This window comes from Ananas comosus, linkage group 17, assembly GCF_001540865.1.
Source record: "Ananas comosus cultivar F153 linkage group 17, ASM154086v1, whole genome shotgun sequence".
In the NCBI taxonomy this organism is placed as follows: Eukaryota; Viridiplantae; Streptophyta; class Magnoliopsida; order Poales; family Bromeliaceae; genus Ananas; species Ananas comosus.
In genome coordinates, this window is record NC_033637.1 from 10162653 (window position 1) to 10234741 (window position 72089).

At 43.7% G+C, this 72089-nt stretch overlaps 1 protein-coding gene and 1 long non-coding RNA gene across 15 annotated transcripts; both read left to right on the forward strand.

The window, feature by feature from the left end:
* Nucleotides 10649-39978, forward strand: LOC109723517. 14 transcript variants are annotated; one of them, XM_020251911.1, is made up of 21 exons: nucleotides 10649-11125; nucleotides 11286-11358; nucleotides 13037-13256; nucleotides 16228-16298; nucleotides 16511-16573; nucleotides 28545-28619; nucleotides 28724-28813; nucleotides 28876-28965; nucleotides 29037-29144; nucleotides 29231-29287; nucleotides 29355-29423; nucleotides 29499-29582; nucleotides 33797-33874; nucleotides 33973-34068; nucleotides 34150-34233; nucleotides 34330-34428; nucleotides 35243-35329; nucleotides 35410-35466; nucleotides 35545-35601; nucleotides 35685-35750; nucleotides 39371-39978. In XM_020251911.1, the coding sequence occupies exons 5-21, from the start codon at nucleotides 16571-16573 to the stop codon at nucleotides 39410-39412; spliced, it is 1242 nt and encodes a 413-aa protein (XP_020107500.1). In that variant the 5' UTR covers nucleotides 10649-11125; nucleotides 11286-11358; nucleotides 13037-13256; nucleotides 16228-16298; nucleotides 16511-16570; the 3' UTR covers nucleotides 39413-39978. The 14 variants fall into 14 exon arrangements, 13 of the variants coding, with proteins under 13 accessions (XP_020107500.1, XP_020107499.1, XP_020107504.1 ...); XM_020251910.1 differs by lacking the exon at nucleotides 13037-13256; XM_020251915.1 differs by lacking the exon at nucleotides 11286-11358.
* On the forward strand, nucleotides 42113-45118 carry LOC109722940. The gene is made up of 2 exons (XR_002219573.1): nucleotides 42113-42351; nucleotides 44919-45118. It is a non-coding gene; the product is annotated as an uncharacterized LOC109722940 (long non-coding RNA).

Sequence of the window (72089 nt, forward strand, 5' to 3'; positions counted from 1 at the left end):
TGCTAAACATGAATTATGTGAATTTTAGAACACTTAAAATGCATGCATTATTTATCATAAAATTTACACTCTATATAGTAGAGCTATATGTGTAGATTGCATTCATTGTGGATGGTGTTTGGTTTCGCAAGTGAGAACATGTCTCCATGCTAGAATTGAGTGAAATTGTGCATCATGAACATATTAATACCATGCTTGGACTCGTTGAACAAAAGTGTCATAAAGGGCACTTGGAATTAGTAAACTGTGAAACTGCAATATAGAGACAAATTGATAGGCCATTATACATCTTCTATATTCCATGTTAGAGACATGATGATATAGAAATAGGCCATTGAGACACTTGATATATTCCATATTTTTAGACATGAGGACTTGGTACTTGAGACAGATCATTGCTTGCTTGCCATTGTGCTCATTCGCACATACTTGTGAGGGTCGCTCCCTACAAGCCGGCACTCCGGAGATAGCCATCGCGACATCTGCTCGCCCGTGCGGGATTGGGCGCCGAAGTGGATTGCCGTGGGGGAGGCTCATCCCTAGAGTGGGGATGTTGACTACCACGGGGCCATTAGGCACGGCGCAGGCCAGACAGCCTTCGAGTGGGTCTTGTGATTGGGACTTAGTGACAGAACATGCTATGTGAACTTTAAAACTATTAAAGTGGACTTGAACTAGAATAGTAAACAATGACATCTTTACTATTTTTGCATTGAGGACATCGGATTGGTTGCATTTCTATGCTTATCCATGTCATACACATTCATGCACATTCATGTTATCGTTGCTTTATTACTTATGCAAATCAAGCTAAGTAGAGACTTTATGTTATAGTAAGTTACATTTTTATTTACCTTTCGTCTTACTACATTGTTAGTCACTGACCTCTTTTTGTAGCTTTGGGCCTTGTGGTGCATTCACTGAAGTCAGTAATTGCCCACTGGGAACTATTTTTAATAGTTCTCACGCCCCTGTTTTATGGTTTACTTTTCAGAGCCTTCGGCACCGGCGGAGGCACGGGATCGCGGCAAGGGGATCGCTTAGCTAGCTAGCGAGGAGCGGTTCTTTGCCTAGGTGGTTTGCTCTTTCTTTTTGTAGTTGGGAGAGTGAGAGATTTTGTATCCATGTGTAGAGACCACCTATGTACCTACTTTTAGCACTTGTATTTGGGATTTCCTATTGTATTTACTTTATGTCTTATTTAGTGAATTTACAGTTTTATCCTTATTTCTTGTTGTAGCATTTAGACATTTATTACGCTCTGATACACCTAGATGTCTTTTATTATGGCTTTATTATTGTTGTTTTTAGACGCCTTATATGTTGTAGACATATGGCGGGTCTGGGCACGCGCCGGGCGGGCTTCCGCTGGGTCCCGGGGCGTGACAGATTAATTTGGTATCAGAGCCTAGGGTTGAGTCTTAGGGGACCTAGCAAATCTTAGGCCGGTTGGACTATAGGAAATAGGCTCGTGAGAGACGAGGTCTATTTGATTTGTAAGCGAAAGTATCTTGATTGGGTATCTTTGATAACTCTTGAATATGGAGTTAAATTGAAGTGTATAGCTCCTAACTCCGCGGAGGGGTACGTTGGCGGCCGACAACATAACATCGGGAGTTAGTGGTGAGGAACACTTCCTTACTTTCACATGATTTGGGTATTGTCTTTTGAGCGAGGATGCGTTCGCGTGGGTTTTACTAACTTACGCTTTTATGATATTGTAGTGACGATGCCGATTACTCGCTCCCAATCTGCCGGGGCGGACAATGCGGCAAACCTTGAGGAGGTCGAGACCTCCGCTACCTCCGGATCCAGCGAGGTCCGCGAGTTGAGGGGCCAGTTTGCGGCCCTCACTGATTTAGTCACTCAGCAGGCGGAGGCGGCCCAACAGCAGACCGAGGCGGCGCGCCGACAGGAGGCGCGGATGAAGCGTTTGGAGGACCTACTACTGCAGCAGACAGCGGCTTCTAGGGAGACTCAGGCCCCTACACCGCCAGCACTAGTTGTGGACGTTGCACCGAGAACGCCGTCCCCCGCGCCCAGTTCTTCGCGTGCGCGCCTGTGGCCGCACCCCAGGAGGAGGTCTTGGCAGCACCACCTGTGCAGAGGCCCCCAGTTGGAGCAGCTTTCCCTACTTTGGTTGAGGGGGCGGAGTGAGATAGACTGATGGAGCGCCTCAATAAGTTCAGGAGGTGCAGCCCCCGAGTCTTCGACGGCGAGAAGGTCGACCACTGGATCGTGGAGAAGTGGTTGATGCATATGGAGAAGCTCTTCCGCGACACCTTCGTGGAGGAGAGGGATCGAGTTTGGCTCGCCATCACCACTTGATCGAGCCTAACCGCTAGTGGTTGGATCTCCAGGAGAACCCCAGCACGGACTTGGCAGCTATCACTTGGACGAGGTTCAAGGAGCTTCTTTTGGCGCACTACTTTCCGACCAGCGTCAAGAGGAAGATGGAGCAGAATTTGCGCAGTTTGCTCCAGGGTGACAGGACCGTAGCCGAGTACGAGAGGGAGTTTTCTCGGCTTCTGCATTGCGTGCCCTTCGTCGTGCGTGACGACGAGGACAAGGCCCGCATCTTCGAGCGAGGATTGAGACCGTCTATCTTCCGGTTTGTGCAATCATCTAACCTCCAAACCTACCGGGAGGTGGTGGATCGCGCGCTCATTATGGAGAGCGGCACGGCGGATTTCTAGGAGCAACGAGAGACTAGGGACAAAGGGAAGGCCAAGAGGCCTGCGGCTGAGGGTGCGAGCCAGACGCACTCTAGGAGGCCGCCGAAACATTCGAGGAGCCAGCAGCGTGGGCGCAGCTCAGCAGCCCAGCGAGGAGGTTATGACCGACGTCGGCCCTCCCCGTGTGTGATCTGTGGTGGTCCTCATCACCCACCGCAGTGTCCACAACGGGCGGGCAGGTGCTTCCAGTGTGGCCAGGAGGGCCACATGCGGACTGAGTGCCCGAGAGGTTCTTCACCGGCACCATCGACTGCATCGGCACCGGCTTTACCAGCCGCCAGCCAGGGGACTCCGTCAGCGCAGTATCAGCTTGGGCAGCCACCCGTCCAGCGCCAGAGCGAGGGATCTCGACAGGCCCCGAGTGGGCGCATATACGCCGCTCAGACTGCGGAGGCGGCTGCAGTCGAGGATGTGGTTGCAGGTATTATTTTACTTGATGGCATTAGAGTTCGTGCTTTATTTGATACCGGTGCATCGTATTCATTTATCGATAGGCTGTTTGCCGAGTTGCATGGCATTCAATTGGTTCCTTTGTTGCATACGAGACATGTTGTTGTCCTCGACCACGTTTTGGATATTAGAGAGTATAACCCCAGTTGCCCTGTTCGGGTAGGAGAATGGATCATGCCCGTGGATTTGCTAGCCTTGCGCAAGCTGGGGGACTTTGACGTGGTCTTGGGCATGGATTGGTTGACCAAGTACTATACCACGATTGATTGTAAGAATCGCACGGTTACTTTTAGAGAACCGGGGCAAACCGAGGTGGTATTTTGTGGATGCCGGAGTTCGCTGTTTGCGACGACGATCAGCTCGTCTCGAGCTAGGCAGCTGATCAGCAGAGGTTGCGTAGCCTATTTGGCTAGTGTTGTGTTGAGGGGCGAGGATGATACCCTTAGGATTGAGGATATTCCGGTGGTGCGAGAGTTTCAGGATGTGTTTCCAGCTGAGCTACCGGGTATGCCTCCTGATAGGGAGATTGAGTTTGTGGTAGATCTCGTCCCTGGGACTACCCCAATCTCAATGGCACCCTATAGGATAGCACCGGCGGAGCTGAAGGAGCTGAGAGCATAGCTACAGGATTTGCTGGACAAGGGCTTTATTCGCCCGAGCGTCTCGTCTTGGGGAGCACCAGTTTTGTTCGTCAAGAAGAAGGACGAATCGCTTCGCCTTTGTGTGGATTATCGTGAACTCAATAAAGTCACGATTAAGAACAAATATCCGTTGCCGAGGATCGACGACTTGTTTAATCAGCTTCAGGGATCGTGTGTGTATTCCAAGATAGACTTACAGTCTGGATACCACCAATTGAAGATTAAACTCGAGGATGTATCGAAGACGGCTTTTAGAACACGGTATGGACATTACGAGTTCACAGTTATGCCGTTCGGGCTTACTAATGCCCCGGCAGCTTTTATGGATCTAATGAACCGTGTTTTCAAGCCTTATCTAGACAGGTTCGTTGTGGTGTTCATCGACGACATTTTGGTCTACTCTCGAAGTGATGCAGATCACGAGGAGCATTTGAGAATTGTACTCCAAGTACTTCGGGAAAAGGAGCTTTATGCCAAGTTGAAGAAATGTGAATTTTGGCTTCGAGAGGTAGCCTTCCTTGGACACTTGATTTCAGGATCAGGTATAGCAGTGGATCCCAAGAAGATCGAAGCAATCAAGGATTGGCCGAGACCGACGAGCGTCACGGAGATACGGAGCTTCCTTGGATTGGCCGGTTACTACCGGAGATTTGTAGAGGGGTTTGCTAAACTGTCTACTCCCCTCACGAGGCTCACACATAAAGGAGTCAAGTTCATTTGGAATGATGCGTGCGAGCGAAGCTTCCAAGAGTTGAAGTAGAGATTGACGACCGCCCCGATCTTGACCCTACCAGTAGCTGGAGCAGGGTATGTGGTTTATAGTGATACTTCACTTATTGGATTGGGCTGTGTATTGATGCAGGATGGCAAGGTGATAGCGTATGCTTCTCTCCAACTAAAAGAATATAAAAAGAACTACCCGACGCATGATTTGGAGTTGGCAGCCGTGGTGTTCGTGTTGAAGCTATGGCGCCACTATTTTTATGGCGAGCGGTGTGAGGTGTACACGGATCACAAGAGCTTAAAGTACCTGTTTACTCAGAGGAAGTTGAACTTGAGGCAGCGCAGATGGTTGGAGCTACTCAAGGATTATGATCTGACGATCCTTTACCACCCGGGCAAGGCTAACGTGGTGGCGGATGCGCTAAGTAGGAAATCGATGAAAAACTTAGCGTTGCATGTTGTGACTCAACCGCAGTTGATTGAGCAGATAAAGCGGTTGGAGTTGGAGATAGTGACTCCTGACAAACCCTTGAGATTGATGACCTTGGTGGTGCAACCTACTCTTTTGGATAGAATCAAAGAGAAGCAAGTTTCCGATTTGGACTTGCAAAGGATTCGAGGTAAAATGGTTGATGGATGCACCGGCGACTTCCTTTTGGATGATCTGGGATTGATGCGTTTTCGTGGGCGGATTTGTGTACTCGCGGATTCGGGGATTAAAGAAGACATTCTTCAAGAAGCGCACCGGGCGCCCTATGCTATACATCCTGGTGGCATCAAGATGTATAAGGACTTAAAGTTGCTCTATTGGTGGCCCGGGATGAAAAAGGATGTTGGCGAGTTCGTTGTTAGATATTTAACTTGCCAACAAGTGAAAGCGGAGCACCGAGTTCTCGCAGGGAAGCTTCAGAGTTTACCTATTCCTGTGTGAAAGTGGGAGAATATCACCATGGACTTCGTGACAGGATTGTCTCGCTCACAGGCTGGGCATGATGCTATTTGGGTGATCGTGGATAGGTTAACGAAGTCGGCGCACTTCGTGCCTGTTCATACGACTTGGACCGGAGAGAAGCTCGCACAAGTGTACCTTGATGAGATTGTGCGACTTCATGAAGTGCCTACATCGATTGTATCTGATCGCGACACGCGTTTTGTGTCTCACTTTTGGAGAACTCTGCAGGACGCCTTAGGCACCCGATTGGATTTCAGTACAGCATGCCACCTGCAGAGTGATGGACAGTCGGAGCGCACTATACAGGCCTTAGAGGATATGCTCCGGGCATGTGTGATAGACTTCTAGGGAGGATGGTCGCAGCATCTACCTATGGCGGAGTTTGCTTATAACAACAGTTATCAAGCAAGCATCAAGATGGCGCCCTTCGAAGCACTTTATGGACGGAAGTGTAGATCGCCGCTTCATTGGAGTGAAGTTGGCGAGAGACTGGCTTTAGGCCCTGATGTGCTCCAGGAAGCTGAGGACAATGTTCGCATTGCTCGTGAGCGACTTGTGACGGCGCAGAGTAGACAAAGGAGCTACGCCGACCGACGACGGCGAGACTTGGAGTTCCATGTAGAAGACCATGTTTTCTTGAAGGTCTTGCCGACTAGAGGAATCAAGAGATTCGGGATTCGGGAAAAGTTGAGCCCCCGTTTTATTGGACCGTATGAGGTTTTGGAGCGTGTAGGTCCGGTAGCGTATCGACTTGCTCTACCGCCGAACCTATCGGGCGTACACAACGTCTTTCATGTATCGGTCCTTCGAAGGTATATTCATGATCCAGCTCACGTTTTGGAGACTATACCAGTGGAACTGCGTGAGGATTTGAGCTTTGAGGAGCAACCAGTGAAGATTTTGGCTCGCGAGGTGAAGAAGCTGCAGAAGCGGGATATTCCATATGTGAAGGTACTTTGGAGCAACCACGGGGAGCGAGAGGCCACGTGGGAGCTGGAGAGCGCTTTGCAGGAGCGCTATCCCCATCTTTTTCAGATGGAGCCTTAAGGTATGCTTTTTCTTTTGAGTTTCGCGGACGAAACTCCTTTTTAGGAGGGGTGAATGTGACGCACTGGACCTCGCAAATTGTGGGGTTCGAGTGATTGATTGTGTTCTGAACTTTTCCAGACTTTCTGGTGGGTCGTTGACAGTGTTCGGACCTATGGTTCGAGTCCCGAGAATTGTGGTTTAAAGCTGTGTACCAAAATCCAAAAAGTTAGATTTTTGGTCAGCTCTCGGGAAGCCTGCAGCAGGCTGTGTACCGATACGGGCTTGGTGGCTGTACCGGTACAGGGTTGATGGCTGTACCGGTACGGGACCGCGTACCGGTACACAGACGATTTTGAGGCAAACCCGAGGCTCGGGTTTGGCCATTTCGTGGGTTGTGTACCGGTACACAAACCCGTATACCGGTACGCAGTGCAGATTTTGGCCGTTTCGTGGACGGGTGTTTTTACAATTGTTGTAACCTCTATTTAAGCACACCCCAGCCCCTTGGGGGCTGTTTTGAGCCCTAGAACAGTGGAGAGCAAGGTAAGAGGAGTTCCTTTGATTTCTTCGCCATTTTTGTTGGATTTTGGCTGGTTTTGATCCCTCCTCTCTTCTCCACCTTGCTTTTTGTTGGGTTACCACCATTGTTGAAGGCTTGGAACTTAGAGAGGAGCTTGTTTGAGAGGAGATCTTCAACTCCACTTGGCTTGGGACTTGGTTTTCAGTTTCTTGTGAGGTTAGTAAGCCTAATCTTTCCTTTGGATTAAGTTTGGTAGCTTCTACTAGATCAAACCTCAGATTTGACATATTAGGGCTAAAAATAGAGATTTTTTATTTGAGGGCTTTGGAACCAAATTGATGGGTTTAGAACCTTTGTTTAGGTTAGATTGGAAGGACTCTAGTTCCCATTTGGAGATCGAGAGAGCTTCCTTCGCAATCGGTGAGTTTTCTTCAACCCTAGCCCTAAATGGTTAATGATTGAGCTTAGCGTCATTCGTTTCGATTGGGTGACACTTGTTTTCATACCTCTAGGATACTAGGAGGCTAGAGGACACCCTCGTCGGAGCAAATGAAGGGTTTCGTTTACCGTTGGTGGGTTTGACTTCATGAAAATGGGGCGAAATGGCCCCTATGCTTTCTAAACTTTTCGTAAAGTATTTTTGAATGCAAATTCATGCTAAACATGATTTATGTGAATTTTAGAACACTTAAAATGCATACATTATGTATCATAAAATTTACACTCTATATAGTGGAGCTATATGTGTAGATTGCATGCATTGTAGATTGTGTTTCGTTTCGCAAGTGAGAACATGTCTCCATACTAGAATTGAGTGAAATTGTGCATCATAAACATATTAATACCATGCTTGGACTCGTTGAACAAAAGTGTCATAAAGGGGCACTTAAAATTAGTAAACTGTGAAACTGCAACATAGAGACAAATTGATAGGCCATTATACATCTGCTATATTCCATGTTAGAGACATGATGACATAGAGATAGGCCATTGAGACACTTGATATATTTCATATTTTTAGACATGAGGACTTGGTACTTGAGACAGATCATTGCTTACTTGCCATTGTGCTCATTCGCACATGCTTGTGAGGGTCGCTCCCTACAAGCCGGCACTCCGGAGATAGCCATCGCGACATATGCTCGCCCGTGCGGGATTGGACGCCGAAGTGGATTGCCGTGGGGGAGGCTCATCCCTAGAGTGGGGATGTTGACTACCACGGGGCCATTAGGCACGGCGCAGGCCAGACAACCTTCGGGTGGGTCTTGTGATTGAGACTTAGTGACAGAACATGCTATGTGAACTTTAAAACTATTAAAGTGGACTTGGACTAGAATAGTAAACAATGACATCTTTACTATTTTTGCATTGAGGACATCGGATTGGTTGCATTTCTATGCTTATCCATGTCATACACATCCATGCACATTCATGTTATCGTTGCTTTATTACTTATGCAAATGAAGCTAAGTAGAGACTTTATGTTATAGTAATTTACATTTTTATTTACCTTTCGCCTTACTATATTGTTAGTCACTGACCTCTTTTTGTAGCTTTTGGGCTTTGTGGCGCAGTTCACTGAAGTCAGTAATTGCCCACTGGGAACGATTTTTAATAGTTCTCACGCCCTCTTATTCGTTTCTTTCAGAGCCTTCTGCACCGGCGGAGGCACGGGATCGCGGCAAGGGGATCGCATAGCTAGCTAGCGAGGAGCGATTCTTTGCCTAGGTGGTCTACTCTTTCTTTTTGTAGTTGAGAGAGAGTGAGAGATTTTGTATCCATGTATAGAGACCACCTGTGTATCTACTTATAACACTTGTGTTTGGAATTTTCTTTGTATTACTTTATGCTCTTATTAGTGGATTCCAGCTTTATATTTCTTTCCTATTGTAGAACTTAGTATTATATCATACTCTGATACTCCTAGATGTCTTTTATTATTGTTTTATTTATCCTTGTTTTAGACGCCTTATATGTTTTAGACGTATGGCGGGTCTGGGCACGTGCCGGGCGGGCTTCCGCTGGGTCCCGGGGCGTGACAATAGTGGGCACCTTCGTTCGGCGAAACGAAGGGTTGCGGGAGTCACGGTGGGTTTGACTTCATGAAACAGGAAAGAAATGCCTCCTATGTGTTCTATATTGGTTGTATCTTCAATATATTGTAAAACTTGCTTTAATTTTTGATATTCTGTTGTGATTTATCTGGTATTGATAATTTATTGAGATTCTGTTGGTACTGATGTGTATATTGTTAATGCTGAATTCTTTGTATTGTTGGATTAACTTTGTTGTTGCGTTGTGATATTGTATTGTACTGTTGTGCTGACCTCGTTGTGAAGTCGTATTGTTGATTGATCTGATGTTGTATTGTACTGGGTAAGGGTTTGTAGTTGTATTGGACACGATGAATGGTTCACCGTGTCTAAACACGGTGAACCATTCACCGTGTCCAATAGAACTACCTGTAATTTAGCCACTTTTGGCTAAGGGCTAGGTATTTGTATTTGACATGGTGAACTATTCACCGTATTTAGACACGGTGAACCATTTACCGTGACCAATGTGGTATACGCTTACTGGTTTGGGGACGTATAATACAATGGACACGGTAAACCATTCACCGTGTTTGAACATGGTGAATGGTTCACCGTGTTCAACTTAAACACCTGGCCCCAGCCCTACTCGCGTGGTACTTACGTGGCGCCTACGTGGCAGGGGCAGAATCATTTTTGCAATTTCAAATTTGATAGGGCTATTTTTAAAATAAAAATTTCTCAGGAGGTTATTTGCAAAAAAAAGCCCGTTTAATAAGGTAGGGATATAATAGATATTTTAATTAGATTTTAATTCTGGTATATATTTAACTCATGTTTAATCTCACTTAACTTAACAAGGATAATTGCAGGAGTATTTTATTTTATAATAACGATAGAATATATATAGAAGCAAGGGGTATTGCAGAAAGAAATAAGATCCGAAACTAGGGATGCAAACGGATCTGGGTTGGTGGAGCTCCGGCCCCGATCCGCCCCGAATGGGGCACTAAACGGGAGGAAATAAACGGATTCGGGACAGGAAACGGGGCAATTTTTATGATCCGAGGCGGATTCGGGGCAGGAAACGGGAAAATTTTTGATCCGCCCCGAATCCCCTCCGAATCTGCCACGAAAACTATTTCTATATTTTTTTAAAATACCCTTAAAAAATGATATATTTACAAAAAAAAACCCCAACTATATTAGCTCTCGTAGTCTCATTTTGCAAACTTTGAATTTTATTGCGAATTGTAATTGATATTTTTGATTTTTATAGTTGATATTGTTATTTATATATAACTTGATAATATTATTAATTAATATTAAAAATTTTGTTGATTTATATTTATAAAATGTTAATAATATTAAAATTTGTAAAACAAATACTATTTGGCGGGGCGAATTCGGGGTGCCGGCGGGAGGCGGATTATGAGGTGGGGCGGATCATGGGATAACTATTTTCAGTCACGAATTCCGGACAGGAGGCGAGACGGACTTTTCGTAGTCGGGCGGGGCTCCCAGCCCAAGATCCGCCCCGTTTGCATCCCTGGACCAAAACCTTTTTCAATCAACAATCCCTGTTCGGGATTCCTCGTTCTAGGGTTTCACTCGTCTCTACGGCTGTCCGCCCGGCAGACTCCCCCATCGAAACCCGTCTCTACGGCGGACGCCCTCAAGTAGGGCCCGCCGATCTCTCGCTCTCCCTCCTCTCCCTCAGCCGCGCCCATCAAAGCCATCAACGCCGCTGCCGCCTCGCGTCGAAGTCGTCGGCGTCGACTCCCTGGTCGCTTTCTGGTTGCCGCTTTGAACCGGTTGAGAAGCGGAACCAAAAAACCGTCGCACGTCGGAACCGTTTCCGGGACCGGTTCTGATTTGTCCGCGTCGTCGGATCGGTTTCATCCCCACGAGTACTAGTAGCGGCCATTATTTCGTATATCCGAACTGAAGAACTCGATCGACGATCAGAGGCATCGACGGCTCCAACGCTGATCCCACACGTCATGGACGGGATGAACGTCCACGACGAGGATCCATCGGAGGTATCTATCTATCTATCTATCTATGCATTTGTCTATCCATCCACCCGTCTCTCCAATCCCGGTCGCTTGCTCTCTTTAGACAACTGCGCCTTAGATAGTTCGTACCCTGTTGGAGGAAGGGGAACTCTAGGATTTTTGTTGGTCCTACTTTCCTGCGCAGGACGTGGAGGCGAGGACGAAGCGGCCCAAGCTGAGCGACGAGGAGGAGATGGTTCCCGCCGACTCTGGAGGAGGTACTGCAGGTTGTTCTTTCCCATGTCACTCTTTCCTTCCTTCTCTGTGCATTATCGCCGGTTTTATTGATCTATTTTGTGCCATCATATGGCTTGCCGGTACGTGTCATCACATCTGACGTGTGGCTTCTCTAAAGCTTTGTTAGTGGCTCTCCGTCCTCTTTGGTTTGAGAATGAGTACCACAATCTTCGCCTATTGTCCGCCATCGTAATTTTCATACAAACCGAAGAACTTGCATTATTCCAGTGTTAGAGGGCAGGGGAGCTAATTTTCATACAAACCGAAGAACTTGCATTATTCCAGTGTTAGAGGGCAGGGGAGCTAAAAGTAAGATGCAGATCAGTACTGTCTTGTCCGGATGATCAAAATAACCATATTGTCTGCTCTCCCCTTGCATCTTTATACTAATTTCCCATGGTGTTACAATAGCAAGACTCAACCTACCGGTGCCGTTTTCCTAAAGCGTGCACCTATCTCTCTGCCTATGACTTTGTTGTCCGTTTTGGTCCAAAACCAGCTAGCTGATCTTGGCTGCAGCCTGCAGCATCCAAAAGGTCGCCAAAATGTTTTGCCAAACTCTCCATTGGAAGGTGCTCCTAAAGCAAGCGCCGATACCCGATAGAAGCTAGCTCAACCGGGCCAGGATGCCACATTGCAATCTTTCTAACACGGTCTCAGTATTGGATAGTGTGTCCTTTGCCGACTGTTGTAATCTTTAACTATATAATTTGACAGTTCCTACAAATCATACGTGGCATGCCTCCCTATTCTCCATTCCACGTGGCAAAAAAGCTCTCACCCCACTTCTGCTGTGGGCCCTCTCTCTCTCTCTCTCTTCCATATTCTCTTACTCTCTCTCTCTTCCTCCACTCTCTCTCTCTCTTTTCTCCTAATCTCTCTCTCCTCTCCTCGCCTGCACCTGGCGCACTCTCTCTCTTCCCTCCTTCCCATCTGGCGCTGCCCCTCTCCCTCTCTACGACCCTCTCTCTCTCTTCCCCCCTGCTCCTAGCTAAGCCTCTCTCTCTTTCCCCCTCTCCTCGAGCTGGTGCTCTTCCTCTCCCCCTCTCCTCCACCCGATCCTCTATCAGCGGCGGCATGCGCGGGCCATATTTTGATGTTGGTCGAGTCACGCCGCGGGCACTTGAGCGCCGGCTCTAGCTGCGGAATCTTTGCGAGACGAGCGCAGTTTGCCGTCGAGCCAGGCCGGGCAGGGTTGCCGGTTTTTCCAATCCTCCGACCGCGCCCGACCGCGCCCGACCGCATCTTGGCGCCCGATTCGGCTCGCCATGTCATCACCCGCCCTTCACGCGCGCGACATCCCCCGCCCTTCACGCGCGCGACATCCTCCGCCCGATCCTCCTCCTTAAATCGCGCCTTAGCTCTCCCCCTCTCCCCCGCGCCGGCCCCGCCTCCTCTCCTCTTCCCCGCCTCGCGACCAAAACCCTAATCGCCACTCTCCGCCGCCATGGGCTCCGTCTCCGCCGCCGCGGAGGCGCTCCCGCTGCTCCGATACCCCGCCGCTCGCCGTGACGACTCCGTCGTCGACGACTACCACGGCGTCCGCGTCGCGGACCCCTACCGATGGTGGGATGCTACGTAGCCCTTCCCCTCTTCCGTATCGCCTGCGAGAAGCGCTTTCGCTTCTAGGGTTTTGATTTCGGGCGCTTTGGAACGCAGGTTGGAGGATCCGGACGCGGAGGAGGTGAAGGAGTTCGTGGAGAAGGAGGCGGCGCTCACAGACTCTGTGCTGGCGCAGTAGGGGGAGAGGGAGAATCTCCGGAGGCAGATCACGACGTTGTTCGATCACCCGCGAAAAGACACCCCCTTCAAGCGCGGGGGCAAGTACTTCTATTTTTACAACTCCGGTCTCCAGGCCCAGAGCGTTCTTTATGTCCAGGTAATATGTTGATTATGGATTAATTGAATGTTTCTCGGCGATATTTCCGTGTCCTTTTGATGATTTGGAGCTTTAAGACTCATTTTAGGACCTCTTAGATTGTTAGAATGTGGTTTCTGTCATTGTAGAATGATTTAATGATTTAGAGCTTTAAGTCTCATTTTAGGACCTCTTAGATTGTTAGAACACCCTGAGGCCCCGAAGAAGATAAATATAGTAGAAGAAGCCCTAGCTTCTTCCTCTTTCTTATTAGATTTTTTCAGGGTTATGGTGGAGAGATGGTGGAGAATCACATTCAGAAGCAGTTCCTTTGAGAGAGAGAGAGAGAGAGAGGGGAAAGGAGGGATGTCTTCTTTTTAGCTCTTGGTGGTTTTTATATAATAAATGGTAGAGTTGGCTAAATGGGTAGTGAGTGGAAGAAATTCCTTTGCCTGGAAGGCTTGAACTATTTAAGCTTCTAAATAGTGTTGCTGAGAGAGAAGCACTCCAGGAGCTTTTAGTGGCATCTAGAACAGAGGAGCATACATGGCTCCCTTTATTTATTTATTTATTTTTTTCTTTTGTTACTCTTTTCCCTCTTCTCTGTTTTCTTCTTATCTATACTTTCATTCCTTCTATTTTTTGTTTTTTATTTTTTTCTTATGTTTTTCTTCTTTTTTTCTAGATGTGTTGGTGTAGGTGCAAAATTGAGAGAATTGGAAGGACCATGGTAGCGGCTTTGCCGCTGTTAATTGAGAGAATTGGAAGGACCATGGTAGCGGCTTTGCCAGCAATAGCGGCAGACAGCAGGGCCGCAGAGGCGGCGTCGACGCCAATCGCCTTGCCTCACCTCACCTCGATCTCGCCTCGCCATTAAGGGATTTTAGTATCTGCTTAGTTCTTATTACTATGGACATCTCATATACCCACAACAGAGAAAAAAAAATTAAATTTAAAAAAAAAACTAAAGAAAAAGATGACTTCTATAGATGGCACTAAGATAGATCTTTATCCAGATCTACACATTTTTTTTAAGATGAAAATATAACAAAATGTTGAAATTATTGGTGGATAGGGATGTAATGTGGGCCGTGCCGGGCCGGCACGACCCACATTTTCCTGGCCGAAACGGGCCGGGGGGCAGCCCGGCACGGCCCGGCCCCAAAATCGGGCCGTGCCGTGCCGGGCCAAATTTTTTGCAACCCGGCCCAGCACGACCCCCGGCCCGGACTGCACGGGCCGTGCCGGGCCGGGCCGGGCTTCGGGCCAGCCCTTTTTGTTTTATTAATTTTATTTAAAAATATTTAAATTTTTTGAAAAATAAAAATATTAATATTAATATTTTAAAAAATAGTATATAAGTAAAAAAATTAAAATATATTTATAAAAATATTAAAATTTTAAATTTTAAAATTAAATATTTAAAAATTTTAAATTTTTTAGACAAAAATACATCCTAACAGTCAAATTTTTGACTGTTGGGAAGGGCATTTTAGTCCAAGCCTCTCCCAAAGCCACACCCAACTCTCATTTGGGAGTCCAAACCAGCCCAACTCCCAAAGCATTGGGAGTTGAGTGCTGCAGGTCTTGGCAAGGTTGGGTTGCCCAACTCCCAAGGTTGGGTTGGGTGTTGGTGCTGCAGAGCTGGGCCCGGCTCGGGAGTGCTTGGCCACACGGGCCGGGCCGTGCGCGTGCCGCCGGGCCTGGGTACCCTCTAGGCCCGGCACGCCTAAACCTATGTCGTGCGGGCCGTGCCGGGCCATCGGGCCGTGGAGAGAAGCCCAGCACGGCCCAATTAACTGGTCGGGCCGGGCCGCACGGCACGCTACAGTGCCGTGCCGGTCCTGCCCGCCACTCTCGTGCCAGGCGGACGGCCGCGGCCGCCCGCCGTTGAACACCCCTATTGTGGAACATATGATTAAACATATTATGTGTCATGTTAATTTTTATATTTTAAGATGAAAAGAAATAGTGAGATTGTGTATTGAACATATGATCCAGCTGTGTACTGGTTGAAACGTTCTAATATCTCATATACCCTCAATAAATAAAAAGAAAAAAAAGAGAGGCCTAGAGTATAACTTCATAACTTCTTATCTGATTTTATTTTATTTTTTCTGTTATTATGTTTTTTAATTATTTTTTTCCTCAACAGGAAAGTTCAAAAAGTCTTTTTATAATAAAAAGTATTATTATCTAGGTGAACCTCTGATTATTTTTTTTCTACTCATATATCCATTTTACTTTATTTAATTTTAATTTTTTTAACCATAATGTAAAATTAACCGCAAAAATATAATATCTAAGGTGAATCTCTTTTTTGTTAAATAGAAATGCTCACATGTTCCAAAACTCAAAAAAGAAAAATACAATATTTAGGTAAACTTCTTTTTGCCTACTTTTTTTTAAAACTATAATTTATTTTATTTTATTTTTCTACTTAACTGTTTATATAATTTTATTTAACTATGATAATAAATTAATCGTTACCGCAGCGAAGACGCGGTTCTATACTAGTATATACTAATTCTTAGTCAAGTGCTGCAGAGAGTTCCCCAATTTGTCACGTCCTTTACTCTGTCACGTCCTTTACTCTGTTATAGATTGCTAGCTAATGTTAACATCTACTTATCTTTTTGGGGAAGCGTGTATACCGGTGAGATTGTAAATTGCTTGGCTGAAAAGAATGTGTCTGGAAAATCAGAGGCAGTAGAAATTGTTTGACAACCATAACCACTATTTGACAATATCATTGATTGCATGTTGCAATGGGTGTGCGAGCGAGTAAGCTATTCATGAAGTTTAGCGTGACTAGTTACCGGATTTCAAATCCTACATAAGGTGAGGAATGCTGGATGCAGTAGGAATCGAGATATATTCCTTGCCTTTCGGATACTTCTTCTAAGTTTCTTTCCTCGAAAAGGTTATTCAAATTCTTACTTTCCTTTTACGTTAACCTTATACTTTTGTTTTAATTGATTTATGTACGAAGGTCTTTCATGTGCTGCTGTAACTCAAGCTGAAAATATGGATGCCGAATCTAGTGCAACTTGCAGTGCTATTGTGAGATTTGCTGTCCTTCATCGCCTTTTCTGCTGAAACGAATTTACTTCCATTTTATAACATTGCACGCTGAGGGAGTATGATTTAATTCATTACAATATGAACGAGTTTCTAAAATGACCTTTAGAAAATTTTCTTTTATTTTTAGCATAATAATTTTCTGTTATATGAAGCGGAGATAACGTTTTTGTGCTTGTCTTACATCTTTGCAGGCTTACCAGCCTTATGAGGACATGTCTAAAAACATCAGACTTTAGCGTCAAGATGATGCCATGGTTCTGCATTCTTTCCTTTTCTCTAAGTGATGATTTCATTTCAGTTTTTGTCTTCATCGGTGCGTTTATACTGACGAATGGCATTTTCTTCTTGAATTTGACTTGTTGCTAATTAGTCTACAGGCACGCCATTTAGAAGCGAAAAAAGATAAAATTTATTTTTTCCAGTTATTTTCTTTATTACAGGAAAGTAAAAAAGAGTATATAATTAAGTGGGTCAAGTTCTTAACTTTTGAGTAATGGTTCCGACACTTCTTTGATTATTCAAAATTTGATTAATGGTTTGTTTGAGCATAAGCTATATTTACTTACGCTAAAAGATTTGTTTTGACTTAAGTTTGTTATAAAATAAGCCCCACTAGCACTAACGTAGAGAAGTTTTATGAATGAATTGATTGGACAAGCTTCCTATCTTCGTCCTCTTTTAGCATTCGCTATATTTTTGAGAGGCTTAATAGTTCTTTTTGAAATTTGATTTGCATAAATATGATATTAGAAATTTGGCCTGCATCAATTTGCTATTTTACATGCAAGTGTTTAGTTAAAACATGCCATGCTGTGCTCACACTTGGTACGAAAATGGCTTGCAACTAGCGGGCTTGTTGAAGCTCCAAGCTAAGTAGAGAAAAGTAGTGGCTACAATATGTTTTCAGTCTTTCTTTCCTTCGTGGGAATTCTTATTCTACGAGCATGATTTTCAAGGGAAGTTATGAATTAGGCCTATCTGTAGGTCAATGGTAATGTTCTGTAAATTTGCATATATTGCTGCAGATGTGGTTTGGAGTAGCGATTGCCCTACATATGCAATATGCAGTGCGGCATGCTGATAGGCTTCGTATAAGTGAGCAACTGTTTGTGCATTTTTTTTAAGTTGGGATTTGAGTGTAGGATTGAATGGGATTGTCTAGTTAATGATTAGCATGGAGGTATGACTACTCTATCACAAGTTTGAGTAATTATTAAGCACATAAACATATACTATGTTTGTATGAACATAACCTATAACATTGGTTAATATGGCTAGCTGTAGCAACAGAGTGGTCCAAACATCTTTACTCTAAAATAGAATAGACTCTTAAGAATTCTTATAATATAGGTTTTTAGCAGGCTAAAGAAGATTCAATATTTCTCTCCTTTTCTTTGTTCTCCTCTCGGCTTTATCAACAACCAAGAATTTGAAAGTAAACTAAATTGGTTGCACGCTAGTTGGTTTAATGGAAGGAAGAGTTAGATAGGTGGCAACTATCTACTAGGCAAAATTGTTTATGAAGGGCATACAACTAAAAAGAAATTTGTGCACATAGGTATACCACATCCTGCTCTCTTTTTTTTTAGTTTGTCTACCTTTGTCCTTATAGCTGTGACTGTGATCTCTAGCTCATGTTGTTGATGTGTTGAATCTCTTATCATATTTCAAATTAGGGTTCCTTGATTTGTCTTTTGATCTAAGTCGAAATTTTCTTCTCATTGTACTCTTGATCGCTAATCTGGATTACTTGTGAAGTTTTGTAAGAACTTCAATATCTGACTTGGGTGCTACACTCTAAGGAGAATCCATCTTCTTAAGAGCATTTGATTTGGTAGGCATTATCAAACATGAGCATTTGGATGTTTGGGATATTAAATGTACTGTGGGCATGAAAAAAAGAAGGAACTAGTTGGGCATCATCCAAGCATAGACTAGGTTGGAGTGCCTCTTTCGACTTTGTTTCTCTTGGCTTTTGACGACCCAAAACCTAACAAGAAAAACAAATTTAACTTAGTGAGGGCTGGAACCCATCCTTCATCTTGAACGTAGACCTCGTGGTTCACCCCAAGTGCCTACTTTCTATTTGGCTTGTTCAGTTTGCATAAGCAATCTATTTTGTCACTGTCTACTTGATCCTATGGATATGAGAGACTGCTTATACATTTTTGTGGTGCGACTTGGAGGTTGCTCTTGCTTATGTAGTAAAATGCAGGATGACATGGAGTACCTTTTTCGATATGTTGATAAATGGTATTTTGTCTTTTATAGATGATATAGTTTTCAATGAGAAATAATTTTAAAACTATGTTTATTTCTTTTAGAAATTTTCTTCTATTTTTAGTGTACTCTTTTAAATATGTGATTAGCGGATAACATTTGTTTATTGTCTTATATTTTTTCAAGCCCATCAATCTTTGGAGGAAATGTTTGAAACGTCAAATGTTGCTAACAACAATGGCGATACGGTTTTTCTTTACTTTTTTCTTTTCAATTTAAGTGATGATTTTCTTTGCAATTTTTGTCTTCCATGGTGCACTTAAGGTTGACCTTTTGCTAATTTTGAAAATAAATAGAACATAAATTATTCTAGTAATTTTAATTATTTTTGCAGGAAATATTAAATCCAATTTTTTGTTGGATGATTTATTTAAATTTTCATAATTATTGGTTTTGGATAAGCCATAATCTCTTCTTTTAGTGGATTTCATATTATTAAAATTTTGAATAATAGTTGTTTTTGGATAAGATAATAGTGTTAACGGGATTTATTTTGATTTAGATCTATTATAAATAATCTATACTTAAGGTATTGTAGAAAGCTAACAAATTGAGTTTTAGAAATTAGTTTTACATAATCCAATTGTGTCCCCTGGATCAGTCGGCGGGCGTCATCTCTCTCTTGCTATGTTGTTCTTTTCTCTCTAAGATTGGATATAGGCAAAGCTCTCTTTCTTTTGCCTTTTTTATCATTTATTAGGCTGTACATCGTTCCAGGTGACACTGATCTTGATATGAAAACATTTTCTCTAAAAGTGAGGTGAATGGGTTGTAATGGAGTATGAGGAATGGATGGCTGGTTCATTGATGTTCAACAAGCTATAATTTTGGATTCCTGTTGACGTGATCAAAGAAAATATTTACCCTACTTTAGGGTCTATGTAGGTTTTTTGACCAAAGGTCCAAACTTGGATCTGACCTCTTTGCATAAGCGAATGTTTGTTTTTGATCTGTTGTAGATAATCCCTACATATATGCTACCGGTCGATCATGAACAGTCACGCCTCGGGACCCAGCGGAAGCCCGCCCGGCATGTGTCCAGACCCGCCATACGTCTAAAACATATAAGGCGTCTACAAAAATTACGATAAATAATGCGATAATAAAAAGACATCTAGGACTATCAGAGCATAGTACAACATCTAGATTCTAAGAGATATAGAGTCAAATAAAAGAGCTAACAAATCCACTAAGAGTAACCATAAAGTAGTACATTGAACATCCAAAATACAAGTGCTAAAAGTATAACAATGGTGGTCTCTATACACGGGTACAAAACCTCTCACTCTCAACTACAACAAAAAATGAGAGTAAACCACCTAATAAGCAAAAGAAACGCTCCTCGCTAGCTAGCTAAGTGATCCTCTTCCCGCGATCCCGTGCCTCTGCCGTTGCTGAAGGCTCCGAAAGAAAACCATAAAATAAAGGGCGTGAGAACTATTAAATAATAGTTCCCGGTGGGCAATTACTGATTTCAGTGAAAAGCACCACTAGGCCCAAAAGAACTAAACATGTAAGTGCGATCAAGTAAGCAATGTGAACAAGTCTTTAAACATGAATATTTACTAAACCATGATGTCTCTACTTAGCATGATTTTGCATAAGTAAAATACTATTCTAACATGTATGTGCATAAATATACAACCAACATAATGTCCGCAATGTAAATAGTAATATGTCACTGTTTACTATTCTAGTCAATGTCCAATTGGCATACTATGTCACTATAGTTCCGATCATGTAGGACCTACACGTGGGTAGTCCAGGTTGCACCGTGCCTCGTGGTAGTCAACATCCCCACTCTAGGAATGAGCCTCCCCCACGGCATTCCATTTCGGCGCCTAATCCCGCACGGGCGAGCATGTGTCGCGATGGCTATCTCCGGAGTGCCGGCTTGTGGGAAGTGACCCTCACAAGCATGTGTGAATGAGCACAATCGGCAAGCAAGCGTAAAAGTCCGTCTCAAGTCCCAAGTCATCATGTCTAAAACATGAAATGTAGCATATATCTCAATGGCCTATCACTATGCCATCATGTCTAAAACATGGAATATAGTCGATGTCCAATGACCTATCACTATGCCTCTATGTTGCAGTTTCATAGTTTACTAAGTCGGGTGCCCTTTTATGGCACTTCTATCCACTAAGTCCAAGCATGAGTTTAGAGTTCAAAAGCACATAATTCGAGTCATTTTTATCATACGAGACATGTTCCCATCTTGCAAGAAAGAATACTTCTCACATGCATGCATAATGCACATAATGCTCTACTATATAGAGTTAAATTTTCATGATACATAGCATATGTATTTTAAGTATTCTAAAATTCATAAAAATTCTATTTAGCATGAATATGCATGCGATACGATGAAACGAAAATATTTAACCACTTAGGGGATGATTTCCCCTAATCCAATGAAGCCAAACCCACCGTCACTCTCGCAACCTTTCGTTTCGCCGAACAAAGGTGCCCACTACTCTCCTAGCACTCTAAAGGTATAGAAAAGAGAGATATACGAACGTTACGAACAAGACATTGCTCAAACATTAAGCAACACAAGCAAAGGTGAAGAAAACTCACCGAATGCGAGGAAACTCTCTCGATCTCCAAAAGGGATTTAGAGTCCTTCCAATCCAACCTAAACAAAGGTTCTAAACCCATTAATTTGGTTCCAAAACCCTCTAATAAAAAATCCCCATTTCTAACCCTAAATCTCATTTCTAGGGTTCCAACAACAAAAATCCTCCAAAACATGATCTAAAAGAGAGATCATGGGTACTCACCTCTCAAGATGTTCCAAACCAAGCTTGGGATGCACCAAGGTTGAAGATCCTCCCTTTATCAAGCTCCAACAAAAGCTTCAAAGCTTTTCCAATGGTGAACACCCAACATGAAGCAAAGAGAAGGAGAAAAGAGAGATCAAAACTAGTTAAACCAAGCAAAATAGGGCAAAAATCCAAGGGAGAGGTCTTCACCTGGGTTCTCCACGAAATAGGGCTCAAAGGAGCTCTCTAAGGGGCTGGGGCAACATATATAGGGTTTGCAACAATTGCAAATACACCCCTCAACAAAAACTGCTCGCACTGCACTCTGTACCGGTACACGGGAAAGTGTACCGGTACAAATCCTGCGAGACGACAAACCCGAGCCTCAGGTTGGCAGTTCACCACATGTGTACCGGTACAACCATCAAGGTGTACAGGTACAAAACCTGTACCGGTACAACCATCAAAGTGTATCGGTACACAGCCCTGCAGAATGCAACCCGAGAGCAGTCTAAGTCCTCGGTGGCCTCAGTGCTATTTTAAATACTACAATTCTCGGGATACGAGCCATAGGTCGGACCACTGTCAACGTCCCTCTAGAATATCTGGAAAAGCTCGGAACACTGAGCAAACACTCGAACCTTGCAATTTGTAAAGGTCCAGTGTGTTACATGAACTTAGGACATTGTCAATAGAAAGATTAGAGAAAGGTTCATAATCCATCAATCATCTCTCTGTGTCTGTGTCTCTGCCCAGTATATTTCTGATGTTTAATGTATGTTTTCATAATATTTGTGCATCTTAGTATTGTATCTCTCAATTTCATTGTGTATTCTAGTTTGCCTTTGTTAGTGATTGCTGGTTAGTTCAACGAACTGCAACACCTAACTTCATCGGCAGCTATATCTGAAGATGAATTACGATACAACAAAATGCAGTCAAGTAGGTGCGGAATTTCTGATGTAGGACTAGGATATATAGGTGGTGAAGTCCTCAGCTACTTAAGTCCTAACATCTTTATCAATGCATTCGTATTTCCCAGCCTTCTAATATAGAAAACACCACAAACCGCTAAATCGTTGCAATGGCTCTAAATTTGCCTCTCACCATGTCTTCTTAATCCGGCGTAAAGCCTATGGCAGACATCCAACTAGCCCCATATTGCTCCATGCCTTAATACACCAACTAGCGTGTAAGGGGATCTAGCCCACTAATATTACGAAGGTAGCGGGCTTTAGCCACACAGCCTAGAATAGTTGTGCCGGTTATTAGTATTAACACTTAAGTCTGTACAAGCCCAAGTACCTTACTTTTCCATGAGAGATTAAAAACGTTTTAAGTAACATAAGATTCCCTTCTTTTTATAGGTCAAAACTGTCACGCCCCGAGCCCCAGCGGAAGCCCAACGGGCGCGTGCACAGATTCGCCGTGTACACTAAGCACCTCCGGTGCATACAAGGCGTCTACAACAACATGGAAAAGAAACAATCCTAACATGGCTATCAGAGCGAGAGCATAAGCCTACTATAAGTACATACAACTGGAAAAGAAGAAAACTAGTAAATCTCTAAATAAATACATAGTACATCCTTTAACAATAAACAAAAAGAAAGATGTTGACGGGTCCAACTATGATAACACCGCAAAAGCTCTAGCTAGACGCTAACTCCTTAACACGATCCCTAGCCTCTCCCGCTGCGGAAGGCTCTGAAACAAAAACAAACAACCAATGGAGGTGAGAACTATTAAACAATAGTTCCCAATGGGTAAGTCGCCGAGAGTGGTGAAATACACCACTAGGTTAACTGAGGCATGCTAACATACAAAATGTGAGTAACATAAAGATGACAAGTAAATAAACAAATTTATTACTAAGTCATGCCTCAACATAATAATGTAAACTAATAGATATGATTTCCTATTGTCACATGCATTAAGTAAATGCATATGCAAGTTTACATGCTCATCATTGTTAAACTTTAACAACAGATTAAAGAACAATACTTTTCATTGTCAATATAATCATGCATCTATACTAATCAACATAGGTGTAGATTTACTACCACGAAAGTTGTCAATATTGATAATGACTAACATAAATGTCCATTTTCTAGAAATGCATCAAAAAGAGCCACGAGATAGTAACCGACTAGTATATCCATCTACTATATATGCATCAACTGCTGGTGATGTACGATGTCAAGTTTAATTACATTTATCCAATCAACGAGGGACTTACACGTGGTAAAGTCTCGGCTCGTGCCGTGCCTAATGGCCCCGCGGTAGTCAACACTTCCCACGGCAATCCACTTCGGCGCCCAATCTCGCACGGGCGATCTATCGTCGCAAGGCTTCTCCGGAGTGCCGGCTTGTAGGGAGCGACCCTCACAAGCTTGTGCGAATGAGCACAATGGCAAGCAAGTGTGATCAATAGCATGGTGTCCACATTTCAAATGCCCAATCATCATGTCTAAAACATGGAATCACAACATCGACTCGAAGGTCGGATACTATTTTATTTGAGTTATAACTCATTCAATTAACTAGGTAGGACTCTATCAATATGCATCGTATCTCAAACACGTAAGGGTCCATATAACATTCAAGACTCTGTCGGGTTTCACCCACTCTATTTCTACTATAGTCAAGAGAGTCATTACTAATGCCATATCCAATGAATCACAAGAATGCTCACAAAAATTATAATGTATGCCATATTGCCATGCATATGCTTTGCTACCAAGGTCTCCACTATATGGAGGAATTTTTTTTATAAATAATCCTATCCATTTTTATAATTATAAAAATAATTTTTTTAAAAAAATAATTATAAAAATAGACCTCTAAATGCGGTGAATGATTCACCGCATTCATAACTCTTCTTTAGAAGTAGAAAAAGAATAAAAGCGGTGAACCATTCACCGCTTTTACCATCGTAAAAATATAAAAAAAAGTGAGAAAAAGAAAGAAAGTGGTGAATGATTCACTGCTTTTAAAAGCGCTGAATCATTCACCGCTTTTATAGGACCATATTTACAAATAAAAATTTAACGAGTCTATTTTTAGAATAAAATTTTAGGAAAGGACTATTGCACTAAAAAACCCATATGGAGTATAGGAGTTATCATGCAAGCAATTCATTCAATTAGTATTATATGCGTTATGCGCTTGCCCCTATTATTGATCGCCCAAAGGCGTCGTAATCTCATTCGTTATGTCTAAAACATGAAATACGACTAACGACCTAAAGGTCGAGTACAATGTCATAATGCTCACTTAGTTGTTCAACTAGTTAGGTACAACATGCTTAACTTTACAATTTCTCTCTACCATGCAGTAGGTCATATTTGCCCTTGGCTAAAACAAGTATATTAATTAGTATGCAAATCGAACTCAATAATTTCCTAACCACGCGAAGTCCCATAGGACTTTCATTTACTCATCTCTATCATGCATCCTAATGTTGCATAAGAGGAAAATACTATTACATGCTATCTAGTGCCATTTAGTGTACAAGTCTACATGATAAACCTTTACTAAATAGAGTATGAAATTCTACATGTCTCATGAATGTATCATGCATTCAAAATTTCTACCATGTCCTAACTAGCATGGATATGCACCAAATTATGTCTTATAATAACATAGAAGATATAGAGGGAGTTTACCCATTTCGGTGAGGTTAAACCCACCGGATATTCTTCGATCCCTTTCGTTCCTTTGAATGAAGTTGTCCGTCAAGCTCCTAGTACCCTAAGAGAATTTCTAAAAGTGTTACAAGCTTCTAACAAGCCTCATACAAAAATAACCAAAACTCAAGTCCAAAATAGGTGGAAAATACCTTTACTCAAGAAGAATCTGACCAAAGTCCAAATCGAAGTTACAAAGCTTCAAATCCTACCTAAAAGAGAGTTCTACACTCATCAATTAGGTTCCAAAAGCCTCACAACAAGAATCCCTAAATTAAATCCTAGTTTTTCCATAACTAGGTTTAATTCCACAAATCTTCACAAAAACACAATCAAGAGTAGCAATTAGGTTACTAACCTTCAAGAAAACTCCAAACCAAGCTAAACTTGAGCTAGGGTTGGAGTTTAATCCTGAACTAAGCTTCTAGCTTCACTTCCAAGACTCCTATAGGGTTCACCAAGCAAGCTTCCATGGAAAGAAAGAAGAAAACAAGATCAAATCTTTAAATCTACATGAGATTAGAGAGGAAATCTAAAGCGAGAGAGAGAGAGGAAAAGCTTACCGTAAGGTCCCAGCACAGAAGACCAAGAATGAGGGGTGCTAGGGATATACACTAATGTAACAATCCCAAAAAGGCCTCTCAAAAGCTCTCAAATAGCAAACTGCATGAAATGCAGTTATCGGTACCCAGCACAAAGACACCAAACCGGAGCGCTAGACCGTCAGGTTTAATACGGTGTATCGACACCCAGTTCGGTACTGGTACTCACCAACCAGTATTGGTACTCAACGCCCCAGCTCCTCAAACCTAAGAGCTGGCCAATTTGGCACTCTACAGGGTATCGGTACCAACATCCAATACCGGTACTCAACACTAAAACCTACACTTTGCATATTTCGATGTCGAAAGTCCGTTCTCACGCCTAATATGCTCCAAAAACAGGCAGATACAACACAAACAACCCTCAAAACATTTAAAATAGTTCAAAGTACTATGCTTACACTAGAACCTTGCCATTTACTAAAGTTTAGTGTCCTACAAAAACAGATTCCAATCGCAGCAAATTAGCATCAACAGTGGCACTGATTGGGCCTTGAAGCAAAAAGGAAAATGAACTTGGTAAAAGCTATTATGTCGACAAAGTATGATCCTAATTACTCAAATCGATTAAACTTGAAAGTGCCTCTGATTCCCCAGTAAGCGTAATGCTTGAGTATGTAAGGGCAAAGGCTTTGGTATTACTGAACTAGTTAACTTTGGGTTGAAGTAGCTTTGGCCAAGCTGTTGAGACTTTTAAATTTGCTGCACTACAATCTAATCAGGCCTTATAGAGAAAAAAAGTAAGATAAAATGTTATAGCTGGGGGTCACCTGTCCTAGAACTACTACGTTTAACCCTCTTAATCTCTTGGGCCTAGCCACTGCCCAAAATATCTTAGAGAGGTTAAGAGGTTTTAGCCCTATATATCTTGTATATAGAACTATTTCAAATCATGGGGTCGATGCATTCCTCCTCCCTTTAAGCCTTGACATTCTCGTCAGACTTTGATGATGTAAGCCTCATCTTGCTAGCCTTCATCCAAGCCTCATCTTGCTAGCCTTGTCATTATGATCCTAAGCCTGTCATTTTCAGATCTTGGTTTAGCCTGTCATTCAGATCCTAGCTCAATCGAGATTTATATCACACGTTCTGCTGTTGATTGTCTTTGGTACCAACTGTGATGCGCTCATTTCCTCTGGGCCTCATCCATCCTAGAACTACTCTAGTCCCAGCACGCTTAATGCTCTTAGCCTCTTGGCCTAGCCATTGCTGCCCAAAATGCTATAGCTGTGTTAACAGGTTTTGTCCATTATATCTTATATATAAGGCTATTCCAAACCTGGGGGTGTCACAACTTAATCTAATTAGCCTTACATAGGCAGAAAGTAAGATAAAATGCAAAGGTCCATGATGCTAAATGGTGCTAAATGGTATCTACAGCATCCTAAATGCACTCATTTTTTGTCCTCTTTTGTTGGGAGGGAGAGGAAGGAGTAGGTTGTACTGACGATCGCATCATAATTTTGCTATAGGTAAGTGCATACGTGTCCACGTAAGAAGCATTTACAGATCAAAACTTTAGAAAATAAAGAGTGCATATCAAAATGAAAGGGATTAATGAAATATAGAGAAGTCCCATAACTTTTACAGGCTCTCCCCACACTTTCCCTAGGGCATTAAGCATTATAATATAGCAAGGATAATGCTGAAATTTACGTTAAAGAAGTCTAACTGTGAATTTGGTTAATAATTGAATCTTTGTTAGGAGTATCTACGCATGGTTCTAAGGAAGTATTTAAGCAGCTAATGACATACTTGTCGTGGTCAACTTACTCATGTGGACATGTACCTCTAGGCTGCTTTTTTCTAGGCAACATTGTTAAGGGATTACATTTCTCATATGCGCCCGCACCATCGCATGCACTGCTTTTCCTAGCATTTATAATGAAATGCTTGCGGACAACGTTATATGTGGAGGGATATATGTTCCAATTGTCAGAGAGTTATAGTTTAGATAGCAGCTATGTAATGGTTATAATTTTTTTTTTTTAAAAAATTACCAGCCAAAGGAAGGTCAGAGAAAGTATTAGTAATTTAAGATTGATGGAAAAAAGCTTTCAAATGATAAGGCTCCATGGAACTGCATACTGTTCAAAAAGTAGCCATAATAACATTTAGGGAACTTATCTGAAATATGGACCATTTGGATTTTGCTACCCAAACTTTCAAAATTTTGATTTTACTACCCAACCTTTCAATTTGTTCGACTTGAGTTGGTCAACGCCATTGACTCCAAAATTTAGGCTAACTACTTTAATGAATATGTAATTGTGAAAATTGTCTAAAATATACTAATTAACATGTGTAAGATAAACGATGCGTTCCAATTTGAAGTCAAACTACTTTGACTGAGTCAAATCAAACAAATTGAAAGGTTTGGTAGTAAAATCAAAATTTTGAAAGTTTAGGTAGCCAAATCCAAAAGATCCATAGTTCAGGTTAGTTTCATGCAGTTTTACCTAACGTTTAAGATACAACCTCCAAACTGAAACCTTCTAGTATTAATGCATGGAGTTGTTTGAACATGTAAACATGTGGATTGAGTGTAGCGGTCGAGGTTACCTTGTGTATTTATGTTTTCCCTTGTATTATCATGAAATTTAAAATCTTCATAGGAGATGTAATGTGCTTTTAAGTGTCACATGACAATAATTCTTCTTTTTTTTTTAAAAAAATCTGATTATTATTCCTCTTCTCTTTTATGTCTTCTATCCTGTATCCATTGTTCCTTCTTTTTATCATCGCTTTGTCAACACTATTAATGTGTAAGATTGTAAACTGCTTGCTCTTTCTTCGCGCACCTTGAGCATCCCTCTTTTCTTTTTTTGCTTGTTTTGTATTACGGGGTATATTTTGGAGTAAGATTAATTTTTCATTTTTTCTATTCAGGAACACTATTATAAACAAGAGGCTATTAGACTAGTAAACTTTACAAAAACGTTGTATTCCTTGGATTCTGTAGATGTAAGTATCGATGCACTATGGTTATTTATTTTTAAGTAATTATATTAAAATTTTACTTATTTCTTGAACTAATTTTAACAAAATTCTTCTTTGTTCACATGTAGTTCTACAGGTGCCCGGTGGATCTGCATAAAGAGCTGGAGATGAAGGGTTTGATCCCACCTAATTTCATAGGAGCTGAAGAGTGTATAAGAGTAAGTATCTCAACGCAACATTTGTTACTATTGAAACAAGTATTTATTTTGTCTTTATGCAGCTAAGGTGCACCAAATCTAATATCGTGCATTACTATGATACGTACTACAAGTTAGTCGAAAAGCTCTGTGATTTGGCACCATATATGCAGGTTGCTTTCTCAACTGTTTCTAGTAATTTATTTCTGTGGATTACTATTAATTGTTTTTAATCTTGTTGTAGTGGAATCATGAGATTGGTAAGCAAGTTGAATGGCTAAAGGAGAAGGGTCATCTTACATCTCTCTGCGATTCTACTATTTCTGAGTACGAGATATGTTTGGCCCTTGAGGTGATTGTTTTGAATATATTGCTCGATTTTGGATTACGAGTTTATTTATGAACGTCAATCTAATTATTTAACTCTTCTCTTTCAAGAACCTCCATGGACTTTTTTTTGACATGTACTGGCGGTTCCATCCTTTGATAACTGAGGTATTGATGAAGTATTTGTAAGTGGTATTGTTTTATCCTTGGTTCTAAAAAACAATCCATTTTGTAGGGTTACAGGGATGATTTATTAAAAATCATCAAACGAATGGCTGGAGCTATGCGACAAAGAGTGAAACAGGTATTTTAACTGTTGGCTTTCGCATACTGCTGTATTATCTTCATGGCATAATAGTGTAATCTTTATGTTGCTCAGACACATGAAGAATTTAGCAGACTACTGCCTCCCTATGGTGATTTCACTAACAATTTGCTCAACAAATGCAAGGAGACTTCTCCGGTATGTTGTGTTATGATGCCTAATGTGAATTTCTATTTCTAAAATATGGAGCGCGTTTTCCCCAATTAGTGTAAATCATGATTTCTTTGACTTGCCACTCTCTCTCTCTCTCTCTCTCGCATGCGCACACCACCAACCCCACCCCTCCCTTCCCCCCACGGGGGCAATCAGTCAAACCAAAAACAACCATCCCAAAAAACAAAAAAGAAAAAAAATTCTCTGTCGAATAACACTGTTATTGGTCTCCTTTTAGTTTAATGTGTAGACCCCTGGACTCTCCTAAAGTGCACTTAATCCTCCAATTTGTCCGTATTCGATCTTCTATTGAACTTTACCTTTATTCATTTTCCTTCCTTGATTCTAATTTGAGAGCATTGAATACATCTTTTATTTTTGGCCATTGCATGTAGGCCTAGGTACTGTGCTGCTATTAAACCAACCAACAAACCAAATGTCAGTCCAGAGCAGTGCACTTAAACCCATTCACCACCACCGCATTTGCACCACTTTGTGATGATTGCTGATGACGAGCATCAATGACATAATCTACATTTATTTGCTTCTACATTTGTAAGAACCGAAATAATAGCTTAATCTCTCTGTTCAGTCACAACAAGTTTTAAATTTCTCCTAATATGGAAAAATAGCTATATCTTGCCTACCTGAACAGTGGTTCGAGAGTGTAACCAAGCCTGTAGAGGACCTAGAGGGCTAAGTAGGTTGACTCTTTCATGCTATTGTGGTTCTTGCTCAAGGTTGATAACTGCTACGCTTGTATTTTTTTGTTTATATGCTTTATCTCAGAGATTTCAAGCTGACATGTTGTATTTCGATGTTCATCTACATAAACTGGCTCTTTCTGTACATTCTGTACTTTGGCCAGAGAAGAGCCGTTTTGCGGTCTTAGTTTGGTGTTTTCTGATTTTACGTGCTTGTATCTTTCCAAAATATTTTAAGCAGTAGCGCAATAGTGTTTCAGCTTGTATATTCTTTTTGTTGGTGCTGTAAGTTTTTATTGTCGTCAAAATGTTCTTTACCTTTGTTTCAAAAAATAGCATTCATACAGTAGTCACGTGCAGAAGTTGATTTTAATAATTTGTTGTGGTACTACTGGTAATCTTCTATCTTGTATCCTACTACAGAAGTCACGCCCCCGCCCCGAGACCGCTACCAATTTGGTCCGGTCCTGGCGCGGCGGACGGACGCCGAACGGACAGTACCTCCCCTGTCCGCTCAAGGCTAAACAACCTGATCAAGTACAATTAAGCGCCCAGGGAATGCTTAAATAATATACATGATCAATATGATGCACACAAGTGTAATACGACTAAGAGCAAGAACCACAAGTAAATGTACAAGTGTATAAAGAGAGATAGTTTAACTATTACAACCATTCAATAGTTACATCATTTGGTTAATTACATTTTCATCTTTCAAAATGTAAATACATGTTTTTCCCAAAATACGTCATAGCTTTCCATGTCTATCCAAAATACACATCATCTAGTACACGAGGGTACTCTATATGCAAAAAAAGAAAGCTACTAACTACTCACTTAGGGCGCTATGCCCTTGCCGCGATCCTCGCTCGGCTCGCCTCTGTGTACCTATACCCCAAACCCACACGGGGTGAGAACTATATAAATATAGTTCCCAGTGGGTTCGGCCGCCGACTCCGTCGATTTTTCCACTAGGTTTAAGCTGGCACAGATAGAGAGATAGATATATATAGTAATGAACTGCAACTACTCTATCATGCCACCAATGATAACGATGCATGCAACAACTACTATCATGCTAGTATCATGTCATGAGTATAGAAAAGTACATAGCAATGCAATCTACAACATACACTATGTCTACTCAAAGTAATAATACAAGTCTACTATGCATTTCATGTTTATTACCCAATCTACTCGGCTAACCCGTAGGTTCCCTCGACTCACTCTCAATCTCATAGGTGAGGAGAAGCTGCACTCGCACACCGAGACCGTCTGCGGGACAACTACGTCTGCCCCTAGTGAAGTACTCCGAAGACTCGTGCTTCGGTGGAGCGACCACCGACAAGCGAAAACAGACTAGTGAGTATGATCCAATCCTCTCAAGAGGATACCCTGTCTACTAGGGTCAATGTGCCTCTGCTGCACAATCATGATATATAATCAATGTTGGGACTTCTATTATCCCTAGGTTCATGTCACGTTTACTACACTAGATTCGATGCCACTCGTTCAGTCATTGTAGTAAATGTCTCAATTATTCTACATGCCACTCGTTCATGTCATAGTGCTTCTACCACACTAGTTCAATGCCATTTTTCTAGGCTATCATATGTCCAAGTTCGGCTCTTTATGCCGCTATAGGATTCTATGTCACAAGACCCAATCCTCATGCTATCCTAGTCCACGTGTTAAGCTCACCTCGCTACACTACCAAGAAAGCATGCAAGGAAATGGAAATGTACAACTACTATTCCTATAGTGCGATATGATCAATCATATATATATATAACTTAGACATAAAAGGAAACCCGGTTGCTTCGGGATGACACCCCCTACCTCTTGAGGGTATGGAGGCTCTAGAAATGCCCTCCAACGAACGTTACGGCGAGGCTTTAGCCTTCTTGGTCCAAATGAAGCTCGGTCGGTCTTGTTTTGCCAAAAGCTTTTCACCCGCTTGACGAATGCAAAATCCGACTTCGCCCCCGCATTTAGGCACGTACCAATTAGGTTTCCAAGACCTCAAGTGAGATCAATCTCATACTTTACCAAAAATCCTATTTTGGAGCCCTAGGGTTCACATCTTACCATTTGCATTTTGGAACCCTAACTTTAGTTTTAATCCACCAACAATGGTGCTAGGGGTCTATTTGACCCCATCCAAAGAGCTAAAACCCAAAAATCCTAAATTTCACATCTAGGGTTAGAAGCCTACCTCTTGTTGTAGCTTCAAAGAGAGAAGAGAGGAAGAGGGAGAGGTCCAAAGCTTCCTCTAGCTTGATCTCCTTCTTCTTCTCCTTCCTTTTCTTCCTTTTCTTCCTTCTCTTTTCTTCTTCTTCTGTTTTGTTCTTTCTCTTCTAGAGAGAGAGAGGAAGAGAAAAGAGTGTGAGGGAGAGTGAAATGAGGGTTGGAGAGAGAGGGGGGGCCTACATACTCTAATGTAACAATATCCAAACAAATCCCTCAACTTTCATCTCTGTGCACTGCCCTTACTGGGCATTTTTCGCCCAGAGGGACCGGTCTCCCCGACCTGGGACCGGTCCCCGAGCGCTTCAGCTCGGGTCACTCGTTCGGGAATCGGTTGGGCCTTCCTGAGAAACCGGTCTCGGGAGACCGGTCCTTGACTGAGAGACCGGTTCCCGAGAGCAGGATTTTCGGGACTTAGCCAAATTTTGGCTTTTCTCGCTGGGGTCACGTTCGGGGACCAGTCTTCCCCTGCCAGGGACCGGTTGCCTCAAGGATCCCCGCAACCACCAGCCGATGGAACCGGTCCCTCCCTGTCAGGGACCGGTCCCTGAGAGCAATTTTGCTCCAGTGCAGGTTTTGCACTATTTGCCCTCGTGGACTCGTTTTCAATGCACTTTTGGTGATTTTAACATCTTTGGCTTTTCCAAAGCTCACCAACACGACCCTTGGTCGATTCTGAATGAAGTCCAACTCTCGTACTTCGAGAATTCACTTCCTTACAACAAAAGTACGGTCTCTCTCTATGTGCGCGCGCGCGTGCGCACGTGGTTGTGGATGTGTGGGCTGTATGTGTGCTGGGGTGCTTGCAGGTGCATGTGCATGGATGCTGCATGTGTGCCTTTGTGTGCCTATTATCATGCTTTGGAAATCGCCTTCTCCAATGTTAATGATTTAAAATGTGAAGTGGTTTATTTACATGCATATGGGCATGACTATTGCTAGGAGGCAAGTACTTTGTCATGCATAACAGCACATCTTCACTTTAGACCAATGCATTCAATCTTAGCGTACTTTATTTTCTTTTCATTTCCATAAAATATTGTCTTAACTGTTGCAAGCATGTGTAGTTATGCTTTTGTTGAGGCTTTCATCTTGATAGGATAGAAAACTAGATTCTCACCCATATTCCCTCATAACGCATAACAAATATTACAAACTCCTTGGTGTTTAGTTGCTTGCCTGTACTATCTTATGCAGCAAATAATTGTGCTGACAATATCTCATTGCTGTATGATTTTATTGCGCTAGGGTTACCAGCATGTAGCAAAGCAGGTGGCTTTGCATGGTGAATTTGACTCGCATTTAGATTCATGTGAGTCAATACAGGTAAATGACCAGCTTGAGTACTCTCGTAGTCTTTATTTCACCAAATATTTTAGAGGCACCTGTCTATAGTCATTAAAAAGTGAATTATGATATTGCAGCATGATAGTTCTATTAATGAACTTCTTGAAGATGAGACGGTGGTGACGAGACAGTTTTCATTGCTAGAAAAGGAACTTGTTAAGGAATCCTTGAATGCAAGTACTTTACTGAAGACGCTTTGATGTTTATTTCCATTGTTTCGAAGATTTTGTTATTTGATGTTTGACAAAATGCAGGCCAAAATTTACATGCTAAAGAAAGTAGAGGAAGTTGAATCATATTTTACATGCTTGGAAAGCCTAGTGAGACGAAGACTCGATGTATGAATGCAGTATCATACTTGTCTACTGTTGTATCCTTTTCAGACGGATTCTTCAATTGCAAGTTCTGATGTGTTTTCTTGTTACCTTCTGCAGGGGAGAGATGATTTTGATAAGTTAGTGCGTGAACTTGCAAAAGAGGGCCTTTTTGAGTTTTCTAATCTTCCCACTGATAAACCTCTTCGAAAAAATTGGGTATTAGTTTTATATTCTTACATAATCTTTCGTTGGTATATGAGCACATCATTTTGATATCGAATTGGCAAGCATTTTGATTAGGGATGCAAATGAGGCGGGTCTAGGGCGGGAGCCCTGCGCCGCTTCCCGCCCTGACTACTGACATCCCATCCTGCCCCCGGCCTCCCGCCCCGAATCCGTGACCGGTTAAAAATGTTATCCCATAATTCGCCTCGGCTCACAATCTATCTCCCGCCGGCGCCCCGAATCTGCCCCGCTAGCTAATACCTTTTTTTTACAAGTTATAATTATATTAATGTTTTATAAATATAGTAAGCAATTTTTTTAGTAGTAATGGATAATATTATCAAGCTATATATAATTAACAATATCAACTATGAAAATCAAAAATATCAATCACAATTCACAATAAAATTCAAGTTTCAAATATATGCATAGTAAAGAAAAAGAGTATTAAAAATTACATGGCCAACTTGAGAGATGAAATCACCAGCTTATTTATAGTTGATTTCTTTATAAATATATTAATCTTTAGAGATAGTTTTTTAAAATATAAACGGCTTTTCAGATGGATTTAGGGTGGGTTTGGAGCGGGTCAAGGTTTTTCCCGTTTTCTACCCCGAATCCGCCTCAGATCATAAAACTCACGTTACTTCCTGCCCTGAATTCATTTATTTCCTCCTGTTTATTGCTCTATTAGGGGCAGATCGAGCAGGGGCTCCACCAACCTGAAGTCGTTTGTATCCCTGATTTGGATTGTGATGACTTTTCAACAATTGGCCATAACATCTATCTTTTTTGTTTCTAGCAGAGCCCTGAATTTTACGAATTATTAGATAATGCAAGGCATTCAGCTTTCCCACATCTTCCGGACCATTATGTGATCAATGGACTTTTGGTACTTCTTTTTTGGAGTCTCTTTTCTGTTTTCCTCCTGGTGTGTATTATTATCATCTCCCTCCGTTACTTCATTTGCAGGACTATTCGTTCTTTTTTTCCTTAAATGACGAGCATCACGAGTCAGAAACTGTGGAGGTAATCTCTGTGAATATGGTTATTTGTTTTGTTTATCTGTTACTATATCTCAAGGTGCTAACTAATGTTTTTTGTCAGGATTGCTTGGCAAAAGTGGAGGAACGTTGTGACGGGAAGTGCTTTTTTCTAAGAAAGGTGCAAACTTTTTGGTCCATTTTACGGAGTTTTCTCATTTGCTATTCAAGCACGGCATGTTTTATTGTAGTAGTTTTGTGTAGGTACTTTGGAGGACCAAATATTATACGAATCCTATATACGAGCAATTTGGGGACGCACTAAAACTGGTAGGTACTTATGTTTTACATCAATAAAATTGCATGAGGTACACAACTCATTTCGAATATAAGATATGAGAACATAATTGCTCATGCAACCATGCTCGTCTTTGTATATATGAAATGATTGGTTGTTGACTGTGCCCATTTAAAATGATTTATGGATAAAGTTAGTTGGAACAAGTGTAGACAACATTCTTATACTTAGAACAAGTTCAATCAAGCTTATTAAACTCATGTAATTTTTTCATGTTTATAATTGAAATAAGGTCGATCGGTTGGATTTTATGGCATTTTGGAAAAGTTGGTTATAGTTCCGATTCAAGTCATGTTTATTGTGGTCCTTGACAAAAATGAAATGTGTTTAGTTGTTTAATGGTAAGATTTGGCAAATTCTAGTCGAACATTCTCTAGGAAATGATAATTAAATCATATGAAATATGAAATGCATATTAGGATCATTTGTGTTCCCCCTTTTATGTTTTCCCCAAAAGTTCTACATAGTTGAACGTGCCTTGACAATCAAACCTTTAGTTTTGCTATTCGGATTGTTTGCGAACTCCATATTTTTGAGCTCTGTCCGGCAATGAAAGACAAATCTTTTACAAAGAACATGAAACATTGATGTAAATGATGTTGAATGCACTCGAAAGGAAATATTATTGGAAGTAATTTTATGGTATTTATTGTTGGTATACATGTTAATTTGATTTAGTGCAATTGGGATGGTGATGTGCATCAGCTTTCTGTCATTGTCTTCTCCTCCTCTGCGCAGAAGTGTGGTCATGCAAGCTCCACCTAATCTTGGAGAAGCCTAACATCCTTGATGTGATGTCTATGATCTGTGTTGTGGGCAAGATCACCATCCCAACCAATATTGAAATCTTCCTTGTTAGCTGCCATTGTTTCTTTGTTGTCTTGATTGACATTATGGGCGTGTGGTTTGAGGGATTGGCATTCTGATTCTCATTCCAGGAGAATTAATCCCTCCGAAGTGATTCCCATTGTGCAAGTGGGACCCAACTTTTCATTTTGGCGGGATTGAGAAAAAAATTTTCCTACGATTAATTGAATTCAAAATAAATCTAAAAATAAATTTATTAGATTAAATCATAATTTCAAATTATAATTTGAAATAAGGAATTAAGTTTTAGTTATAATTTCTTAAATATGATTTCAGTTCAATATTTGAATTTAGGTGCTTTTAAATTTTGAACTTGAACTTAAAGTTGAATTGTGAATTTAAATTTAATTTGAAATTCAATTTGAACATGAGTTTGAACATGAATTTGAGTTGTGAATTCAATATCTTTTTGAAGTTTGAACTGAAATTTAAATCAAAATTTATATTAGAGTTTTTGATTCATGAATTAAAAATTTAATTTTAAATTTCAAGTTTCAATTTTATTTTGTTTTGAGTGTTGAATTCAATTTTTATAATTTGAATTATGAGTTCCATATTAAATATTTTTATGGGCAATTGAAATTTTCTCAAACAAACAATAGTGATGGGTTGATTCCGATTCTGAATCCTATTATAAACCGAAGAAATTAGGAGATTCCATCATTCCGTTTTTGAGATCATTCCGTTTTTGAGATTCCATTATTCCGTTTTTCTCGTTCATTTCGATTACTATTTACATTTTGATTCTGTTTTGAACCAGACATGCCCTAGGTCTCCATAACCCTAAACGTGTAGCATTTTTTATGCTATTGACATCTCCCTTCTTAGCTGATATCTAAGCCTCCCTTCTTAGCATTTTAATGTGTCCGAAGCTTTACGGGTGCCACTGCTTCCAATGTTGAGCTTATCTGCCACTCCGAAACTTCTTCGGACTTTATCCCCTGGCTCTAGTTGCCAAGCCCTTAACATGGTCCTAATGCCATATAAAATAACTTTGTAAAGCTGATTCGGCTCGTTGGTTTCAAATTGGTGCTATTTGTGGTATTAAACCATTCGTGTAGTTGGCAGAGTATCATTGGAGAGGATCTTTTCTTTTGTTGACACGTTGTGTGTTGTTGATCTTCTTAGATAGTGCTTGGTTGGTTGGATAGTACTGGGGATGGTGGTTTATTTCCCCACTCTTAGAGGCTGCTTTATTTCGAGGGGTAGTAATTCCAAGGGGCAGGCTGGAATCACTATTCCCATGGAAGCATTTTCTATTGCTAATCGCTAGTACACCCAACCAAGCATAAGTAACTTCTTAAAAATAGAATTCATGACATTTGCTTTTTTCTTTCTGGGAATTAGTTATTGTGGATATTGATTGTTTTTCTTAGGATATGTAGGACAAATTAGGAAAATCCTAACCTATCTTGCTAGTGATGAGCCCAAAATCAGTTCAAAACCAAATTTAGAATTTTCTCAAATTTTAAATTAGTTTTCAGATTTTTTTTAAAAAATAATTAAAAAAACAAAGATAAAATTGAAGAAAATAGCCAATAAATAGGATAAGTCAGAAATTTTAGAATTGTTTTTAGAGAATTGGAACAAAAAATTTAGAAGAAGAAAACGAAAGAAATAAAGGAGGAGATGAAGAGAAAGAGAAGATCGATACTCTATGCGCCCGGGAAAGAGAGAAGGGGAAGAAGATACTCTAACGCGGTCAAAACGCAAAACTCAAATTTTATTCCATCATAACTTGTCTCTAAAATCATAAGGCATAGGCTATATTTATAACCTTCAAAGCATAATCCTAATCTAATTCAAATTCCACAATGTTAGGGATCTTTTTTCAATTCGAATATATCTAAAAAAGCCTAAACTATATCCCTAGTTTTTAGAGATTTATTCTACCTGATAAATCCTAAACAATCTTTTAAAAACGATTAAAACAAATTAACAAGCAAAATAACTCTGAAAATTAGAAAAAATTAAAACATAAACGACTCAATCAACCCTAATGAAAAAATTGACTCAAATAAACAAAAGATGACTCGGCTGAACTCTCTTTAAATCTGGTTCTTCATCAGGACATACCATAGGATCAATTGGTTTGTTCTTTCTTGGAGTAATAGTGGATATTGTTTGCTTTTATTGGGATGTAATGTAGGGAATCGATTGATTTGGTTTGTTCTTTCTTGGAATTAGTTATTCTGGATATTGATTGCTTTTCTTAGGATATACCATAGGGATTCGATTGATTTGGTTTGTTCTCTCTTGGAATTATGTATGGTGGTTCTTATTTGCTTGATCTTTTAAATGGTGGTTCGTTTGTTTGAGAGCATAAGTCTCAATCATGCGAGTTTTACGCGTGCCCTGCTGTACATGAGTTTCTAATTTGGAAAATAGGGATCTGAAGCTTTATCTTACTAGATTTTTCAAGACATGTTCTGTTTTCTCTTTTGATTTGTAGTGTTGGTTACTGTGTTACATATTGTCTCGTTTAGCATATTATTATTATGGCCCGGAAGACGAAAATTATGACAAACTTTTTTTTGGCATTCATTAAAGAAAAGCAAAGAAGTTGCAATTTTCGATGATTCACAAGGACAACTAATTAATTTTTATATTGCAACTCCTTATATTTGTTTGTTATTTGCTTCGACTTTTTTGCAATTTAGTTATGCTTCCTCTCCGGGTTAGTTTGTGAATCGCGCTCACTTGGTTTTTGGTGTTGTTGTTGCAGATAGACTTGCCGCAAAAATTTGATTGTGGACTGTGTTGCTGATCTCTTGGAGCAAGATTTTTGTCACTTACTGTGTCAAGCTTATCTGTCACTCTGAGCCTCCTTTGGATTTTGGCCCCGCACTTTGGTTGCCAAGCCCTCAACATGGTCTTAATGCCATACAAAATAATTTGTAACTTTGTAAAAGCTGATTCATCTCGTTGGTTTCCGAATTAAATGCTATTTGTGGAATTAACCATTAGAGTAGATAGTAGAGTATCATTGAAGGGGATTCTTTCTTTTGCTGTTGGAGAGGATCCTCTCTCTTGTTGACATAGTTGTGTGTTGTCGATTCTCTTACGTAGTGCTTGGTTGGTTGGACAGTAATGGGGATGGTGGTAACGTCCCTACTATCCAACCTCATACTGAAGATTTTAATGCGCCTCCAACTGGAATTGGACCGTCCATGTATCCTTAGAGGCCCCTTTACTTGGAGGGGCAGTTATTCCATTTGGGTAGGGTGGAACTGCTCTCTTCGTGGCAGTATTTTTCTGTTTCTAATCACACGAGTACGCCAAACCAAACATAAGTAACTTACTCAAATAGAGTTCATGAGATTTGGTTTGTTCTTTCCTGGGAATTAGTTGTTGTGGGTGTTTATTGGTTTTTTGGTGATGCACCGTAGGGAATTGATTGATTTGGTTTGTTCCTTCTTGGAATTAGTCGTAGTGGTTTTCATTTGCTTGATCTTTTAACAATCATTCGTTTGTTTGAGAGCATCACTTTCAATCGTGTAAGTTTTATGAGTGCCGTGCTCTATATAAGTTTCTAATTGGAAGATAGGGATCTGAAGCTTATGTTACTAGATTTTTCTAGTCATGTTTCGTATTATCTTTCGGTTTGCGCTCTTGATATTTTATGTTACTTATTGTCTTCTTTAGCATAATTAATACTACTCTGGCATGAATAACGAAAATTAGAAGAATAATATCCTTTACATTCATAGAGAAAATTGTAAAAAAGTGCTATTTTCGATGATTCACACCATACTCATCAAAGGGCTTTGTGACTTCCAAATGACTTCCAACGGGTCGAGATGTTTGATAGCAGCACCCGTAATAATTGGCTGAGTGTCCTGTGTCTTCATCACCAATATGATCTCGTGCTCAACTATAGCATGTGTCGATAGTATGTCTGGCCGTGGAGGAGCTTAAGAAGAGGGCTGATATGTATGGAGAGATTGTAACTGTTGTCGGTGCCTACGATAAATAATAACAACTGGTCGAGGTGGATCCTCTTGTATTGGTGTTGGTACTGTGTTTGGATGATAAGGTGGCTCTTTTATTGGTGAATATGCCTTCGATGGATCATATAGTGATACATAGCCCAACGTCGATGGCCCACCATGTTTTACTGGCTGTGGAGGTACAGTGTGTGGAAGTGTATGTAGGGTCTTCAAAACTGTTTGCATTTGATCAACAACTTGTAATAGAGTTTCAAAAACTCCGCCATATGGAATATCTAGCAGAACATGTCTAACGTATAATATGATTTTTGCACGATATTGACCTGAAATAAAAGCACCATTAAGATTATACTAAACTTTTTTTATGTATAAAAATAAATATAAATGTAAAAAGATATTATATATTAAAGAGATATTATCAATTGTAGTTCTCACTTTCCAATCGGTGCATTTACGAACACTAGATGATAGATCTTCACTTTGATTATGAGATATAGTAAACTCGCAAAGATATTTAAGATTATTTATTCGCATTGGTCAAATTTTCATGTGACTAAATCATACAATCACTTATCGCTCGTTTTGACCAACCAATAGAGACGGATCCATCATAGTAGATGGCAATAATGCATTAACTGGCACACATGGGACTCCAAAGTGTATGTAACCTTACAAGACAAAATTATTAATTTCGCGCATCTAAGCTAATGGAGAAATTATGAAAAATATTTATAAAGATCATTACTCTATATCTTGATGTACGAACTCGTTCGCGATTTGACGTAATTTTTTTAATAATTGCTACTACGCATTTTTGTATAATTAAAGGTACTTGGATGGTTTTGTGTTGTCAACATATTTTTCTTCATGAATAATTATATACATCCATGGAACGGAAAAAAACACCAAATAGTATATTGTCACTTGATATGTAATGTACCGAAAAGTTGGGTTGCAATACTAACTTTGATATAGAGGATCAAACTGCTGCTTGAGCTGGTCATGTGTCATTTCCAAGTAATTTTGGAGATGTTGGGATGAATTCTGGAGAAAATTGAGTGTTTCGGCGCAAATTGGGCGCGAAATGAAATCTAAAGAGACTTTTCGGATTGTAACGCTAATTTTGATTAAATGAATCAAAGTGGCGCATGAGGATAAATTGTAGCATCTCCGAATTATTTTTGATGCTTGGGGATAGTTAATGGTACGTTTTAGAAGGGTTTTGAGGTGTTCGATGTGAATTTGTCACGCAAAAAGAAACTCGGAGTGAAGTTGTTGCCAGGTGTAGGATTTGCATTGGCCATCTTGATCAAATTGATCAAGATAATGCAAGAAAATGAAATTGATTTGTTCTCGGATTGAATTGAGAGCTTGTGGATGGTTGTTGGCATGTATTGGAAGTAATTAAAGGGATTCGAAACTGACTGGATGCGTGAAACGACTTTAAGAAAGGGTTGCTGCCAAGCTGCTGTCTTGATACCGGTACCAAAACAGGGTGGTACTGGTACCAGTACCCGAAGGCGGAAGTGTAAAAGCTGATTTCAGCTTTTGTGAGGGGCCAAGTTGCAATTGGGGCTGAGCTTATCTTAACCCTAGGTATATGTACGTGGTTCTCATGCAGTGAACCACCTCTCTCTCTCCTTCTTTTCCTTCTCTCTAGAAACCATACGAGATGGTTTTTGAAGGAAACTCATGAGAGATTTGGAGATTTGCTGCTGCGAGGAAGATCGCGAGCAGGGAAGCGTGGTGTACGCAGGTTATTTTCCTGCAGGCAATTAGCTCGACTCTTCTCTCCTTTTGTTTTATTCTTCTTTTCTCTCTACAAATCCTGTGGTGAGGGATTTGGAGGAGTTGAGACTTTTGGCTGTGAGGAAATTTAAGAGCAAGGGAATCTGGTGAAACCAGGAATTTGGAGATGAGGTTTGTTGTGCTCTTGGATAGGGTTTGAGGTAAATCCCGTGCTATCTCTTGGTTTTGAGACCTTTGGAATATTAAGGCTTGGAATTACTTGATATGTTCTTGATGTGAGAGGGCTTAAGAAGTAAGAATTTGTTGGGAAGTAACCTGTTGGAGGTAAACCTGAAGTAGTTGGTATATTTCTTTGATAAGGTTTGATTTAATTAACCTAAAAGATGGTTTAGCTTTAGTTCTTCGGTTACTATAGCTTGTTTTACCATAGAACCCTAGAAAAGCTATATGTATGGTGTATTGGCCTTGGCAGCTGGGAGTTGAAACCATCTAATATGCAGAATTTTGATTAGGGATTGATCTAAATCTTTTCAATTCCCTAGTGGAAGGTTTTTGGGTTGTTGAGATTTGAAATTCCTTATATGTTGTTGTAATAATTGTATAGTGACAGGTTGTGTAGAGGCTATGTAGGGCTAAAGTTATTATGCAGATTTTGGGTTAGGGCTGATATAAAATCCTCTAAACTAATTCGTTTAAGGTTCTTGAATTATTGGAGCTGAAATTATTATGTAAGTCTTATGCAACCTGTATAGTAGCAAGCAAGTTATATAAAGCTTTAACTTGAAATTACTAAATGTTTAGAGATTATGTTAGACTTGTGGATCTAATTGTACACATTTGTATTTAATTATGGATCTCTTTGTGTTAGAACACTAGTGATTTTATATTACTCGCTCTGATAGCCTTGTTAGGACTTGATCTTGCTTATTCCTATTAGTAGACACCTTGTGTGCATTGTGGTTGTTTGGTGTACACGACGGGTTTGTGCACGCATCGGACGGCTTCCGCTGGGCTGGGGCGTGACATGTATAGAGAGAAAGAGAGAGGACGGAGTTCATCTCTCTCACATTCTTCTTCCTCCTCTCCGACTCGGCGATCTTGCTGGAGATCGGACTCGGAAAGCTTAGAAGAGTGGTGGATCGAGCTCTCGGGCGTTTGGTGGCTCGAAACGCTTGTGGCTCGAAACACTTACGACTCGAGATTCGTTTTTAGGGTTTGAGTTAGGGTTTTGGATTTAGACCTTCTAAATGAATTTCTAGCAAACCCTATGCTAATCTAAGGTACAAATTATAGAAATTAGCAAATGGGTTGAGTTTCTCCTCTAGTTATGGAAAGACGCTAGGTTGAAAGAGGGTTTTCTTGGTTGAGGGTTCTAAAAATATTTTAGCCCTTTAGAACGCTAATTGAGGGTTAGAAAATCATGTAAGAGCACTTGATTTCAAAAGCAAAGATTATTTAGTGGTTCGAAAACGGTAATGAAGGGATCTCTTGTATAGGGCAAGAAAAGCTTGGGAGAAAGTTTGGAGATCCAAGTGGTTGGCCTAATTGCAAGTGTTTACAAGCAATTAGGAGGCTTGAAAGGTGGGTTGTGCTTCACTGAAGTGACTAGGTCGCTTCTATTCCAAATGAAGTATGGTTTTATTTATTGATTCATGTATGTAATGATAGATTAATTTGTTAAATAAGTAGACATAGATGGTATGCTCTACTTAGGGTATAAATTATTTATCATTGGACAAGAACATATGCATGTGGAACATATAGGATATATATGTATGCCTAGATGTGGTTAGTGAATATTGATCGATGAACTCTAAAAAAGATTAGAGAACTTGACAAGTGTATAATTAGGACTAGATGTCATGAATCCTAGGTATGGACAAGTAGGATAACGAGCGGCATGACTAGACATTGAACCTTATGTTATTGAACATAGGTTGGACATTGAATCTAGTGTTATTGAACATAGGTTGGATATTGAACCTAGCGTTATTGAACCTAGGTTATGAGGTATAGTAGTAGGATGACCACATGGACATGAGAACATAAACCTAGAGACGTTGACTTGGAAATGGATGGACGTGCACATCCAGTGATCTTGGTGACCTTGGAATTAGAGCTGGGGCGTGTACGACGATTTCGCTGTCAGATGGCTAAGCCAGATAAAGGATTACGCTGCCCGTTGATTTGAGCCATTGTTTGGCGTGTGCGATGATTTCGCCGTTAGGTGGCTAAGTCAAGTAAAGCGGTGAGCTGTGGATGATTGACTCAAGACCGAGTCAGCTGGTATAGCTTGGTAAGGTAAAAGAACCTTAGAATAGACTGTAAACGATATGGATTGTGAAATAGTAAGTAGAAACGGTAGATCTACTTGTATTGCATTTATGTCGCATTATCGTATATTGTGAGGCATAAGCATGTTAGTTGTTAGTTGCATAAATTATGATTATACATATATTTGTTGGACTAACCTCCTTATCTTGCCTTCTTTGGACCTGGTGGGTTGAGCTCTTCCCTTGGGTAGCCGTACCCACTGGGAACTATTTTTATAGTTCCCACTCTCATGATTTTCAGGTCCACACGTGAACAGCGCGACGACACGAGGAAAGGGAGTAGTTCGATAGATAGCGCCTTACCACATGAGACCAAAGATAGAAGTACTCCGAGTCAGCCTAGCTTAGAGGTGTAGAAATGAGAGAATGAAACAATTTGTACTAAAGATGGTTGTACTTGGAAGTTGAATGTAAACTTAATGTAAATATGATGTAAAATGAGCTGTATGCTTGTAATAGCTTGGCAGTTATGTTTTTGATACCTTCCTTATGCAATCGATGTATGAATTCTGTTTCTATTTGGAACCTTGTGAATTGTACTATTGCGATGCCTTGGATGTATAGAAAAAACTCTGTCCGTTTGGCAGTCTGTTAGCATGCCGAATATGACCAAAGTGGTGGGTCTCAAGGCGTTTCATAAATAAAGAAGTAAATATCAATTGCTACTATGTCTAATATTACTTGAATTATTTCTTTCAATCTATTATATCAACGGGTCAAAACTCTCCAGTCAGAGCATATGTGTGAAGTTGTCAATAGGTATGGAAAAAAGAATGCTTCAAAAGGATGGATTGCAGAAAGAATCTATAATTGGCTTAAAACTGAAGGTGATATCCTGTGATTGAACTGTCTAGAAGACTTAAAGAGCAATATGGAAGGTTGGAGTTGCCCTATTTAAGGGTGTGGAAGGGCAAAGAGGAAGCAATGATCCTGTGAGGATTCGGCTCCCCGGCATTTTGTACTACTTTTGGTCAAAATGACCAAAGCGTGGCGAGAGAGAAGATTGGACATAGTTCGTTTGTTGTTTCGATAATGTCGGAAAGGTTAAAGTTGAGTTGTGTTTGACTGGTTTTAGCATTGTTCGGCACGAAATAGGGCTTAAACACTGCTAAAACTGCAGTCTGGGCTTTGCGTGCCGTTAATGGGACTTGGTACCGGTACCTGGCAGTGAAGTAGAGAAAGTTTGTTCTTGGGTTTGGGAGAGCAGGTAGTAGATGTCGTGTACAGGTACCCGATAAATATCCCGAGAGGGGGTTGCTCTCGGGTTTGGCTGCTGTTGAAGCGGGGTATCGGTATTAGAGTCGGAGTACCAGTACTAGGGCACTCGCATACCGGTGCTCGGGCCCGTGTACCGGTACCCAAGCTCGAATCTTTTGTAACTCCACATCGTGAATTTGCTTTTCTTTAATCCTTTCCAAAAGTGTAGGGTGCACTATCAAAGTCATCAACCTCAATGGTGTATCAGGAGCCACCACCACCACCTCCAACTTCAACTGCTTCATCTGCTCGATCAACGGCGATTGAGTAACTACAAACATCGCTAAGTTATCCGTCGATTTTCGACTTAGCGCATCCGCCACCACGTTAGCCTTGCCCGGGTGGTAAAGAATCGTCAAGTTATAATCCTTGAGTAGCTCCAACCATCTGCGCTGCCTCAAGTTCAACTCCTTCTGAGTGAATAGGTACTTTAAGCTCTTGTGATCCGTATATACTTCGCACCGCTCGCCATAAGGATAATGGCGCCATAGCTTCAATGCAAAGACTACGGCCGCCAACTTCAAATCGTGTGTAGGATAGTTTCTTTCATAATCCTTTAATTGGCGAGAAGCATACGCAATCACTTTCCCATCCTGTATCAAAATATAGCCCAATCCATTAAAGGAAGCATCACTATAAGTCACATACCCTGCCCCAGCAACTGGTAAGGTTAGGATCGGGGCGGTCGTCAATCTTTGCTTCAACTCTTGGAAGCTTCTTTCGCAGGCATCATTCCAGATGAATTTAGTGCCTTTGTGTGTGAGCTGCGTGAGGGGAGTAGATAACTTTGCAAATCCCTCGACAAATCTCCGATAGTAGCCGGCCAAACCAAGAAAACTCCGAATCTCCGTGACACTCGTCGGTCTAGGCCAATCCTTGATCGCTTCAATTTTCTTAGGATCCACGGCTATACCCGCTCCTGAAATCAATTGGCTCAAGAATGCTACCTCTCTAAGCCAAAATTCACACTTCTTCAACTTGACAAAGAGCTTCTTTTTCCGAAGCATTTGGAGTACAAGCCTCAAGTGCTTTTCACGATCTTATCACTTCGGGAGTAAACCAATATGTCGTCGATTAACACTACGACGAATCTGTCTAGATAAGGCTTGAAAACACGGTTCATTAGATCCATAAAAGCTACCGGGGTATTAGTGAGCCCAAACAGCATAATAGTGAACTCATAATGTCGATACCGTGTTCTAAAAGCCGTCTTCGATATATCCTCAGGCTTGATCCTCAGCTGATGGTATCCCGACTGCAAGTCTATCTTGGAATACACACTCGATTCCTGAAGCTGATCAAATAGATCAATCATCGACAACGGATACTTGTTCTTAATCATGATTTTATTAAGTTCACGATAGTCCACACACAAGCGAAGTGATCTGTCATTCTTTTTAACAAATAAAACTGGTGCTTCCCAAGGTGAAATACTCGGCCGAACAAAACCTTTATCCAATAAATCTTGCAACTGTGTCCTCAGCTCTTTCAACTCTGCTGGTACCATCCTATAGGGCGCCTTTGAGATTAGAGTAGTCTCAGGGACGAGATCTACTACAAACTCAATCTCCCTATCAGGTGGCATGCCTGGTAGCTCCGCTGGAAACACATCACCAAACTCCCGCACTACCGGGATATCCTCAATCTTAGGGAAAATATCATCACCCCTCAGCACTACACTAGCCAAATAGGCTATGCAACCCCCACTGATCAACTGCTAGCTCTCCGCGTTCCGCTCATTTCGACGGAACTCAGCACGATTTACGAGCGATGTTGTGAGACCCCAGATAGTCCTATATATAAGATATAATAGGGATAACCTCTTAACCCGGCTTAAGCATTTTGGGTGGTGGCTAGACCCAAGAGGTTAAGAGAGTTAAGCATGCTAGGACGGGAGTAGTCCTAGGATGGGTGACCCCCTAGGAAGTCGGGGCGTCACAGATGGTATCAGAGCCAATTACCAGCCGGAAGTGTGAGATGAGTCTCGGCTGAGCCAGGGTCTAAATGACGGGCTAGCGAGACGAGTCTCACATTGCCTGGTACTTGTGAGTCTGAGCTTGACGAGGACGTCAGGGTTTAAAGGAGGGGAGATTGTGAGACCCCAGATAGTCCTATATATAAGATATAATAGAGCTAACCTCTTAACCTGGCTTAAGCATTTTGGGTGGTGGCTAGACCCAAGAGGTTAAGAGAGTTAAGTGTGCTAGGACGGGAGTAGTCCTAGGATGGGTGACCCCCTGGGAAGTCGGGGTGTCACACTTGAGGGAGTGCACTGTAATATACCGAAAATTCGGAAAATAAATATCGAACTTTAGTCAAATTGACCAAAGTGCGAGGATGGAACACTTCGGAAAGTCCGAAGGTGTTAAAATGATCAAAAGTGAGTTATGGGAGGTTTTCGAGAGCTAGAGAATCAAAATCTGCATTCTGCAGGTTTTGAGCTCTCGGGGACCGGTCCCTGGTGGGAGAGACCGGTCCCCGAACGCGTATGAAACGAGACAGCCGAAAAATCGGCTAAGTCCTGAGAAGCCAGCTCTCGGGAACCGGTCCCTGCCAGAGAGACCGATCCCCGAGAGACCGGTCCCCCAAGGCGAGACAGGATGCATCGCGCGCAGCAGCTCTGGCTACGCTGGGAGAGCTCTCGGAGACCGGTCCCTAGTCGGGGAGACCGGTCCCCGAGCCCGAAATCTGCCCAGTCTAGGCAGTTGAATAAGATGAAAGTTGAGGGGTTTATTTGTATTTTGGCAACCCAATAGCTATGTATTGGGGTAAATGAGGGATTTCTCTCATTTTCACCCTCTCATCCCCTCTCATCTCTCTTTCTCTCTCTAGAAGACAAAGAAGGAGAAGAAGAAGAGAAGGAAAGGGAAGGAAAAGACGAAGAAGAAAGTGGAGATGAAGCTATTGGAGTGAAGCAACTTCATCTTCTTCCTCTCTAGAGCAAGGAAGGAGCAAGCTTAGAGGTAAGCTTTGCCTCTTCTCATGTTAAATCCCAAACTAGGGTTTGGATTAGAGTAAAGATGGTTTTTATAGAACTTTTAGAGTATTTGAAATTTTTCTTTTGCTTCTTGAGAGATCAAAACTATGAAATGGGTAAAGCTTGAAGGTGAGCTTGACCCCTCTCATGGTAGAATCCAAACTAGGGTTTGGATCGAATTAAAGATGATTTAGATGGACTCTTTAGAGTATAGTGGAGCTACTTTTGCTTCCCAATGAGATCAAACCCTAGGTTTTGTATATGTATTGGAGCTAGAGCACCAAATTGGGGCTTTTGCTCATGAGGGTTTCTAAGTGCAATTGACCCTCTAGAAACCCAATTCGGGGTATTTCCGACACGTTGGTGCGCTCGGATTAGCATTACGAAAAGCCGATGTAAAGTTATGGGCAAAATGGCCTAAGTTGGCTTCGTTTTGCCGCAGGTAAAGAACGAAGGATCTAAAAATCCCAAGAAAATCGTCGGAGCACCTAAAGAGGCCTACAAGGTGGGTGGTGCTTTCCAAACTCATTGAAATTCTCTCTATGCCTAATGTGTCATTCTTTGAGCATATGTTCTATATATTGTTGCATGCATTTTAGGGTAAAGTAATGATGAAATGTGATGATTGCATGATTGTGAGCACAACTTGCATAATGAGATGGTTGAGAACCTAATAATGTCAAAACCCTAGATGTATGCATGAGAGAAAATGTGAGTACCAAAGTGAGCAAAAGAACAGAGTGACACCTTGACATAGATCGAGTGGCATTGACAATGTAAAGTAAAGAACACTAAAGCGAGCGTGATGCAAAGAACCAAAGTGATGTAAAAGAACGAGTAATATGAAATAAAGTTAAAGTAAAAGTGACACTATAGTTAGTGTGAGACAAAGATCGAATGTGATGCAAAGAATGAGGTAAATGACTAAAGTTAAAGCCAAGTGGGGCATAAAGAAAAAAATTGAAAAGAAATCCAAAGAATGTGAATGCTAGAGTTAGCAAAAGTAAAGAAATGTAGAGATTGTGATTGCATGAGCTTGCAACATAAAGTGAAGAGAAGAACACTAGAGCTAGTGTAAAGTCGAGATTGAACTTGAAATCCTTTGAGTGAAGGATATAATCATACTTGCTATGAGTTCCGTGCTCGAGGGTGGTCGCTCCCCCTCGGGCGATGCGCTCCGGAGTTATACATCCGGGTTGGAGTAGACCCGTAAGGACGGTCCTAGCTTGTGAGTTCCTGCAATGATGGACTTAATGTGAAGCAAGTTAATGTGGCGAAACCCCCGGGTTAGCCTTGAGATTAAAGAGCAAAGAGCAAAGAACAAAGTGTAAAGTTAAAGAACAAAGAGTTTGCATAACCTGCATTTATTTAATGTTGAGCATATTTCCTGCTTATTGTTCAGGCATATTAGCATCACGTTATAGATTGGTTATTATATCTTGTTTATCCTTTCTATTATTCCTGAGTTAGTCCTAGTGGGAAAGTCGGTGATGTTGGGGCCGAACCCACTGGAAACTTTGTTGTATTTCTCACCCCACTATTTCCACAGAGCCGGGACCGAGCGAGCCGCCGAGCGATCGAGGTAAAGGTATCGCGCCTTAGACAGAGGCCACCAGAGTTGAGTTGGGTTTACATTTTGTTAGTAGAGTACCCTATGTTCATCTTTTGTATTTGATGACTAGAGATGTTGAGAAAAGAATGTAAAGCTTATTTTGAGGTAAATGTGATGTAAGAAAGAAATGATGCAATGTGTAATGAAGTACAAGGAATCATGAATGTAAGTGAATGCTTGTATGTGATCAAAACGAATCATAGTACTTGTGTGGATATTAGTTCCTTTCTTTCACTAATGGCTATTGCTTACCCTCGTGTAAGCCGTTTGTGTATGTTTCCGCTAATGCAATTCTTGTTTGAATATGTATATGTGATGAGCCTTGGGCGGATAGGGGAAACTCTGTCCGTTCGGCGTCTGTTTGACGAGCTCGGGCCGGCCCAAATTGGTATCGGTCCCGGGGCGTGACATGCACGATGTGTTCCACGTGTCAAATCTCCGCAAGTATATTCATGATCCCGACCATATCCTCTCGTTTGAGCCATCCTATATATAAGATATAATAGGGCTAACCTCTTAACCCGGCTTAAGCATTTTGGGTGGTGGCTAGACCCAAGAGGTTAAGAGAGTTAAGCGTGCTAGGACGGGAGTAGTCCTAGGATGGGTGACCCCCTGGGAAGTCGGGGCGTCACACTTGCGGGAGTGCACGATGTGTTCCACGTGTCAAATCTCCGCAAGTATATTCATTATCCCGACCATATCCTCTCGTTTGAGCCATCCGAGATTCAGGAGGATATGACCTACGTTGTAAGGAAGTGAATTCTCGAAATTCGAGAATTGTACTTCGTCCAGAATCGACTAATTTTCAAGTGAGTACCATTCGTAGGAGCTAAAGATGTCCAAAGTACAAAAAGTTCATTGGAAGTGAGTCCACGAGAGCCATGATGCAAAAATCTGCCCTAGGCAGATTTTGCTCTCGGGGACCGGTCCCTGGCAGGGAGAGACTGGTTCCCGAGGTTGGTGGTTGCTGGGAAATCCTTGATGCAACCGGTCCCAGGCTGAGGAGACCGGTCCCCAAAGGCGACACCAGCGAGAGAAAGCCAAGTTTTGCTAAGTCCTGAAATCCAGCTTTCGGGGACTGATCTCTCAGGCAAGGATCGGTCTCCCGAGGACCGGTCTCTCTGGGAGAGACCGGTTCCCGAGCACGTGCACTCGGGGGAGGCTCTCGGGGACCGGTCCCAGGCAGGAGAGACCAGTCTCGTTGCGCGCAGATTGCCCAGTGAGGGCTGTGCACAGGATATAAAGTTGAGGGGTTTATTGGCTATTGTCACATTAGATGAGGGGTATACATGGGAGATTACTCTCTCTCTCTCTCTCTCATTTCCACCCTCACTCTCTCCTTCTCATTGCTCTCTCTCTCTAACAAGGGAAAGAGAAGAAAGAGAAAAAAGAGAAGAAGAAAGGAAGGAGAAGAAGAAGAAGAAGGAGGAGAGCAAGCTCAAGGAGGCTTTGAGCATCTCCCACTTCCTCTCTTCACCATTGGAGTAGCTCAAGAGATAAGCTCTTGAACCTTAGCTTATGGAACTTAGGGTTTTTGGGTTTTGAGCTTTTGAGATGGGGTCAAATGGACCCCTAGCATCATTGTTGGTGGATTAAAGCTAGAGTTAGGGTTCCAAAGTGCAAAAAGCAAGATATGAACCCTAGGGCTCCAAAATGGGATTTTTGGTAAAGTATAGGATTGATCTCATTTGAGGCCTTGTAAACCTAATTGCAAGGTGTCCAAACGCGGGGGCGAAGTCGGATTCACGATTCGTCGAGTGGATTTAGAGCTATCGGCAAATTAAGGCCGATTGAGCATTGTTTTGGACCGAGGAGGCCAAGACCTCGTCGTAAAGTTCGCCGAAGAGTATTTCTAGAACCCTCGTATCTCAAAAGGTGGGGGGTGTCATCCCGAAGCAACCGAACTCTTTTCTATGTCTTAGAAATACATGATTTGCATCTCTTGCATGTTGCATTGTAGGATTGCATTGTAGGAGTGGCATTAAAGTAGTGCATTTGACACTAGAGGGTCTTGTGAACTTAGGGATAGATGGACTCCCTAGAAAATGCCTCGTGAACAATGAACTTAGTAAAGCTAAGTAGCAATGTATGAACGTCGGAAAAACGAGATTCCGAGAGATATGTTGACCCTAGTTGTAGGGTATCCCCACATGAAGGGGATGGATCGAGCTCACGGTCTGTTTTGGGGTGGTATAGCCATCCATATCCTCACATGGAGAGGATTGTCGTCGAGTACTCCGGAGTGTCGGGCGATTAGAACCACATGGAGGTCCACAGACAGTCCCGGGTTTGGAGGCACATGGAGCTCCCTTGCCCAATACGGGATGAAAAGGTGAGTTGTAGGCGATCCCAAGGGTTTCGCCACAGATTGGGTAAATGAACAGATAACAATGTCATTGAACATTATCATTCGAATATGGATCGAATTTGTTAGCATGATAGTAAACCTTTACTATATGATGCATGCATTCATTATACACAATTATGGGCATAGTAACATAATTTTTCTTTATGCCTTTACAGCTTTGAGATATCTATCTATCTATCTACTTGTTATTTGTGCCCACTTCGACCTAGTAGGGAGATCGGCGAAGTTGGCGGCCGAGCCCACTGGAAACTATGAAAGATAGTTCTCACCCCACTCTATTTCCAGTGGTAGGTACAGGATTGCCGAGAGAGGACCGCGGCAAGGGCATCGCACCCGATCAGTGAGACCGTGGTAGTATAGTAGCTTTCCTTTTTGTATTAGCACACCTATGTATTGAGAGAGATTCATTGTAGGTGAGGATTTGGAGAGCTATGTATTTTGGATGAACCAATGTATTCATTTCGAGAAAAAGATGTAAATGAAAAAGAATGAAACTATTGTAATAGTTAGTAAAGTACTCTCTTTATTTCACATGCTTTATCTTGTGGATTACTTTCTCTTAGTGTTGTTGGCATTGTCTATGCGCTCGTTGTTTGCGTACTTATAGAATTTAAATTTCTGGGTAAATTCTTGTACTCAATCTGTTGTTGAGCCATGGGCGGGCAGGAGAGGTGCTGTCCGTTCGGCGTCCGCTCGCCGCGCCCGAACCGTGCCAAATTGGTAGTGGTTTCGGTGTGGGGGCGTGACGGAGCGTGGTATCAGAGAGATAAGAGCAAGTAAAGAGAGAAAGTCTAGGATGACCTAGGAGACCCCAGGTTGGTAAGCCCTAAGGTTATAGGTGTAAGGAAGTGAATTCTCGAAATCCGAGGATTGTACTTCAACCGGGGTCGACTGACTGTCGAGAGAATACCCTTTATGGAAGTTTAGAATGCCCAAAACACAAAAAGTGCTTGGGAGTTGAGTCTGCGAGAGCAAATCGGTAAAATCTGGACTAAGCAGATTTTTGCTCTCGGGGATCGGTCCCTGGAGGGAAGGACCGGTCCCCGTAGCTGGGGGTCGCGGGGCAAGGTCGATGCAACCGGTCCCTGGCTGAGAGGACTGGTCCCCGTGCGCGACACCCGCGAGAGGAAGCCTAAATTTGGCTAAGTCCTGAAGGTTCCCCTTTCGGGAACCGGTCTCCTAGGAGAGACCGGTCTCCCGAGGACCGGTCTCCCGGGGAGAGACCGGTTCCCGAACACGAAAAGTCCCCAGACTGCAGGGAGAGCTCTCGGGGACCGGTCCCTTGTCGGGGGGACCGGTCCCTTGTCGGGGAGACCGGTCCCTCTAGGCGAAAACTGCCCAGTGAGGGCTGTGCAATGGATGAAAAGCTGAGGGGTCTAAGTACAAAATGGCCTTTATTAGAGTGGGCTGAGCCCTCTCTCTCTCCCTCACACTCTTATTTCACTCTCTCTCACTCTCTTTCTCTCTTGCTCCCTCTCTCTCTCTAGAAATGAAAGAAGGAGAAGAAGAACAAGGAGGAGAGGAAAGAAAAGAAGAGAAAGATAAGGAAGGAGAAGAAGGAGGAGATCAAGAGGAAGGCTTTGAGCACCTCCATCTCCCTCTCCTCTTCCCATTGGTGTAGCTCTTGAGGTAAGCTACTAAACCCTAGCTTCTAGAACTTAGGGTTTTGGATTTTTATGCTTTGGAACGGGTCAAATAGACCCTAGGCAAGCTTCTAAGTAGATCAATCCCATGATTCTAGGGTTTTATTGGTGGGTTGCTATATGTGCAACCTAGGGCTCCAAATGGGGGCATTTTATAAAGTATGAGATTGATCTCATTTGAGGCCTTGTAAACCTAATCGATAGATGCCCAAACGCGGGGGCGAAGTCGATTTCGCGATTTATCGAGCGGGCTTAGAGCAATCGGCGAATTACGGTCGTTTCGTCGTTATCTTGGACCAAGGGAGGCTAAAGCCTCATCGTAGTGCTCGCCGAGGAGCGTTTCCTAAGCCTCTACATCGATTAAAGGTGGGGGGTGCTATCCCGAAGCTTTCGAACTCCTTTCTATGTCTTAGATTGCATTTAATCTCATCTCTTCATGTTGCATTGTAGGATTGCATGATAGTACCTTTCCTTATGCTTTCTAATTGATAACCTAGTGTACTCGAAACGCTTGGTAACTTAGATAGGTGAGGATTGGGTCGGAACGTGGATCCTATGATGCGAAAAAAAAGAGGTGAACCCGCTGGGGGTATTGATGACATAGAAAGTAGTGTTTAGTGTTAAGGAACACACGAGTGGCATTAATGTAGTGTATATAACACTAGAGGTCGATGGACCTAGGGATAGGTGGATCCCTTAGAAAATGCCTTGTGAACAATGAATTTAGAGAGCTAAATAGCATTGGATGAATGTCGGGAACAAATGATTCCGCAAGATATGTTGACCCTAGAGTAGGGCATCCTCACTTGGAGAGGATTTGATTGGGTTGTGGACCCTAGTTATAGTGCTTCCTCACTTGGAGAGGATTTGATTGGGTGTTGACCCTAGTTACAGTGTATCCTCACTTGGAGAGGATAGATCTAGCTCACAGTTTGCGTTTTGGGTGGTATAGCCATCCAATCCCCACATGGCAGGGATTGTCGTCGAGTACTCCGGAGTGTCGCGCGACTAGGACCACTTGGAGGTCCAGACCACATGGAGGTCCACAGACGGTCCCGGGCTTGGGTGCACTTGGAGCTCCCTCCCTACTTTGGGATTGAAAGGTGAGTTATAGGCGAGCCCTAGGGCCTCGCCACAGATTGGGTAAATGGAAGGTTAAAGGTTTAAAATGTCATTGAACATCGCTATTCGAACATGGATCGAAATTGCTAGCATGGTAGCCAACCTTCATTATATGATGCATGCATTCATATTCATGATTATGGGCATAGTAGCATAGTTCTTCCTACTATCGCATTTACAGCTTTCAGATACATATCTATATATCTATCTATCTATCTGTTGTTACTTGTGCCCACTTGGACCTAGTGGGGAGATCGGCAGAGTCGGCGGCCGAGCCCACTGCGAACTATGGAAGATAGTTCTCACCCCACTCTATTTCCAGTGGTAGGTACAGGGTTGCCGAGAGAGGACCGCGGCAAGGGCATCGCGCCCGATCAGTGAGACCGTGGTAGTATAGTAGTTTTTCTTTTTGCATTAGTACACCTATGTATTCGAGAGAAATTCATTGTAGGTGAGGATTTGGAGAGCTATGTATTTTGGATGAAAAGTGTATTCATTTAAAGAAAATGATGTAAAGGAAAAGATGCAAAACTATTGTAATAGTTAGTAAAGTACTCTCTTTATTTCACAATGCTTTATCTTGGGGATTACTTGCTCCTTGTATGGTTGGCACTGTTTGTGCCCCGTTGAATGTGTATGTTTAGAATTTAATTTCCTGGGTAAATTCTTGTACGCATTCTTGTTGCTGAGCCTTGGGCGGATAGGGGAGGTGCTGTCCGTTCGGCGGTCCGCCGCCGCGGCCGAATCGTGCCAAATTGGTAGTGGTTTCGGGGCGGGGCGTGACAGTCTTATTTGGTATCAGAGCAAGGAGCAAGTAAAGAGAGAAAGTCTAGGATGACCTAGGAGACCCCAGGTTGGTGAGCCCTAAGGTTATAGGTGCGTGAGCGGAACGTGAACCTATAGCGATGGCGGAAGTTGATTCGATTGGGTCGAAGTTGGTAATATGTCTCTAGTTGCGATTAAGAGACGGATTGAAGTGGTACGAGTTCTTGTCTTGAGGTTGTTGTGTCAGCGGCCGACGACATGATACCGAGAGTCTAGAACGAGTACACTTGTGTGCTTCCGCCCGATTTTGTCGTTGAGTCGACAAGTGTCGTAATTTCGACAAGGTAATTGGTTAAGGTGACTGACCAGGTATTTGCGTTGCAGGGACTAATGTCTCCAAGACGCTACACGCGTAGGACTGCCCCAGCACCGACCCCTGAGGTGCCCGAGCAGGGAGAACCGAGCGTGATTGATCAGTTGCAAGCGCAAGTAACCGCGCTGACCGATGTGGTGCAGCGCCAGGAGACCCGATTCGAGCGGCTCCAGGAGCTTTTGAAGCGGCAAGCGGCGGCAGCGGCCGCGACGGTGACGGACGGATGCGATGTGCCCGCGCCCTCGGCTCGCGTACCTGAGCCGACTGAGGGTGAGGGTATAGCGGCGGTCCCGGTGGCGGCGCGTCCCCCGCCGGCGATCGTGCCATCGGCGGCGTCGGGATCGGCTACACCTGATGCGACGGCCGAAGACGTGGAAGGAGAGCGCGCATTGGCGGCTCTTATCAAGTTCAACAAGTTCCATCCGCCAACCTTTGAGGGCGAGAAGGTGGAACCGGCGATGGTCGAGTCTTGGATCGACTCGATGGAAACCCTCTTCGAAGACTTACGTACCTTGGAGAGAGATAAGGTGTACCTCGCCACTCATTGTTTGGAGAAGGCGGCGAAGGTCTGGTGGAAGCGCGTCAAGCGGGATCGGCTTCCCGGCCTTCTGCCGATGCTGTGGGAGGAATTCAAGCGGGAGATGTTCGCCAACTACTTCCCCAATACATTGAAGAGGAAGCTCAAGGAGAAGTTCCGCAAGCTAGAGCAAGGGGACCGCTCCGTGGCGGAGTACGAACAGGAATTCTCCCACATCATAGATTGTGTCCCGGATGTTGTCAAGGATGACCGGGACCGGGCCGAGTGGTTCTTGCGAGGACTTCAGCCGGGGATCTACAAGGCCGTGCAAATACTTAAGCTCACGACCTTTGTGGAGGTCTTTGATCGAGCCCTATGGGCAGAGCACGGGGATGCCCACATGCGGGAGAAGCGTGAGCTTTTGGCGGAGTCCAAGGACAAGGGCAAGAAACGCCAAGGCGGCGGTAGTTCGGGTGGTCAGACACGTTACAAGAAACCCCCTAAGTATCCGCCCACTCAACAGAAGAACGGTGGAGCGCGGCGATGCATTGTATGCTGCGGGGACCACCCAGTCTCGCGCTGTGAACAAGGCCAGGGCAAGTGCTACAAGTGTGGGCAACCGGGCCACTTCATTCGGGATTGCCCTGGAGGAGGAGCCTCACCTGCCCCATCATTTGCATCAGCGCCGGCGATTCCAGCTCACTATGGAGGAGCTCCATCGACGGCTGCGTCGACAGGACGTGCGATGACGCCGCGTCAACCTGAAATGGCGAGATCGGCCCCGAGCGGTCTGGTGTTCGCTGCTCAGGTGCAAGCTGAGGAGCCTACGGAGGCGGAGGAGCATCGCCTTGTGGCAGGTATGATTTTAATTAACGGAGTTCGCTCCAGGGCTTTATTTGATACAGGAGCCACACATTCATTCATAAGTAGATCATTCGCACGCATGCATGACATCCTCATGGAAGCGAGTGACAAGTGGCGAGTGGAGGGCCCTGGGTCGACGTTCAATACCTACACGGAGTGCGCCTCGTGTCCGGTACAAATAGGCGACTGGATAATGCCTATTCGGACGCTAGGACTTCAGAAATTAGAGGCGTACGACATTATATTGGGCATGGACTGGCTCTCAAAATATCATGCGACGATCGACTACAAGAGCAGGGTGATCACATTCCGTGAGCCAGGACAAGAAGAATTCACCTATCGGGCTTGCCAGAGCTCGTGCTTCGTCGCGACGGTGTCGGCGACGAGAGCAAGAAAGTTGGTGAACAGCGGTTGCTCAGCGTTTCTAGCAACTGTTATGGAAATGGAGCAAGCGGCTCCAACATTGGAGGAAATATCGGTGGTGCGGGAGTTCTCGTATGTATTCCCCGCAGAGTTGCTGGGGATACTACCGGATCGAGAGATCGAGTTCGTCATAGACTTGGTTTCCGGTACTGCACCGATCTCGAAGGCTCCGTACCGAATGGCGCCGGCGGAACTAAAGGAGTTGAGGAGTCAACTACAAGATCTCCTCGACAAATAGTTTATCCGGCCGAGTGTATCACCGTGGGGAGCCCCGGTGTTATTCGTGAGGAAGAAAGATGGATCGTTTAGACTCTGCGTGGATTATCGAGAGTTGAACAGAGTCACGATCATTAATAAGTACCCACTTCCCCGAATCGATGACCTATTCGATCAGCTGCAAGGGTCGTGTGTGTACTCGAAGATAGACTTGGAATCCGGCTACCACCAGTTGAAGATCAAGTTGGAGGATGTGCAAAAGACCGCGTTTCGTACGCGGTATGGACACTACGAATTCACGGTCATGCCATTTGGACTCACGAATACTCCAGCGGCGTTCATGGATTTGATGAACCGTGTCTTCAAAGAGTATTTGGACCGATTTGTCGTGGTCTTTATAGACGACATATTGGTCTATTCTCGTAGCGACGAGGAACATGCCGAGCATTTGAGAATAGTGCTTCGTGAAGTCGCCTTCTTAGGGCATGTAATTTCTGGCTTCGTGAAGTCGCCTTCTTAGGGCATGTAATTTCTGCGGGTGGAGTTTCTGTAGACCTGAGAAAAGTTGAGGCAATCAAGGATTGGCCGCGCCCGACGAATGTCACGGAGGTTCGAAGCTTCGTGGGCTTAGCGGGCTATTATAGGCGGTTTGTGGAAGGCTTTTCCAAGATAGTGATTCCACTTACCCGCCTGACCCAGAAAGGCACCAAGTTTGTTTGGAGCGAGGAGTACGACCGGAGTTTCAAAGAGTTGAAGCAGAGATTGACTTCGACTCCGGTGCTCGCTCTACCGGTGCAAGGCGAAGACTTCGTAGTCTACAACGATGCTTCCTATCTTGGGTTGGGGTGTGTATTGATGCAAAACGGGAAAGTGATTGCTTACGCATCCCGTCAGCTAAAGAGTTATGAGAAGAACTATCCCATCCATAATTTGGAGCTAGTGGCGGTGATTTTCGCCTTGAAGCTGTGGAGGCACTCCTTATATGGTGCCCACTGTGAGATCTATACCGACCACAAGAGCATGAAGTACTTGTTTACACAGAAGGAGCTCAACATGCGTCAGCGGCGGTGATTAGAATTGTTAAAGGATTACGACGTTGATATCCTCTACCACCCCGGGAAGGCAAATGTGGTCACGAACGCACTTAGTAGGAAGTCGGCGAAGAATCTCGCTTTGATGTTACCCAACAAACGCCCTTATGGCTGGATATGGAGCGACTGGATTTCGAAGTGGTTCCTCCCGAGATTCCGGCCCAGTTGATGTCACTCGTTGTCCAACCGACCTTGTTGGAGAGAATTAAAGAGTTGCAACCTGCAGACCCCTCCAAAAGGTACGGCGAAACATCGAGGGAGGCCATGGCGGAGAGTTCAATGTAGACGCCGATGGTACGCTTCGATTTCGGAATCGGAGGTGTATACCCAAAGATGGAGAGCTTCGCGAATTGATCCTACAAGAAGCACACCGATCTCCATATGCGGATCACCCGGGGGGCACCAAGTGTATCAGGGATTAAAAATGCACTACTGGTGGCCGAAAATGAAAGGCGATATCGGACGCTTTGTGGCGAAGTGCCTAACATGCCAACAGGTAAAGGCCGAGCGTCGATTCCCATCGGGAAAGCTTCAAAGCCTACCAATCCCCGTTTGGAAATGGGAGGATATATCGATGGACTTCGTGGTCGGCCTGCCTCGCTCAACGGGCGGCCACGATGCGATTTGGGTGATTGTGGACCGATTAACGAAGTCGGCTCACTTCTTGTCGATCCACACCACGTGGTTGGGTGACAAGTTAGCGCAGGTATATCTTGACGAGGTGGTTAGACTGCACGGAGTATCGAAATCGATCGTGTCGGATCGTGACCCTCGATTCACCTCATATTTTTGGAAGAGCCTGCAAGAAGCCCTTGGCACACAGCTCGACTTTAGCACAGCGTTTCATCCCCAAACCGATGGGCAAACGGAGAGAACCATTCAAACTCTGGAGGATATGTTGCGGGCGTGTGTCATCGACTATAAGGGAAGTTGGTGTGACCACCTACCCATAGACGAGTTCGCCTACAATAACAGTTATCATGCTAGTGTGGAGATGGCACCGTTCGAGGCTCTCTATGGGCGGACGTGTCGGTTTCCCATACACTGGAGCAATGTGGGCGAACGGGCAGAGTTCGGCCCTGATGTGTTGCGAGAAGCGGAGGAAAAGGTTCGCCTTGCTCGCAAGAGATTGCTCACGGCGCAGTCGAGGCAGCAAAGCTATGCAGATAGGCGCCGTCGAGATATAGAGTTCGCGGTGGGTGACTGTGTATTCTTGAAGGTTTCACCAATGCGGGGTGTGAAGCGGTTTGGAGTGCGGGAAAAGCTGAGTCCCCGGTACATCGGGCCATATGAAATATTGGAGCGAGTCGGCACGGTGGCTTATCGACTTGCTTTGCCGCCGAAGCTCGCGGATGTACACAATGTGTTCCACGTCTCCAATCTCCGCAAGTATATTCACGACCCCGAGCATGCAATGCTATATGAGCCACCAGAACTCTAAGAAGATTTGACCTATGAAGAGTTTTCGGTGGGGGTAATCGCCCGAGAGGTGCGAAAGCTGAGGAATCGAGAAATCCTCTATGTGAAAATTCGGTGGAGCAATCATGATGATCGCGAGGCCACCTGGAAACTCGAGGAGCTGATGAGAAAACACCATCCTTATCTATTTGAGGAGTGAGGTATGAGTTTAAATTAAAGTTAGAGAATTGTTCGTTTCGAGGACGAAACTCCTTTTAAGGAGGGGAGGATGTAAGGAAGTAAATTCTCGAAATTCGAGGATTGTACTTCAACCGGGGTCGACTGACTGTCGAGAGAATACCCTTTGTGGAAGTTTAGAATGCCCAAAACACAAAAAGTGCTTGGGAGTTGAGTCCGCGAGAGCAAATCGGTAAATCTGGACTCAGCAGATTTTTGCTCTCGGGGATTGGTCCCTGGAGGGAAGGACCGGTCCCCGTAGCTGGGGGTCGCGGGGCAAGGTCGATGCAATCGGTCCCTGGCTGAGGGGACCGGTCCCCGTGCGCGACACCCGCGAGAGGAAGCCTAAATTTGGCTAAGTCCTGAAGGTTCCCTTTTCGGGAACCGGTCTCCCAGGAGAGACCGGTCTCCCGAGGACCGGTCTCCCGGGGAGAGACCGGATCCCGAACGCGAAAAATCCCCAGACTGCAGGGAGAGCTCTCGGGGACCGGTCCCTTGTCGGGGAGACCGGTCCCTCTGGGCGAAAACTGCCCAGTGAGGGCTGTGCAATGGATGAAAAGCTGAGGGGTCTAAGTGCAAAATGGCCTTTATTAGAGTAGGCTGAGCCCTCTCTCTCTCCCTCACACTCTTATTTCACTCTCTCTCACTCTCTTTCTCTCTTACTCCCTCTCTCTCTCTAGAAAGGAAAGAAGGAGAAGAAGAACAAGGAGGAGAGGAAGGAAAAGAAGAGGAAGATAAGGAAGGAGAAGAAGGAGGAGATCAAGAGGAAGGCTTTGAGCACCTCCATCTCCCTCTCCTCTTCCCATTGGTGTAGCTCTTGAGGTAAGCTACTAAACCCTAACTTCTAGAACTTAGGGTTTTGGGTTTTTATGCTTTGGAATGGGTCAAATGGACCCTAGGCAAGCTTCTAAGTAGATCAATCCCATGATTCTAGGGTTTTATTGGTGGGTTGCTATATGTGCAACCTAGGGCTCCAAATGGGGGCATTTTATAAAGTATGAGATTGATCTCATTTGAGGCCTTGTAAACCTAATCGATAGGTGCCCAAACGCGGGGGCGAAGTCGATTTCGCGATTTATCGAGCGGGCTTAGAGCAATCGGCGAATTACGGTCGTTTCGGCGTTATCTTGGACCAAGGGAGGCTAAAGCCTCATCGTAGTGCTCGCCGAGGAGCGTTTCCTAAGCCTCTACATCGATTAAAGGTGGGGGGTGTTATCCCGAAGCTTTCGAACTCCTTTCTATGTCTTAGATTGCATTTAATCTCATCTCTTCATGTTGCATTGTAGGATTGCATAGTAGCTCCTTTCCTTATGCTCTCTAATTGATAACCTAGTGTACTCGGAACGCTTGGTAACTTAGATAGGTGAGGATTGGGTCGGAACGTGAATCCTATGATGCGAAAGAAAAGAGGTGAACCCGATGGAGGTATTGATGACATAGTAAGTAGTGTTTAGTGTTAAGGAACACACGAGTGGCGTCCAAATGTTAAATGATGACGAGTGGCATTAATGTAGTGTATATAACACTAGAGGTCGATGGACCTAGGGATAGGTGGATCCCGTAGAAAATGCCTTGTGAACAATGAATTTAGAGAGCTAAATAGCATTTGATGAATGTCGGGAACAAATGATTCCGCAAGAGATGTTGACCCTAGAGTAGGGCATCCTCACTTGGAGAGGATTTGATTGGGTTGTGGACCCTAGTTATAGTGCTTCCTCACTTGGAGAGGATTTGATTGGGTGTTGACCCTAGTTACAGTGTATCCTCACTTGGAGAGGATAGATCTAGCTCACAGTCTGCGTTTAGGATGGTATAGCCATCCAATCCCCACATGGAGGGGATTGTCGTCGAGTACTCCGGAGTGTCGCGCGACTAGGACCACTTGGAGGTCCAGACCACATCGAGGTCCGCAGACGGTCCTGGGCTTGGGTGCACTTGGAGCTCCCTCCCCACTTTGGGATTAAAAGGTGAGTTATAGGCGAGCCCTAGGGCCTCGCCACGGATTGGATAAATGGCTACGGAAGGACGCGATGTGCCCGCACCCTCGACTCGTGTACCTGAGACGGCTGAGGGTGAGGGCATAACGGCGGTTCCGGTGACGGCACGTCCACCGCCGCAATTGTCCCTCAAGCGACGTCAGGATCGACGACTCCCGAGATGTCGGCCGAGGATGTGGAGGGGGAGCGTGCGTTGGCGGCTCTTATCAAGTTTAACAAATTCCATCCGCCCATCTTCGAGGGCGAGAAGGTGGAGCCGGCGATGGTCGAGTCATGGATCGACTCAATGGAGACTCTCTTCGAAAACCTGCGCACTTTGGAGAGAGATAAGGTGCATCTCGCCACCCACTGCTTAGAGAAGGCGACAAAGGTGTGGTAGAAGCGTGTGAAACGGGATCGGCCTTCCGATCTTCCACCGATGTTATGAGAGGAATTCAAGCGGGAGATGTTTGCTAGCTATTTCCCCGATACGCTGAGGCGGAAGCTCAAGGAGAAGTTTCGCAAGTTGGAGCAAGGGGACCGCTCGATAGCGGAATATGAACAGGAGTTCTCCCACATCATTGACTGTGTCCCGGATGTTGTAAAGGATGATCGGGACCGGGCCGATTGGTTCTTGCGAGGACTTCGGCCGGGAATCTACAAGGCCGTGCAAATACTTAAGCTTACGACCTTCGCGGAGGTCTTCAACCGAGCACTTCGGGCGGAGCACCGAGACGCCCACGTTCGGGAGAAGCGTGAGATGCTGGCCGAGTCCAAGGACAAAAGCAAGAAACGCCATGGCAGCAGCGATTCGGGGGGACAAACACGTTCCAAGAAGCCCCCGAAGTATCCTCGTACTCAGCCAAAGGGCGGTGGAGTGCGACGGTGCATCATATGCGACGGAGACCACCTAGTCTCGCGATGTGAGCAGGGCCGAGGCAAGTGCTACAAGTGTAGGCAACCGGGGCACTTCATTCGGGATTGCCCGGGAGGAGGAGCCTCACCTGCCCCATTGATTGCAGCGGTGCCAGCGATTCCGGCTCACTATGGAGGAGCTCCACCGGCGGCCGCGACGACGGGACTCGCTCTACCGGCGACCGCCCTGTGACCGGAGTTTTAACGAGTTGAAACAGAGATTAACTTCGACTCCGGTGCTCGCTCTACCGGTACAGGGCGAAGACTTCGTAGTCTACAGCGATGCTTCCTATCTAGGATTGGGGTGTGTATTGATGCAGGGCGGGAAGGTGATTGCTTATGCATCTCGTCAGCTGAAGAGCTATGAGAAGAACTACCTCATCTATGATTTGGAGCTAGCGGCGATAATTTTCGCCTTAAAGCTATGGAGGCACTACCTATATGGTGCCCATTGTGAGATCTATATCGACCACAAGAGCTTGAAGTATCTGTTCACGCAGAAAGAACTCAATATGCGACAGCGGCGGTGGTTGGAATTATTAAAGGATTATGATGTCGACATCCTTTACAACCCCGGAAAAGCTAATGTGGTCGCAGATGCGCTGAGCAGGAAATCGGCGGAGAACCTCTCTATGTGGGTCACAAACCAGACACCGTTATGGCTAGACATGGAACAGATGGGTCTAGAGGTGGTTGCTCCTGAGACTCCAGCTCAATTGATGGCATTTGTTGTCCAACCGACCTTGTTGGAGAGGATTAAGGATCTACAACCCGCAAACCCAGAACTCCAAAAGGTGCGGCGAAACATCGAGGACGGTCTACGCGGCGACTTCTGTATAGACGTCGATTGTTCGGCCACCATTTTTTGATAGGACAATCTATTCCAAAAAGAATATTGAAGGACAATCTATTGTTCGGCCACCATTTTTTGATGGGACCGATTATCCTTTTTGGAAGATTAGAATGAAGATATTCTTTCAATCTCTAGATTTTGATATTTGGGATATAATCGAAAGTGGTTATATCACTCCATCAAAATGAAGAGCGGAATGGAATGAAGCCGAAAAATTTTGCTTTCAATTGAATGCTAAAGCTATCAATTCATTCCTTTGCGCTCTTAGTAGAGAAGAGTTTCACCGAATCTCTACATGCACAACGGCTAAAGAGATTTGGGATAAATTAGAAGTTACTCATGAAGGTACTTCTAGGGTGAAGGAATCTAAAATAAGCATGCTTATGTCAAATTATGAACTATTCAAAATGGAGGAAAGTGAATCCATTTCGAATATGTTCACAAGATTTACTAACATTATAAATAGCTTGAAAGCCTTAGGTAAGGATTTTCCTCAATCGGACTTGGTACGAAAACTTCTTCGTGTACTACCAAGAAGTTGGATACCTAAGGTTACGGCTATCCAAGAAGCTCATGACTTGGACAAAGTAAAAATTGATGAACTTGTCGGATCACTCATGGCGCATGAACAACGCCTCAAAGAATATGACAACGAAGCGGCTCCTGAGAAAAAGAAAAGCCTTGCACTTAAGGGAGTCATTGCTTCCGAGAGTGAAGATGGCGAAGAAGGTTCGAGCGAAGAAATCGCTATGATTTCAAAAAGGCTCGATCGACTAATCAAGAAGCGCAACTTGAGGAGACCTAAACGAGACGGGTTCAAAGGTGAAGGATTCAAGAAAGGAATCATTTGCTACAATTGTAATAAACCAGGACATTTGAAAAGTGAATGCACTCTTCCAAACAAAACTTTTAAGAAAGACAAGAAAAAGAAAGCCTTCACCAGCAACAAGCATCTCTAAGGATTAAACACCAAAAACACCAAAATCCATCAAATCCAGTGTACTATAATAGAGTATCACCCTCAAGTCCGAAATCCAGCTTCCTCTAAAGATTGCATCAAGAAAACCCACAAACTCTCAAATTAAGTCTAAAAACACCAGCAGCACAGAAAAATGCCAAATTAACCATGCTAACCTCAATCAAATGTTGTCAAAATAGGCTCCACGAAATCTTCAGGAAGTCTTCTAACCAACAAACCAAATTTTGTGGCAAATGGAGTTTCCTACGTTGCACACGAGCCAAAACGCCAAATATCACTGCTGGAATTCTACTGAAACTGCAACCCTCAATGTAAACTTGTGCAAATTTGGAGGATTTGAAGGGCTAAAATGCAAAAAATGGGTTTCTCTGTGAAAAAGGGTGAAAAAGCTTCTCAGGGGATCGCACCCAAGCTTTTATAGAGAGGTGAAAGGATGAGATAAGCCCCAGGAACAGAAACACAAACCTGCAGTTCCTGCAGAAACGGGCACTTTCGGGCGCCCTGAACTATGTTCTGGGCGTCCGAAACCCCCAGGCTACACAAATGCTCCACTTCGGTTCCTTCGCCCGCAGTGTGCTGCACCCTTATTGTGACACCCCAATAGTCCCACATCGGATGGGAAAGGGGTTGTCATTGGGTTTATAAGAGACTTAGACACTAGTAATAATAACTGGGCTTAAGCATTTTGGGCTGTGGTTGAGCCCAATGAGTTATTATTGTTAGTGGGCTTGGTCGTTACATTTGGTATCAAAGCCGGTTCACCAGCTGGACATGTGTGGCGAGTCTCGGCTGAGCCAGGGTCTGGATGACGGGCTAGCGAGACGAGTCTCACATCGCCTAGTGATCTTGGGCTGTGTGTGTGATTGGACCGACGAGGACGTCAGGGCCTTAACGGGGGGAGTCTGTGACATCCCAATAGTCCCACATCGGATAGGAAAGGAGTTGTCGTTGGGTTTATAAGAGACTTAGATACTAGTAATAATAACTAGGCTTAAGCATTTTGGGCTGTGGTTGGGCCCAACGAGTTATTATTGCTAGTGGGCTGAGTCGTTACACTTATCGTGGTCCGGCGGCACACACCCACCACCAGACATGCGTCAACGACAACGATATTCCCAAAGTAAATTTTCGCACCCACTTCTAGGCGCCCGAAACCTAGGATCCGAATTGGCTTCCAGTTTCAGTTAATTTCAACACTCGGTTCTGGGCGACCCAAACCTATTCTAGGCGCCCAAAACTGGCAAAACTTCAGTTTTGCTTATTTAAGTGCGCCAAGTCCATTTCTGCATCCATTTCGTGCAGAATTGACTCCGACTCAGTCCGACACTCTCCAGATATGTCGACCAGTCACTAATACTGTAGCCAATCCTCTCCAAAACTCCAGAACACTACACGTTCATAGTGATCCAATAGCTCGTTTTCGACGGTTCGACTATCCTGGACCCAATGGAACTGACGAATTTGGGATTTGATGCACAGTTTTCGAGAAAAAGGAGGTTTATTGGATTTACATATATATAAGTGTGGTTTTTTGGAAAATTGGAGAGTAGATGGATTATGTCGCAAATCGGCGAACATATCGAGCAAAACAAAATTGTGAATTCAATGTCCCGATTGTGCTGAACGCGTTGGGGCAGTCCGTTCGCAAATCTGACGGATTGATCTCCTGATATCGTGCAAAGATCGAGAAGGGGTTGAAAGTTGGCAAAATGAAAAATCTGCAAAACACCCTATATTTTATGTGCCATTTTTGTGCAATTTCGAACGTCGAAGTGTGTACGCGCGAAATACACGTGCTACCAGGGTCTCGGCTAAAAATACTGGATCTCGGTAGACTTTTGTGCAAATATGCCACCTAGTATAAAGGAGCTAACTAGGGTTTTCATGGAAGAAAACCCTAGCCTAGCTCAGCTGACCCCTAGCCAACATCAGCACATCCCCCTGCCCTAGCCGCGCGTGCCTCGGCCACCTGCGCACGCCGCCGGCAGCCGGAGAGGCCGGTCCTCCCTCTCCTCCATTATCTTCTCCACTAAATCACCCTCCTTCTCTGCCCATGGACCAGCCAGGGTGGTCCTCACCCACGTGCACCCCCTTGGCAGTGGCCTCAACCTCCGGCGACTTTCTGCGTGCATCACCGCCTTCCCCACAAGCCACCGCCGCCGCCGCTAGCTCCCTGCGGCCGCCCCGAGCCAGCTTGGGCTGAGACTGAGCCAGCCTCCCTCCCGCGCGCCGCCGCCGCCTAGGGCCGGCCGCGCCGCCCTTCCCCGGCCTCCGGCGACCCATCGCCGTCGCCCTGTAGCTCTCTGGCCGCCGCCTTGGCCGCTGCGACTAGCTGAGCCTAAGCCGAGCCGATGCGGGCTCGGGATGCTCCAGCGCCGTCGCCGCGGCCCTCCTCCATGGGCCGACGTGAGCGCCGCCTCCCCTTGGTCGGCCGTACTCGTCTGCCCCCGGCGTTCCCGCCGCCGGAGCCCTCTACCGTCCGGACCTGAGCCAAGCTCTTCCTTGACTCGTGCGGCTAGGGCATCGTTGCCCGCCGCCGCCGCCGCCTACCGTCGTCGGAAGATGCGCTCCCCGACCTTCTCTTGTTGGCAGCACTCACCTGCCATCGACCGCCGGCCGCCCGACCGCTGTCGGCCGTGCCATGACCCTTTATTGCCTGGTAAGCTTTATTATACTGTTTCGTGCATTATTTACCGTTCGAATCACAGTTTTGGCGAACCGGGGCTATTCCGATGCCTCGGGAGGTGAGCAAGGTGATCGTTGGTCAGTGCTGATCACAGTGCTTACCTCATTTGGAGTCAATGAGCCCTAGATTGAGGAATTGGACGTGTTTTAGTTTCAGCGCGTAGTGTTTGCTGAACTTCGAGTCGCTCCCGGGCTCTCCACAGTGGTCGGCTATGCTCCGAAGCACAAGCACGGCCTCCGACACATTGAGACTTGTCAGCGGGTGTCTCGGCCAGGCTAGAATGTCCTCGGTTTGAGCTGCGGGCTGTAAAACTCTAAAAATCATATAAAATGATGTAATTTTATGTAGTCACGGGGGCTTATTTGCAAATTTACGTTTAGTGGCCACTGTGGGTGGCGTGTGCGGGTATCGGGTGACCTCTGGACTTGTTGTCCAAGGCCTCAGGCCTTTCTGGAAATCGAATGTCGATTTTTAGTGTGTTTTTCGGCGAAATTCGCCGACGGAACGTGATTTCGGTTCGGAATTCTTCCGACTGTGCCTCACGGTAGATCATGTTGTCGCTGAGACTTGTTGGTTGGTCACACGCATCGTTTCGAGGGTTCGAAAACGGCGGGTGAGCGACAGTGGGTTCTGGCGTCGAAATTGACACTTCCGGAAACCCGGATCAGAACGATTATCCGATGATAATCGTTTTGATGTGAGGATAAATGTTTTCTGCTAGGTCACACAAATTATCGTGTTTTGTGGCAGCAGGTGACTCGTGGCACGAGTCGGTGAGTTTCGGGACAGTTCATGGGTCCCGGCGAAGATCCGGTGCGATTTTCGATACTTCCGGCGAGTTACGGCAATCGGTTTTGGGAAACCGATTCCCGTGGGTTTACTGGTGGGGATTGTGAGCTAGTGGTTCTCATTTGTGGGTTGGATTCTAACCCGGTGGACCCTTTGTAGGTCCAGTTGGCGTTCTTCTACAGACAGGAGACAGGTGCCACGTACGTACAAGTGGGTAGTTCGACCCGAAGTTGGTATAGTGGTGCACGCTCGGTGACATCCCCTTTTTCCTGTTATTATCCTGCATATACATTATGTTGAGCCTAGCGCCTTTATTATTCCTTTTATGCTCTACTTGGTTGCTTTCATGTCTAGCATCATGAGTAGGAGTAGATCAGGTTTATGATTACATATGAGATCGGTGACCTAGACGGTCGGTTCTTATATCTCGTACTATGATCTATTCGGTCGGTTCACTGCATCTGATATTGTGACCTACTTGGTCGGTTCGACTACTTGGCGACTTACACGATCGGTATACCCTGAGGGGTAGGATTGTTGGCTAGTGGCTAACGGTTAGTTCTGGATTATACCAATGTATGATGTGACATCCTTGTGACCTATTGGTCAGTTCTTGTGTATATATATGTTAGTTAACATTGAGTGGTCGATACTTGCATATCTTCGAAAGGATGTTGAGTTGTTCCATCCTAGTTGATCTGAGTGGTCGGTATTTGTGTTTCTTACGGTTCGATGACCTATTGGTCAGTGTGCCTCCGAGGGGTGGTGATTGTCAGCTAGTTGCCGACGGTTGGCTATTGAGCATATCAGCATCGATCGCCACTGCTCGTACGCATTTCACGAACACCAATGGTTTGGCCACTGCAGGAAAGTGTTTTTTTCCGAAAAAGTGGTTAGGAGTGCCAGCCCATGAGCCCAGGAGCTTTATGCTAGGGTTATATGCTTTCAGGCCCAGGAGCTTTATGCTAGGGTCATTTGCCTTTCAGACCCAGGAGCTTATGCTAGGGTCATATATGAAAGATATGGATCCCTAGGATCTAAAAGGTAAAAGACACCTAGAGGGGGGTGAATAGGTGTAAACGGCAACAATCTCGGAATTCGATGCAAATTTGAAATAGAATGCGGAAAAATAAAATCAGCACACCGAGAATTAACGTGGGAAAACTCCAAACCGGAGAGAAAAACCCACGGGACCGAACACACAAAGAAATCCACTAAGAAAACGTGAGTACAAGTGATTTATCAAAAATACAAGACTCGAAATACCGAATTCTCGTTGTAGAATATCTTTGCCAGTCCTCGATCGCTTGAAATCCTCCAACCGATCACACTGCAAATCCTTGCAGCCACACACGCCTCGACTCCACGAAACGCCTACCGAATCCACGGTCTTCACGCGAGATCCACGCGTTAACGCTCCATCCGAAGCTTGTAGAGATTTAACAATTTGTGGTGATTTAAACACTTTGAAAGCACATATGATATGAGGAGAAATCCAAATCAATACATCACCAATTTTGATCCTTAAAGAAAGTTTGAGTCAAAAACTGAAGAATCAAAACGATGATCTAAAACTTGATATTGAGAAACATGGATCAAAAACTCAAATCAAGCCGTTAGGGTTTCTAAAAAAAATTGTCTCGCTCAACACACATCATATGAAGATCCTCATATCATATTTATAGGTTTAGAAGACTTCTAGACAGACTAGGATTCTAAAAACTCAATTTTAAAAACAGACGACGGTCTCAAGGTCCGGTCCTCTCGAGGAGACCGGTCCTTGGGAGACCGGTCCTCCAAGGTGAGGTCCGGTCTTACGCTGCGTAGATGTCAAAATATGCGTACGGGGACCGGTCCTCAATTCAGAGACCGGTCCTTCCCTGCGCAACAAGAAAAACCACGTACGGGGACCGGTCCTCATGATCAGAGACCGGTCTCCCAAACCTTCTACGCAGAGAAGCTTGATGGGTCCGGTCCCTCTGATCAAGGACCGGTCCCCGACCCCTGAGTTTTTCCAGAAAACTTAATTTTTAATAAACAAGAATGAAACCAAGTCTTCTAAACATCTTTTAACAATGAAAACTTCACCACAAATTATTTATAATCATACCTGAGTTCTCAAGGGTCTTTGATCATAAGAACTTCAATTCTTTTCGTCAATCTTCATCTTCTAATTCTTCGAGACTCCATCCAAACCATCACGAAATTCGCCAACTTATAAAATCCTTAACAATATACAGGTTAAAGCAGTTATGGCACAGACCTGAGATCCACGGACCAATATGGCAGGTTTATGATTGGGTACTTTTGGATTTATTATCCTGTTGATGCATACATACAGTAGCGGTAGT

Excerpts from the sequence above, each read along its gene's own strand:
- LOC109723517 (XM_020251908.1), top strand. Across the intron at positions 34,234-34,329 it reads TAGTGAGACGAAGACTCGAT|GGGAGAGATGATTTTGATAA; the intron begins GTATGAATGCAG and ends TACCTTCTGCAG. Across the intron at positions 35,602-35,684 it reads AGTGCTTTTTTCTAAGAAAG|GTACTTTGGAGGACCAAATA; the intron begins GTGCAAACTTTT and ends AGTTTTGTGTAG.